The sequence below is a fragment of the Oncorhynchus gorbuscha genome, linkage group LG02 (genome assembly GCF_021184085.1).
Source record: "Oncorhynchus gorbuscha isolate QuinsamMale2020 ecotype Even-year linkage group LG02, OgorEven_v1.0, whole genome shotgun sequence".
Classification (NCBI taxonomy): Eukaryota; Metazoa; Chordata; class Actinopteri; order Salmoniformes; family Salmonidae; genus Oncorhynchus; species Oncorhynchus gorbuscha.
The window spans coordinates 9,381,552-9,450,643 of NC_060174.1; the positions used below are offsets into that span (position 1 = coordinate 9,381,552).

Consider the following 69,092-nt stretch of genomic DNA (forward strand, 5'->3'; position numbering starts at 1 on the left):
TTTTTTTTCCATCCCTCAATGGTTTGAAATTCACAATGATTGACATACATGTATACTGGGAAAATCAAGTTTCAAATCAATTATTTTGTATAATAGGTGATCATATCACACGGATTACATTCTGATCTAATCGAGCTCTTACACAGATGTTGTTTTTAGACTTTCAATGGCTCTCATGTAACAGTTTCTAATGTTTCCGGACAAATGCAGTGCATCAAGTGCTGTAATCTTGACACGATCGGTCTAGCGGAAGCCTCGAAGCATGGAGGATTTGGAGGTTTTCATTTGAATGTATCACTGGCAATTGCTATTAGGCAATGTTTGTGCAGTGTTACTCTGTCCAGTGTCTGTGTTCTTTTGCCCGTCTTAATCTTTTCTTTTTATTGGCCAGTCTGAAATATGGCTTTTTCTTTGCAACTCTGCCTTGAAGTTCATCATCCCGTAGATGCCTCCTCACTGTTGATGTTGAGACTGGTGTTTTGCGGGTACTATTTAATGAAGCTGCCAGTTGAGGACTTGTGAGGCGTCAGTTTCTCAAACAAGACACTCTTGTCCTCTTGTTCAGTTGTGCACCCGGGCCTCCCACTCCTCTTTCTATTCTGGTTAGAGCCAGTTTGCGCTGTTCTGTGAAGGGAGTAGTACACAGCGTTGCACGAGATCTTCAGTTTCTTGACAATTTCTCGCATGGAATAGCCTTCTTTTCTCAGAACAAGAATAGACTGACGAGTTTCAGAAGAAACTTCTTTGTTTTTGATCATTTTGAACCTGTAATCAAACCCACAAATGCTGATGCTCTAGATACTCAACTAGTCGAAAAGGCCCGTTTTATTGCTTCTTTAATCAGAACAACAGTTTTCAGCTGTGCTAACATAATTTCAAAAGAGTTTCTAATGATCAATTAGCCTTTTAAAATTATAAACCTGGATTAGCTAACACAACTTGCCATTGGAACACAGGAGTGATGGTTGCTGATAATGGGCCTTTGTACGCCTATGTAGATATTTCATAAAAATAAAAAATAAATCAATTTCCAGCTACAATAGTCATTTACAACATTAACAATGTCTACACTGTATTTCTGATCAATTTGATGTTATTTTAATGGACAAAAATGTTGCTTTTCTTTCAAAAACAAGGACATTTCTAAGTGACCCCAAACTTTTGAATGGTAGTGTATTTTAATAGCACTAAACACAAATCACATTTCATAAATCTTTGTTCATTCTCATGATTTTAACCCCAGAATGTCTCCAAGTTTTCAGCATCATTGTGAAGCTCTAGTTATTTTGTTGCTTTCACAAAGTCATTTCTGAAGATTTTATTTATTTAATAATTAGTTAGTTAATTAGTGATTCATTTATATCTGTCCTCCATTTTAAAGTTGAACTGAACTCTCATTTTTATCATGGTGAAACTATTCCCCTTTTCTTTTAAAATCTAAACGAACAAACAAACATAGTCATAGTGTAAAAGCAGGTGAGCTGGTTCTTCTCTGTGTCCATTTTCTGGTGTTTTGTGGTGGAAAACTAAGCGTGTCTACCCATATCATAGTAACGACAAGGTGGTGCCTGAAGCATATTCTGAGACCTTACTGAGAACACTTACCGTATGTTATGAAGTTGTAAGGGTAAAAAAAAATACAGAACTGCATGTGAAAGGTGTGAAATACTATGTTATATATACTATGTTAGTATTATTTTGTGAAGCTTGCATTAAATTGCCACTTTCTCATAGCATATGCTCCAGTGTTAAATCAACACTGCGAGTGTTAAATTGAACACTGTTCCAGTGTCTATACGAGTACACACTTTCAGTGTTAAATTAACACACTCCTTATTGTGAAGCCTTATTTGCATATTTCCCAAGAGTGCATGTAAGAACTACTTTGTTGTCACTAGCAAATACAGTCATGGGTGGTAACTACAATTCTTTAACATTCATTCAATTTTAGAATGTGTGGCCTTCACCAAGTGAGTTCCTCTTATCTCAGGACTAGCAGCCTGTCCATGAGGTGTACTTGTACATCGAGCTACCTAAAGAAACAGGAAATGAGATCCTGTCCCAACCATTCTGGCTCAGACAAGCCTTAGGATATGTTTACTGTATCTCAGTATTTAATTTATACAGTATGGGGGTTATTTAATCCGGTGAGGCATTAACATAACATCATGTCGGCATATTACCAGTCAGATAGAAGGGCAATCAGGACAATAGCAGGCACAAATATGATAGGAGAGGGTGAAAAGGGGTATCTTGCTTTCATACACAATGTGTGGTCAGTGTGGTCAGTGTCATTTTGTAAAATGACCACTGGAGACTAGCAGTAGATTACAGAATGGCTCTAGCTACAGTGCCTTCGGAAAGTATTCAGACCCTTTACTCAGTACTTTGTTGAAGCGCATATGGTAGCGATTACAGCCTCTCAATTCTTTTTGGGTATGACTCTGCAAGCTTGACACACCTGTATTTGGGCAGTTTCTCCCATTATTTTTTGCAGATCCTGTCAAGCTCTGTCAGGTTGGATTGGGAGCATAGCTGCACAGCTATTTCAGGTCTCTCCAAAGATGTTCGATCTGGTTCAAGTCCGGGCTCTGGCTGGGCCACTCAAGGACATTCAGAGATTTGTCCCGAAGCAACTCCTGCGTTGTCTTGGCTGTGTGCTTAGGGTCGGTGTCCGGTGAACCTTCACCCCGGTCTGAGGTCCTGAGCACTCTGGAGAAGGTTTTCATCAAGGATCTCTCTTGACTTTGCGCTGTTCATCTTTCCCTCGATCCTGACTAGTCTCCCAGTCCCTGCCGCTGAAAAACATCCCCACAACAAGATGCTTCCACCCCCATGCTTCACTGTAGGGATGGTGCCTGGTTTCCTCCAGACATGAAGCTTGGCATTCAGGCCAAATAGTTCAATCTTGGTTTCATCAGACCCAGAGAATCATGTTTCTTATGGTGTAAGAGCCTTTAGGTGCCTTTTGGCAAACTCCAAGCCGGCTGTCATGTACCTTTTACTGATTGGCATCCGTCTGGCCACTCTACCATAAAGGCCTGATTGGTGGAGTTCTGCAGAGATGGTTAGCCTTCTGGAAAGTTCTCCCATCCCCACAGAAGTACTCTAGAGCTCTGTCAGAGTGACCATCAGGTTCTTGCTCACCTCCCTGACCAAGGCCATTCTCCCCCGATTGCTCAGAAGAGTCTTGGTGGTTTCGAACTTCTTCACTTTAAGAATGATGGAGATCACTGTGTTCTTGGGGACCTTCAATGCTGCAGAAATGTTTGCCACCCTTCCCCAGATCTGTGCCTCAAATATATCCTGTCTTGGAGCTCTAAGGACAATTCCTTCCACCTCGTGGCTTGGTTTTTGCTCTGACATGCACTGTCAACTGTGGGAACTTATATAGACTGGTGTGTGCCTTTCCAAATCATGTCCAATCCATTGAATTTACCACAGGAGGACTCCAATCAAGTTGTAGAAACATCTCAAGGATGATCAATGAAAAACAGGATGCACCTAAACTCAATTTCAAGTCTCATAGCACAGGGTCTGAATACTTATGTAAATAAGGTATTTCTGTAAAAGAAAAAATTGACATTTACAAAAATTCTACAAACCTGTTTACACTTTCTCATTTATGGGGTGTAGATTGCTGATTTGTATTTATTTATTCATTTTAGAATAAGGCTGTAGTTTGTACATAACATAATGTGAAAATGCTTTCCGAAGGCACTGTAAATAGCACCCATCCTTTTGTTTCTATATTTCCATCACCTTCATGAGGCGTGTTACCAAGTGTTTGTCGCTCGCAGCTTGTGGTGTGTGATGCTTACCGAATCGTTAATAACCACCACCTCTGGCCCTGCACAAGATCTCAGGCGTGCAGGTCGCATATCTCTTTGACAAAAAACTGCTGCCCCATCAGCCCACAATCTAACCACGCCACACTCCATAGCTGTGTTGTCAGCACGTTTACCACAAGATTTTTCTCTCTTACTGTTAGTATTAGCAAACAGGTCTAATTTTCCTAATACAAACTTGACCTTGATAACTACAGAGTATGCTGAGAACTAGTTGAGATCAACATAAAGCATCTGAATTTCCAATTGGCGTCACCAGAAAATGCAGAGCAACACAACACAGAGCAATATAGTGAAGTTGGAAACTTTTCATTAGTAATTTCAGTATGGTCTGATCATGTGTTGATCAGAGTGTTGTACACTAAAGAGTACATGCAATATCAGATGACAAGATGGCGCCGACAGAGATGGTCACCTCACTTCAGGTCCTTACGAAACTATGCAGTAATTTGTTTTTTATGTATTATTTCTTACATTGTTAGCCCAGAAAAGCACAAGTGTTATTACATACAGCCAGAAAGAACAATTGGATGTAAAAGCGAAGTCAATTTACCAACATTTATGACCAGGAACACGACTTTCTCGAAGCGGATCCTTTGTTCGGACCTCCACCCTGGACATGGGATCTAATCCCAGAGGCCGTCCCAAAACAATGCCGTTGACGGAGTTCGAGGCAGACGAAGAGGCCTACTGTTCGGACTTAGAAGGCGAGCACACCATCCACCACTTCCGAGCATATTACTCGCCAATGTCCAATCTCTAGACAACAAGGTGGACGGAATTAGCGCACAAATTGCCTTCCAGAGAGACATCAGAGATCTCTGTTTCACGGAAACATGGCTCACTCTGAATATGTTGTCAGAGTCGGTACAGCCACCTGGTTTCTTCATGCATCGCGCAGACAGAAGAAGGGCGGGGGGTGTATGCCTTATGATTAATAACTCATGGTGTAATCAGAACAACATACAGGAACTCAAGTCCTTTTTTTCACCTGACCTCGAGTTCCTTCGATTATAGTCACAGCCGTGGATATCCCCCGCAAGCAGATACCTCGACGGTCCTGAAAGAACTTCACTGGACTCTATGTAAACTGGAAACCATATATCCTGAGGCTGCATATATTGTAGCTGGGGATTTTAACAAAGCTAATCTGAGATCAAGGCTTCTTAAATTCTATCAGCATATCGAATGCGCGACACGAGCTGGTAGCATTCTGGACCATTGCTTCTCTAACAACCGCGATGCATACAAAGCCCTCCCCCGCCATCATTTCGGCCAATCTGACCATGACTCCATTTTGTTGCATCCATCCTATAGGCAGAAACTAAAACAGGAAACGCCCATGCTCAGGTCTATCCAACGCTGGTCTGACCAATCGGATTCCCCGCTTCAAGATTGGGACTGGGATGTGTTCCGAGTAGCCTCAGACAATAACATTGACGTGTACGCTGACTCGGTGAGCGAGTTTATTAGCAAGTGCATCGGAGATGTTGTACCCACTGTGACTATTAAAACCTTCCCTAACCAGAAACCGTGGATTGATGGCAGCATTAGCACAATACTGAAAGCGCGAACCATTGCTTTTAATCATGGCAAGGCGACTGGAAACATGACTGAATACAAACAGTGTAGTTATTCCCTCTGCAAGGCAATCAAACAAGCAAAGCGTCAATATAGAGACAAAATAGAGTCGGAATTCTATGGCTCAAACGCAAGACATATGTGGCAGAGTCTACAGACAATCACGGATTACAAAAAGAAAACCAGCCCCTGTCACATTCTGACCTTAGTTCCTTTGTTTTGTCTTTTGTTTTAGTATGGTCAGGGCGTGAGTTGGGTGGGTTGTCTATGTTAGTTTGTCTATGATTTTCTATTTCTGTGTTTGGCCTGGTCTGGTTCTCAATCAGAGGCAGCTGTCAATCGTTGTCCCTGATTGAGAACCATATTTAGGTAGCCTGTTTTCCATTGTGTTTTGGTGGGTGGTTATTTTCTGTTTAGTGATGTGTTGCGTTGCACCTTACAGGACTGTTCGTTGGTTGTTAATTGTTTTGTTTTCAGTGTTCATTAAAATATTTAAAATATGAACACTTCCAACGCTGCACCTTGGTCCTCCTCTCCTTCCCCGGATGACAAGCGTTACAGCCCCGTCTTGGACATCGACGTCTTGCTCCCAGACAAATTAAACAACTTCTTTGCTCGCTTTGAGGACAACACAGTGCCACTGACACGGCCCTCTACCAAACACTGTAGGCTCTCCTTCTCCGTGGCTGACGTGAGTAAAACATTTAAACACGTTAATCCTCGCAAGGCTGCCGGCCCAGACGGCAGCGTCCTCAGAGCATGCGCAGACCAGCTGGCTGGTGTATTTACGGACATATTCTATCAATCCCTATCCCAATCTGCTGTCCCCACATGCTTCAAGATGGCCACCATTGTTCCTGTTCCCAGGAAAGCTAAGGTAACTGAACTGAATGACTAACACCCTGTAGCACTCGCTTCTGTCATCATGAAGTGCTTTGAGAGACTAGTCAAGGATCATATCACCTTTACATATCACCTGATACCCTAGACCCACTCCAATTAAACTTACTGCCCCAATAGGTCCACAGACGATGCAATCACCATCACACTGCCTCTATGCCATCTGAACAAGAGGAATACCTATGTAAGAATGCTGTTCATTGACTACAGCTCGGCATAGTACCCTTCAAACTCGTCATTAAACTTGAGACCCTGGGTCTCGACCCCACCCTGGGCAACTCGGTCCTGGACATTCTGATGGGCCGCCCCCAGGTGGTGAAGATAGGAAACAACATCTCCACCCCGCTGATCCTCAACACTGAGGCCCCACAAGGGTGCATTCTCAGTCCTCTCCTGTACTCCCTGTTCACCCATGACTGCGTGGCCATGCATGCCTCCAACTCAATCATCAAGTTTGCAGACAACACTACAGTGGTAGGCTTGATTACCAACAACCACGAGACGGCCTACAGGGAAGAGGTAAGGGACCTCAGAGTGTGGTGTCAGGAAATAACCTCGCACTCAAAGTCAACAAAACAAAGGAGATGATCGTGGACTTCAGGAAACAGCAGACAGAGCACCCCCACCCCCCTATCCACATCGACGGGACAGTAGGTAGAAAGTTTTAAGTTCCTTGGCGTACACACCCTAGACTGAAATTGTCCACCCACACAGACAGCGTGGTGAAGGCGGCGCCTCAGGTGGCTGAAGAAATTCGACTTGTCATCTAAAACACTCACAAACTTTTACAGATGCACAATCGAGAGTATCCTGTCAGGCTGTATCACTGCCTGGTATGGCAATTGCACCGGCCTCAACCGTAAGGCTCTCCAGAGGGTTGTGTGGTCTGCACAACGCATAACCGGGGGCAAACTACCTGCCCTCCAGGACACCTACAGCACCCGATGTCACAGGAAGGCCAAAAAGATAATCAAGGACAACAACCACCCAAGCCACTGCCTGTTCACCCCATTAACATCCAGAATGTGAGGTCAGTGCAGGTGCATCAAAGCTGGGACCGAGAGCCTGAAAAACATCTATCTCAAGGCCATCAGACTGTTAAACAGCCATCACTAACAAAGAGAGGCTGTTGCCAACATACAGACTCAAATCTCTAGCAACTTTAATAAATTGATTTAATAAAGATATCACTAGTCACTTTAAATGACACCACTTTAATAATGTTTACACATCCTACATTACTCATCTCATGTTTATTTTTATTATTTTGTATTTTCACCCCTTTTTTCTCCCCAATTGGTAGTTACAGTCTTGTCTCATTGCAGAAACTCCCGAACAAACTAGGGTTAGGTGAAGATCAAGAGCCGTGCATCCTCCAAAACACAACCCAACCAAGCCACATTGCTTCTTGACACAATGCCCACTTAACCCAGAAGCCAGCCCCACCTACGTGTCGGAGGAAGCACTGTACACCTGAAGACTGTGCACTGAACCCAGCCCACCACAGGAATCGCTAGTGAGCGATGGGATAATGAAATCCCTGCCTGCCAAACCCTCCCCTAACCCGGACGACGCTGGGCCAATTGTGCGCCGCCCCATGGGTCTCCTGGTCACGACAGAGCCTGAACTCGAACCCAGAATCTCTAGCGGAGAGGCCCCACTCATCTCATATGTATATACTGTATTCTGTAACATCTAATGCATCTTGCCTATGCCGCACGGCCAATACTCATCCATATATTTCTATGGACATATTCTTATTCATCCCTTTCCATTTGTGTGTATAAGGTAGTCGTTGTGAATTTGTGACATTACTTGTTAGATATTACTGCACTGTCGGGAACTAGAAGCCCAAGCATTGACATCTGCTAACCATGTGACCAAATCAATTTGATTTGATTTGATATCTGCATAAGTACAATGTAATTACTAGATGTTACACTGGATTTATCTACTTGAAATTAAGTGTATCTTGAGGCGTACTTTATTGTAATGATTGTGTACCTACAAAGTACATGATCCATTCTGACAATCTAAATCGTCAGCTTCTGAAAAGCGCCATCCAAGTGAGAAAATACCAACACCAATATACCACAGGCAGAGTACATATGTACAGCTGAAGTCAGAAGTTTACATACACCTAGGTTGGAGTCATTAAAACTCATTTTTCAAACAATCCACATTTCTTGTTAATCAAACTATAGTATTTGGCAAGTCAGTTAGGACATATACTTGTGCATGACACACAAGTCATTTTTCCAACAATTGTTTACAGACAGATTGTTTCACTTATAATTCACTGTATCACAATTCCAGTGGGTCAGAAGTTTACATACACTAAGTTGACTGTGCCTTTAAACAGCTTAGAAAATTCCAGAAAATGATGTCATGGCTTTAGAAGCTTTGACAGGCTAATTGGCATCATTTGAGTCAATTGGAGGTGTACCTGTGGATGTATTTCAAGTCCTACCTTCAAACTCAGTGCCTCTTTGCTTGACATCATGGGGAAATCAAAATAAATCAATTGTAGACCTCCATAAGTCGGGTTCATCCTTGGGAGCAATTTCCATGGTACCATGTTCATCTGTACAAACAATAGTACGCAAGTATAAACACCATGGGACCACACAGCCGTCATACTGCTCAGGAAGGAGACGCGTCCTGTCTCCTAGAGATGAACGCACTTTGGTGCGAAAAATGCAAATCAATCCCAGAACAACAGCAAAGAATCTTGTGAAGATGCTGGAAGGAACAGGTACAAAAGTATCTATATCCACAGTAAAATTAGTCCTATATTGACATAACCTGAAAGGCTGCTCAGCAAGGAAGAAGCCACTGCTTCAAAACGACCATAAAAAAAGGCAGACTATGGTTTGCAACTGCACATAGGGACAAAGATCATACTTTTTGGAGAAATATCCTCTGGTCTGATGAAACAAAAATAGAAATGTTTGGCAATAATGACCATCGTTATGTTTGGAGAAAAAGGGTGGAGGCTTGCAAGCCGAAGAACACCATCCCAACCCTGAACCACGGAGGTGGCAGCATCATGTTGTGGGGGTGCTTTGCTGCAGGAGGGACTGGTGCACTTCACAAAATAGATGGCATCATGAGGGAGGAAAAGTAAGTGGATATATTGAAGCAACATCTCAAGACATCAGTCGGGAAGTTAAAGCTTGGTCACAAATGGTTCTTCCAAATGGACAATGACCCCAAGCATACTTCCAAAGTTGAGGCAAAATGGCAACAAAGTCAAGGTATTGGAGTGGCCATCACAAAGCCCTGACCTCAATCGCATTGAACATTTGTGGGCAGAACTGAATAAGCGTGTGCGAGCAAGGAGGCCTACAATCCTGAATCAGTTACACTAGTTCTGTCAGGAGGAATGGGCCAAAATTCACCCAACTTATTGTGGGACGCTTGTGGAAGGCTATCCAAAATGTTTGACTCAAGTTAAACAATTCAAAGGCAATGCTACCAAATACTAACTGAGTGTATGTAAACTTCTGACCCACTGGGAATGTGATGAACGAAATAAAAGCTGAAATAAATGTACTCTTCTGTTTTTCTGACATGTCACATTCTTAAAATAAAGTGGTGATCCTAACTGACCTAAGACTTGGAATTTTTACTAGGATTAAATGTGAGGAATTGTGAAAAACTGAGTTTAAACGTAGTTGGCTAAGGTGTATGTAAACTTTCGACTTCAACTGTATAATACCTGCGTAAGTACAAAGTATAAATCGTCAGCTTCTGAAAAGATTGTCGCAGGATTTACATATTTAAAGAAAAGTGTAACTTTAAGCAATTTATGTATAATTAGTTATTACCAAGTGAAAATACCTACAAACAAAAGAAGAGCTTCTACTTTAGTCAACTTTATTTCAACATGTAAAAAGATCTTACATTTCTGACAAAATAATAAGGATTTTATTTTTAGATTAATAATTAGATTAAACAATTTAGAAAAATTGGATTGTCTTTTTCGTCTCTTTTTAACATTACAAGTAAAAATGGAAATCGACAACTCTGTCTCTAACTGTCTTCATCCGTTTCGTTCTTGTTTTATATTATTTTATTTTTAACCTTTATTTACCGAGGCAAGTCTGTTAAGAACAAATTCTTATTTACAATGACGGCCTACCAAAAGGCAAAATGCTTCCTGCAGGGATGTGGGCTGGGATATTTTAAAAATATATAAACTAAAAATATATACGGTAAATACTATATAGGACAAAAAACACACATCACGACAAGAGAGACAACACTACATAAAGAGAGACCTAATATAGCAAGGTGTCATGTTTTGTCATTAATTATCATGTCTCGTCCCTGTGCTTCCCCTTCTATTCGTTTCCCTCTGCTGGTCTTATTAGGTTCTTTCCCTCTTTCTATCCCTCTCTCTCCCCCTCACTCTCTCGCTCTCTCTTCTCTCTATCGTTCCGTTCCTGCTCCCAGCTGTTCCTATTCCCCTAATCAATCATTTAGTCTTCCCACACCTGTTCCCGATCCTTTTCCCTGATTAGAGTCCCTATTTCTCTCCTTGTTTTCCGTTCCTGCCCCGTCGGATCCTCATCTATAATTCACCGTGCTGTGTCTATGTTTTGCCCTGTCGTGTCGTGTTTCCCTCAGATGCTGCGTGGTGAGCAGGTGTCTGAGTCTGCTAGGTTCAAGTGCCTTCCCGAGGCAACCTGCAGTTCTCGATCAAGTCTCCAGTCTGTTCTTGTCTTTACGAATAGTATAATGCTTTTTGTTTTGTAAAGTTTCTTACTGGATTAAAAACTCTGTTTTCGCCAAGTCGCTTTTGGGTCCTCATTCACCTGCATAACAGAAGGATCCGACCAAGGAATGGACCCAGCGACTACAGAGGCTCGTAACACTGCCGTCAAGTTCCAAGGAACCATGCTCAGCAGACACGAGCAGGAATTGTCTGCTGCTCGCCATGCCGTGGAGAACCTGGCCGCTCAGGTTTCCGACCTCTCTGGACAGTTCCAGAGTCTTCGTCTCGTGCCACCTGTTACTTCCTGGCCTGCCGAGCCTCCGGAACCTAGGGTTAATAACCCACCTTGCTACTCCGGGCAGCCCACGGAGTGCCGCTCCTTTCTCACCCAGTGTGATATTGTGTTCTCTCTCCAACCCAACACATACTCTAGTGAGAGAGCTCGGGTTGCTTACGTCATTTCACTCCTTACTGGCCGGGCCCGAGAGTGGGGCACAGCTATCTGGGAGGCAAGGGCTGATTGTTCTAACAATTACCAGAACTTTAAAGAGGAGATGATTCGGGTTTTTGACCGTTCAGTTTTTGGTGGGGAGGCTTCTAGGGCCCTGGCTTCCCTATGCCAAGGTGATCGATCCATAACGGATTACTCTATAGAGTTTCGTACTCTTGCTGCCTCTAGTGACTGGAACGAGCCGGCGCTGCTCGCTCGTTTTCTGGAGGGACTCCACACAGTGGTCAAAGATGAGATTCTCTCTCGGGAGGTTCCTTCCAGTGTGGACTCTTTGATTGCTCTCGCCATCCGCATAGAACGACGGGTAGATCTTCGTCACCAGGCTCGTGGAAGAGAGCTCGCATCAACGGTGTTTTCCTGCTCCGCATCGCAACCATCTCCCTCCTCTGGCTCTGAGACTGAGCCCAGGCAGCTGGGAGGGATTCGCATCTCGACTAAGGAGAGGGAACGGAGGATCACCAACCGCCTGTGCCTCTATTGCGGATTTGATGGACATTTTGTTAATTCATGTCCAGTAAGAGGCCAGAGCCCATCAGTAAGCGGAGGGCTACTGGTGAGCGCTACTACTCAGGTCTCTTCATCTAGATCCTGTACTACTATGTCGGTCCATCTACGCTGGACCGGTTCGGGTGCTACATGCAGTGCCTTGATTGACTCTGGGGCTGAGGGTTGTTTCATGGACGAAGCATGGGTTCGGAAACATAACATTCCTTTCAGACAGTTAGACAAGCCTACGCCCATGTTTGCCTTAGATGGTAGTCATCTTCCCAGTATCAGATTTGAGACACTACCTTTAACTCTCACAGTATCTGGTAACCACAGTGAGACTATTTCTTTTTTGATTTTTCGTTCACCTTTTACACCAGTTGTTTTGGGTCATCCCTGGCTAGTATGTCATAATCCTTCTATTAATTGGTCTTGTAATTCTATCCTATCCTGGAACGTATCTTGTCATGTGAAGTGCTTAATGTCTGCCATCCCTCCCATTTCTTCTGTCCCCACTTCTCAGGAGGAACCTGGCGATTTGACAGGAGTGCCGGAGGAATATCATGATCTGCGCACGGTCTTCAGTCGGTCCCGAGCCAACTCTCTTCCTCCTCACCGGTCGTATGATTGTAGTATTGATCTCCTTCCGGGGACCACTCCTCCTCGGGGTAGACTATACTCTCTGTCGGCTCCCGAACGTAAGGCTCTCGAGGATTATTTATCTGTGTCTCTTGACGCCGGTACCATAGTGCCTTCTTCCTCTCCGGCCGGGGCGGGGTTCTTTTTTGTTAAGAAGAAGGACGGTACTCTGCGCCCCTGCGTGGATTATCGAGGGCTGAATGACATAACGGTTAAGAATCGTTATCCGCTTCCCCTTATGTCATCAGCCTTCGAGATTCTGCAGGGAGCCAGGTGCTTTACTAAGTTGGACCTTCGTAACGCTTACCATCTCGTGCGCATCAGAGAGGGGGACGAGTGGAAAACGGCGTTTAACACTCCGTTAGGGCATTTTGAGTACCGGGTTCTGCCGTTTGGTCTCGCCAATGCGCCAGCTGTTTTTCAGGCATTAGTTAATGATGTTCTGAGAGACATGCTGAACATCTTTGTTTTTGTCTATCTTGACGATATCCTGATTTTTTCACCGTCACTCGAGATTCATGTTCAGCACGTTCGACGTGTTCTACAGCGCCTTTTAGAGAATTGTCTCTACGTAAAGGCTGAGAAGTGCTCTTTTCATGTCTCCTCCGTTACTTTTCTCGGTTCCGTTATTTCCGCTGAAGGCATTCAGATGGATTCCGCTAAGGTCCAAGCTGTCAGTGATTGGCCCGTTCCAAGGTCACGTGTCGAGTTGCAGCGCTTTTTAGGTTTCGCTAATTTCTATCGGCGTTTCATTCGTAATTTCGGTCAAGTTGCTGCCCCTCTCACAGCTCTTACTTCTGTCAAGACGTGTTTTAAGTGGTCCGGTTCCGCCCAGGGAGCTTTTGATCTTCTAAAAGAACGTTTTACGTCCGCTCCTATCCTCGTTACTCCTGACGTCACTAGACAATTCATTGTCGAGGTTGACGCTTCAGAGGTAGGCGTGGGAGCCATTCTATCCCAGCGCTTCCAGTCTGACGATAAGGTTCATCCTTGCGCTTATTTTTCTCATCGCCTGTCGCCATCTGAGCGCAACTATGATGTGGGTAACCGTGAACTGCTCGCCATCCGCTTAGCCCTAGGCGAATGGCGACAGTGGTTGGAGGGGGCGACCGTTCCTTTTGTCGTTTGGACAGACCATAAGAACCTTGAGTACATCCGTTCTGCCAAACGACTTAATGCCCGTCAAGCTCGTTGGGCGTTGTTTTTCGCTCGTTTCGAGTTTGTGATTTCTTACCGTCCGGGTAGCAAGAACACCAAGCCTGATGCCTTATCCCGTCTGTTTAGTTCTTCTGTGGCTTCTACTGATCCTGAGGGGATTCTTCCTTATGGGCGTGTTGTCGGGTTGACAGTCTGGGGAATTGAAAGACAGGTTAAGCAAGCACTCACGCACACTGCGTCGCCGCGCGCTTGTCCTAGTAACCTCCTTTTCGTTCCTGTTTCCACTCGTCTGGCTGTTCTTCAGTGGGCTCACTCTGCCAAGTTAGCTGGTCATCCCGGTGTTCGAGGCACTCTTGCGTCTATTCGCCAGCGCTTTTGGTGGCCGACTCAGGAGCGTGACACGCGCCGTTTCGTGGCTGCTTGTTCGGACTGCGCGCAGACTAAGTCGGGTAACTCTCCTCCTGCCGGTCGTCTCAGACCGCTCCCCATTCCTTCTCGACCATGGTCTCACATCGCCCTAGACTTCATTACCGGTCTGCCTTTGTCTGCGGGGAAGACTGTGATTCTTACGGTTGTCGATAGGTTCTCTAAGGCGGCACATTTCATTCCCCTCGCTAAACTTCCTTCCGCTAAGGAGACGGCACAAATCATTATCGAGAATGTGTTCAGAATTCATGGCCTCCCGTTAGACGCCGTTTCAGACAGAGGCCCGCAATTCACGTCACAGTTTTGGAGGGAGTTCTGTCGTTTGATTGGTGCGTCCGTCAGTCTCTCTTCCGGGTTTCATCCCCAGTCTAACGGTCAAGCAGAGAGGGCCAATCAGACGATTGGTCGCATACTACGCAGCCTTTCTTTCAGAAACCCTGCGTCTTGGGCAGAACAGCTCCCTGGGCAGAATACGCTCACAACTCGCTTCCTTCGTCTGCTACCGGGTTATCTCCGTTTCAGAGTAGTCTGGGTTACCAGCCTCCTCTGTTCTCATCCCAGCTTGCCGAGTCCAGCGTTCCCTCCGCTCAAGCGTTTGTCCAACGTTGTGAGCGCACCTGGAGGAGGGTGAGGTCTGCACTTTGCCGCTACAGGGCACAGACTGTGAGAGCCGCCAATAAACGCAGGATTAAGAGTCCAAGGTATTGTTGCGGCCAGAGAGTGTGGCTTTCCACTCGCAACCTTCCTCTTACGACAGCTTCTCGTAAGTTGACTCCGCGGTTCATTGGTCCGTTCCGTGTCTCCCAGGTCGTCAATCCTGTCGCTGTGCGACTGCTTCTTCCGCGACATCTTCGTCGCGTCCATCCTGTCTTCCATGTCTCCTGTGTCAAGCCCTTTCTTCGCACCCCCGTTCGTCTTCCCTCCCCCCTCCCGTCCTTGTCGAGAGCGCACCTATTTACAAGGTACGTAAGATCATGGACATGCGTTCTCGGGGACGGGGTCACCAATACTTAGTGGATTGGGAGGGTTACGGTCCTGAGGAGAGGAGTTGGGTTCCGTCTCGGGACGTGCTGGACCGTTCGCTTATTGATGATTTCCTCCGTTGCCGCCAGGGTTCCTCCTCGAGTGCGCCAGGAGGCGCTCGGTGAGTGGGGGGGTACTGTCATGTTTTGTCATTAATTATCATGTCTCGTCCCTGTGCTTCCCCTTCTATTCGTTTCCCTCTGCTGGTCTTATTAGGTTCTTTCCCTCTTTCTATCCCTCTCTCTCCCCCTCCCTCTCTCACTCTCTCGCTCTCTCTTCTCTCTATCGTTCCGTTCCTGCTCCCAGCTGTTCCTATTCCCCTAATCAATCATTTAGTCTTCCCATACCTGTTCCCGATCCTTTTCCCTGATTAGAGTCCCTATTTCTCTCCTTGTTTTCCGTTCCTGCCCCGTCGGATCCTCATCTATAATTCACCGTGCTGTGTCTATGTTTTGCCCTGTCGTGTCGTGTTTCCCTCAGATGCTGCGTGGTGAGCAGGTGTCTGAGTCTGCTAGGTTCAAGTGCCTTCCCGAGGCAACCTGCAGTTCTCGATCAAGTCTCCAGTCTGTTCTTGTCTTTACGAGTAGTATAATGCTTTTTGTTTTGTAAAGTTTCTTACTGGATTAAAAACTCTGTTTTCGCCAAGTCGCTTTTGGGTCCTCATTCACCTGCATAACACAAGGCAGCAACACATGACAACACAGCATAAAACTGTCTAGTTTGAGTGTTTGTGTAACGGATTTCCTCCTCTTCGTCTGAGGAGGAGTAAGGATCGGACCAAAGCGCATTGTGGTAAGTGTTCATGATGATTTTTAATTAAAACTCAGAACACTAAACAATAAATGACAACGTGAATATACAAAACCGAAACAGTACCGTGTGGCCCAAACACTCACATGGAAACAAACACCCACAAACCAAAAGTGAAACCCAGGCTACCTAAGTATGATTCTCAATCAGAGACAACTAACGACACCGTTCTCTGATTGAGAACCATACTAGGCCGAACAGAAAAAAACAACATAGAAAAAAACATAGACTGCCCACCCTAACTCACGCCGACCATACTAAAACAAAGAATAAAATAACAGAACTATGGTCAGAACGTGACAGTTTGTTGCAGCTTGTTCCTGACGCTAAGCTGCAGCAAACTGCAAAGACGAGCGACCCAGGGATGTGTGTGCTTAGTATAAGACAGTATCATCTGCATATAAATGGATGAGAGAGCTTCCTACCTACTGAGCTATGTTGTTGATGTAAATTGAGAAGAGTGTGGGGCCTAGGATTGAGCCTTGGGGTACTCCCTTGGTGACAGGCAGTGGCTGAGACAACAGATGTTCTGACTTTAGACACTGCACTCTTTGAGAGACGTAGTTAGCACACTAGGCCAAAGACGCCTCAGAGACACTAATACGCCTTAGCCAGCCCACAAGAATGGAAAGGTCTACCGTATCAAAAGCTTTGGCCAAGTCAATACAAATAGCAGCACAACTTTGCTTAGAAAAATGGGAAATGGTGACATCATTGAGGACCTTTAAGGTTGCAGTGACACATCCATAATCTGAGCAGAAACCAGATTGCATACCAGAGAGAATACTATAGACATCAAGAAAGCCAGTCAGTTGATTATTTACACGTTTTTCCACCAATTTTGATAAACAGGGTAAAATAGAAATAAGCCTATAACATTTAGGATCAGCTTGATCTCCCCCTTTAAATAAAATACCAACAGTGGCTGCCTTCCAAGCAATGGGAACCTCCCCAGAAAGGAGAGACACGTTAAAAAGGTTGGAGATAGGCTTGGCGATGATAGGGGCAGCCACCTTAAAGAAGAAAGGGTCTAAACCAGGGATGGGCAGTTCTAGTCCTCAAGGGCCTGTTTGGTGTCACCGTTTTGCCCCAGCTCCAGCTAACACACCTGACTCCAATAATCACCTAATCATGGTCTTCAATTTAGAATGCAATTTGATTCATCAGCTGTGTTTGCTAGGGAAGGAGAAAAAAGAGAAAAAGTGTGACACCAATCAGGCCCTCGAGGACTGGAGTTGCCCACCCCTGTTCTAAACCATCTGACCCAGATGTTTTTTTGTGGTCAAGTTTCAGGAGCTCCTTTAGCACCTTGGACTCAGTGACCGCCTACAGGGAGAAACTTTGTAGCGGGGCAAGGGGAAAAGAAGGAGCAGCATCGAGGCTAGTCGCTTTAGAAGGGGTGAGAAATTAGGAAATGTTGGACTGGCAAAGAGGCATAGCTGAGTCAAATAAGAATCCTGACTTATTGAAGTGGTGATTAAAGAGGTCAGCCATGTGCTTGTCAGTAACAACCACATCATCAACATTAAGGGACATGGGCAGCTGTGAGGAGGAGGCTTTATTCTCCAGGTCTTTAAACATTTTCCAGAACTTCTTGGGGTTAGACCCACAGAGAGCGAACTGCTCCTGAGTGCACTTATTTGCCTGAACAAGAGCAAGTCAGCCTGAGTATGCGTGTGCCGAGCCTTTCACCAAATGCAATTCTTGAGGTGGAGTAACTCTGCAAGATCACAGTCGAACCAGGGGCTGAACCTGTTTTAAATTCATATTTTCTTTATGGGGGTGTGTTTGTTAACAATACCACTAAAAAATATCAAAACAGAAGGTCCAAGTGTCTTCGACAGAGGGGATCAAGCTGATTATATATCATTTTACAGAGGCCAGGTCATGAAGGAATGCTTACTCATTAAAGTGTTTTAGCAAGAGTCTATGACAAATCAGGACAGGTCGTTTCACTGAGCAGCCATTACGAACACAGGCTGTAAAACAGTGATCACTAAGGTCATTACAGAAAACACCAGACTGATACCTATCATGATTATTTGGGAGGATAACATTGAGGAGAGTAACCTTTTCTGGGGTAATTGAAGTTGTATCTGGTCTGTCCTAGCAAGCCTGGCAGCCTTAACTCAGCATTCAGTCCCCATAAAGTAAAATATATCATTGTAATGTACTTTATTTGTCTTAATTTTTTTATTTTAAAATTTTCTTCTTGGCTTTCAAAATAGCATCAGACTAAACACTACTCACTCAGTGCCAGGTTGGATGGTGTACTCAGATCTCTCCTGTTCGTTTGGTAGAGCACCCTCCGTATAGCTTGGAAAAAGGAATTCTTGGTAGCAGTAATCCCTCCAGGTAATTTTGGCCAAAATTAGGTTCTAGATTCGGAGTTTTGATCTGGAGCGAAGGCCATGTTGTAGCGGGTAGCGTCCTGCCGAAAAATCCAAGTTTATTTAACTCCAAATCTATCCTTTTGTAAAACATGTTGAAAAATATGAGCGCTCACGTGTAGCATACTGGAGTCGCCTCCTCACTGTTGAAGTTGAGACTGGTGTTTTGCGGTTACTTTTTAATGAAGCTGCCAGTTGAGGACTTGAGAGGCATCGGTTTCTCAAACTAGACACTAATGTACTTACCCTCTTGCTCAGTTGTGCACCGGGTCCTCCCACTCCTCTTTCTATTCTGGTTAGGGCCAGTTTGTGCTGTTCTGTGAAGGGAGTAGTACATAGCATTGTATGAGATCTTCAGATTCTTGGCAATTTCTCGCATGGAAGAGCCTTCATTTCTCAGAACAAGAATAGACTGACAAGTTTCAGAAGAAAGTTATTTGTTTCAGGCCATTTTGAGCCTGTAATTAAACCCACAAATGCTGAGGCTCCAGATACTCAACCAGTCTAAAGAAGGCCAGTTTTATTGCTTCTTTAATCGGGACAACAGTTTTCAGCTGTGCTAACATCATTGCAAAATGGTTTTCTAATGATCAATTAGTAATTTAAAATGATAAACTTGGATTAGCTAACACAACGTGCAATTGGAACACAGGAGTGATGGTTGCTGATAATGGGCCTCTGTACGCCTATGTAGATATTCCATGCAAATATATGTAGTTTCCAGCTACAATAGTCATTTACAACATTAACAATGTCTACACTGTATTTCTGATCAATTTGATGTTATTTTAATGGACAAAAAATTTGATTTTCTTTCAAAAACAAGGACATTTCTAAGTGACCCCAAACTTTTGAACGGTAGTGTAGATACTATACATTACCCCTAATCATCATTATGATTTCTATAGTTTAGGCATATAGCTAGTTAGGCCTAGCTAGTTGTTGTATTATCCAGCTAGCAATAATAGTGCTCGTGTTGACACAAATAGCTAGCTAACATTAACATGCTGGGGATCTCACGTAATACCGTTGTGGTATGGATACCCTGAGAACAAGGTTCAGGGACGATAAGAGCATTGAGCCCAGCTAACGTTAGCTAGATATTTAGCTAGCGAGTAGCAACCATAGCAAATTTGCCAGCTTTAGGTCGCTAGCTAGCTGGTCATGGTTAGAAAGCTAGCTAGAGCGCTAGCTAGTCTAAAAATAAATAAACAGACCCCCCATGGGGAGCCAGGCGCAACCAATCAAAATGAGTTTTCCTCACAAAAAGGGCTTTATTACAGTCAGCAATACACCTTAGAACCCAACACTCAGACGATCCCTCAGTTGGAGAAGCCGGATGTGGAGGTTCTGGGCTGGCGTGGTTACATGTGGTCTGAGGTTGTGAGGCCGGTTGGACATACTGCCAAATTCTTTAAAATGACGTTGAAGGTGGCTTATGGTAGAGAAATTAACATTAAATTATCTGGCAACAGCTCTGGTGGACATTCCTGCAGAAACCATGCCAATTTCATGCTCCCTCAACTTTGACATCTGTGGCATTATGTTGTGTGACAACACTGCACATTTTAGAGTGACCTTTTATTGTCTCCAGCATAAGGTGCATCTGTGTAACGATCATGCTGTTTAATCAGCTTCTTGATATGCCACACCTGTCAGGTGGATGGATTATCTTGACAAAGGATCAAATGCTCACTAACAGGGATGTAAACAAATTTGTGCACACATTTTGAGAGAATGTAAACCAGGTGTCCTGAAAAAATGGAGTGGCGATGGCTAGAAGGCCGGTGACATTGACAGTACTCACCCTTGACGCGCAGATCCAGCAGCGCGCCTCGGGGACGACCCAGAGGACGAGGCGCAGGGAGATCCGGCTGGAGACGGTGGAACTCCCGTAGCATTTCAGGGTCCATCACGTCCGCCACCGGAACCCAGCACCTCTCCTCAGGACCATACCCCTCCCACTCCACGAGGTACTGAAGGCCCCTCGACCGACGCATCGAATCCAGGACGCCGGGGCCCCCTCAATGTCCAGAGGGGCAGAGGAACCTCCCTCACCTCAGACTCCTGGAGCGGACCAACCACCACCGGCCTGAGGAGAGACACATGGAATGAGGGGTTAATACGGTAATTGGGGAGAAGATGTAACCTGTAACACACCTCGTTCACTCTCCTCAGGACTTTGAATGGCCCCACAAACCGCGGACCCAGCTTCCGGCAGGGCAGGCGGAGGGGCAGGTTTCGGGTCGAGAGCCAGACCCGGTCCCCCGGCCTCACTGCGGTGAAAGTCCGCGCTGGTTTTTTGGCACAGAGCGGCCTGTTGGAGGTGAACATGGGCGGCTTCCCATCTCCTCCGCGCGCCTGAACCAGTCATCCACCGCAGGAGCCCCGGTCTGACTCTGATGCCACGACGCCAGAAACAGCTGGTACCCCAATATGCACTGAAAGGGGGAATGGTTAGTGGAGGAGTGGTGGACAGATCCATCAGTTGGTCAAAGGTGATGGTGTCATCCCTGCAGGCCAACTACCGAAGGACATCCTCGCGCAGGCTGCATCTTTAATGGTCGATAAGGGCCCTATCGTTCCATCCTGCTCCGGAGACCAAGGTCCGAAATTCCAGGGCGCTCCTTGTCCCCTGCCTCAGGTGGAAGAACTGTTCACCCGCCTCTCTACCCGGGTGAACTCCTCGAAGTGGTCCAACGCCGTATCTCCTCTCCAGAGCTCTCCCCGAAAGGCACGAGACGAGGGTGGAAACCCTCTCTCTTCCCGAGGGAGCTGGGTGAACGTTGGCCAGGTAGAGGTCCAGCTGTAACAGGAACCCCTGACACCGTGCTGCCGTCCCATCATACTCCCTGGGAAGGGAGAGGGCATCCCACAGGGACCGGATACCATGGACCAATGTCTCTCCCAGCGGCCCATAGTCTGGACAACGCGATCCATCGTGGCACCGAGATGTTGCAGCATCGCCACGTGTTCTCGGGCGTGGTCCTCGACTCCTTTGACCGGGGTACCTGCTCCTGCTGACTCCATGGGTGGTGTGGAATTCTGTCAGGGTTTTTGCTGCTGGTCATTCGAGTCAAGTGCAGGAGAGCAGAGAATAGGTGATCAGGCAACTTTATTAGCCAAGGGAAACAAACAGACGGGCGCAAACAGCTACAACTCAAGCCAACCATCAAAAGTGACAAGCGCAAAATACCGTCAATAATATAACAATAAGGTTCACCAATAATTCCCCAAATAGGGTACAGGCGATGCCCAAGGTGAAAAACCAGACTGGCGCGATACAACAAACACAAAACAAAAACAATTCCAAACAAAGACATGGGGGGAACAGAGGAATATATATATGCAGTGCGATTAGGGAATGTAAACCAGGTGTGCGGGGAACAAGACAAAACAAATGGAACAATGAAAAATGGAGCGGCGATGGCTAGAAGGCTGGTGACATCGACCGCCGCCCGAACAAGGAGGGGAGTCGACTTCGGCGGAAGTCGTGACAATTGTGGACTACAGGAAAAGGAGGACCGAGCACATCCCCATTCTCATCGACGGGGCTGTAGTGGAGCAGGTTGAGAGCTTCAAGTTCCTTGGTGTCCTCATCAACAACAAACTAGAATGGTCCAAACACACCAAAAAAGTTGTGAAGAGGGCACGACAAAGCCTATTCCCCCTCAGGAAACTAAAAAGATTTGGCATGGGTCCTGAGATCCTCAAAAGGTTCTACACTGCCTGGTACGGCAATTGCTCGGCCTCCGACCACAAGGCACTACAGAGGGTAGTGTGTACCTCCCAGTACCTCGCTGGTGTTAAGCTGCCTGCCATCCAGGACCTCTACACCAGGCGGTGTCAGAGGAAGGCCCTAACAATTGCATGGCAAGCGGTACCGGAGTGCCAAGTCTAGGACAAAAAAGCTTCTCAACAGTTTTTACCCCCGAGCCATAAGACTCCTGAACAGGTAATCAAATGGTTACCTGGACTTTTTGCATTGTGTGCCCCAACCCCTCTTTTACGCTGCTGCTACTCTCTGTTTATCATATATGCATAGTCACTTTAACTATACATTCTGCCTGTACATACTACCTCAATTGGCCCGACCAACCGCTGTCTGTAAGTAACCTCGCTACTGTATATAGCCTCGCTACTGTTATTTTTCACTGTCTTTTTACTGTTGTTTTATTTCTTTACTTACCTATTGTTCACCTAATACCTTTTTTACACTATTGGTTAGAGCCTGTAAGTAAGCGTTTCATTGTAAGGTCTACACCTGTTGTATTTGGCACACGTGACAAATAAACTTTGATTTGATCCCCTGAACGCAGCTCACTCTCCAGATCCCAATCACCTGAATTCTGATCACCTGTCCACACACCTGTATGTCATTTACACACACTATTTAATTCAACTAATTGCACCCCATCATTGTGAGGTATTGTTAATTTTTGTACACATTCTATTCAGAGTACTATTTATTTCCATATTAGTCCTCCTGTGTATCGTAGTTTTTTGCCTATTCCCTGCCTGTACTTTTGCCTATCAGATGTCCTGTCATCAACCTCTTGCCTGATCTCCCTGACTGCGTTATTAGCCTTTTCCCTGGCTGTACTGTTACCTTTTTGGATTCTCAGTGTATATGACCTTCTGCCTGTCCCTAGATACTGCTACCTGCCTCCTCCCGTGGTCCTTTTCTAAATAAACACCTGCTGCGCCCTGTGCTTGAAACCAGCTCTCTGTCTCCCATTATACTCAATACAGATAACTTGCCATCGTCCATGTAAGATGTTGGGGAAAGGAAATTGAACGTTTACGCTATAGCACATGCAGTATTCATAGTTGGTAGTTGAGCAGTGCCGTTAACACATTCTACATGCCGGATTATTGCACTGGACTTTGTAGAGACGTGTCATAATGACAAAGTAATTTCAGCTGCAAATCGAAACTTAACGGAAAACAGAGAGCAAGCTTTCAGTTTCATTTCTCTCTTCCTTTCGTATCTCTAGCAACAGAGGTATTGATGTCAGTTGTCCAAATGCAGAGCCAATCAACAATCAGCTGGACAGCCCAGTCATTGTAGATAGCATATATAAAGCCCAGTGAGTGGACACGATCTCACGGACAGACATACGTTTCGAAAAGCTACAGCTAAACAGTCCGTTTTGGAAACCCACTACTTCCCCTGCTCAGAAGCAATGGATCTTCAGGAATGGGCCAGCATTCTCCAGAACACGATTGAGGAGCATGACATAGAGGACACCTGGAGCATTGAATTTGATAACACCATCATTCCTGATCACCCAGCGAGAGGTTGGCAGCAGTACATCAGTGGGGCATTTGCAAGGTAGGCTCTTTGAATAAAGTGTAAATAGACGTATATCAATTCAATTCAGAACATAGAAATGTGTTTACAAATGTACAGTAAACCTGATTTTAAATGTTAAATTACTGTATTCAATGGGATAGGGACTTAATAGATTACATTCAGAATTAAGACATGAAATATACTTTACAGTGGGGCAAAAAGGTATTTTGTCAGCCACCAATTGTGGAAGTTCTCCCACTTAAAAAGATGAGAGAGGCCTGTAATTTTCATCATATGTACACTTCAACTATGACAGACAAAATGAGAAAAAAAATCCAGAAAATCACATTGTAGGATTTTTTATGAATTTATTTGCAAATTATGGCTGAAAATAAGTATTTGGTCAATAACAAAAGTTTATCTCAATACTTTGTTATATACCCTTTCTTGGTCAACGTTTTCTGTAAGTCTTCACAAGGTTTTCACACACTGTTGCTGGTATTTTGGCCCATTCCTCCATGCAGATCTCCTCTAGAGCAGTGATGTTTTGGGGCTGTTGCTGGGCAACACAGACTTTCAACTCCCTCCAAAGATTTTCTATGGGGTTGAGATCTGGAGACTGGCTAGGCCACTCCAGGACCTTGAAACGCTTCTTACGAAGCCACTCCTTCGTTGCCCGGGCGGTGTGTTTGGGATCATTGTCATGCTGAAAGACCCAGCCACGTTTCATCTTCAACTTGTTATACTGAAATTAGATATTTACATACAGTTGAAGTTGGAAGTTTACATACACTTAGGTTGGAGTCATTCACTCGTTTTTCAACCACTCCACAAATTTCTAGTTACCAAACTATAGTTTTGGTAAGTCGGTTAGGACATCTACTTTGTGCATGACACAAGTAATTTTTCCAACAATAGTTTACAGACAGATCATTTCACTTATAACTCACTGTATCACAATTCCAGTGGGCCAGAAGTTTACATACACTAAGTTGACTGTGCCTTAAACAGCTTGGAAAATTCCAGAAAATGTCAACGCTTTAAAAGCCTCTGATAGTCTAATTGACATAATTTGAGTCATTTGGAGGTGTACCTGTGGATGTATTTCAAGGCCTACCTTCAAACTCAGTGCCTCTTTGCTTGACATCATGGGAAAATCAAAAGAAATCAGCCAAGACCTCAGAAAAAAGAGTGTAGACCTCCACAAGTCTGGTTAATCCTTGGGAGCAATTTCCAAATGCCTGAAGGTACCACGTTCATCTGTACAAACAATAGTACGCAAGTATAAACACCATGGGACCACGCAGCCGTCATACCGCTCAGGAAGGAGACGCGCTCTGTCTCCTAGAGCTGAACGTACTTTGGTGTGAAAAGTGCAAATCAATCCCAGAACAACAGCAAAGGACCTTGTGAAAATGCTGGAGGAAACGGGTACAAAAGTATCTATATCCACAGTAAAACGAGGCCACTCAGCAAGGAAAAAGCCACTGCTTCAAAACAGCCATAAAAAAAGCCAGACTATGGTTTGCAACTGCACTTTTTGGAGAAATGTCCCCTGGTCTGATGAAACAAAATAGAACTGTTTGGCCATAATGACCATCGTTATGTTTGGAGGAAAAAGGGCGGAGGCTTGCAAGCCGAAGAACACCATCCCAACCGTGAAGCACGGGGGTAGCAGCATCATGTTGTGGGGATGCTTTGCTGCAGGAGGGACTGGTGCACTTTACAAAATAGATGGCATCATGAGAGGGGAAAATTACGTGGATATATTGAAGCAACATCTCAAGACATCAGTCAGGAAGTTAAAGCTTGGTCGCAAATGGGTCTTCCAAATGGACAATGACCCCAAGCATACTTCCAAAGTTGTGGCAAAATGGCTTAACCTTTCTGGCGCAGGCGTTCCGCTAGCGACCCACCTCGACAACATCCGGTGAAATTGCAGAGCGCCAAATTCAAAATACAGAAATAGTCAGAATAAACATTCATAAAAAACAAGTGTTATACATCGGCTTGAAGATTAACTTCTTGTTAATCCAGCCGCTTTGTCAGATTTCAAAAAGGCTTTACGGCGAAAGCATACCACGTGATTATCTGAGGATAGCACCGTGCTTACAAAAGCATACAAACATTTTACAACCAAGTAAAGGAATTACAAAAGCCAGAAATCAGAAATAGCGATAAAATTAATCACTTACCTTTGAAGATCTTCATATGGTTGCAGTCACAAGAGCTACACTACTAAATGTTTGATAAAGTCCCGCAAAATGCGCAAAACCAGCACTGCATGATTCTACAGTCCACTGAGAGAAAGGTCTGATTCTAATTCATTTTTTCAGAAAACAAGCCTGAAACAATGTCTAAAGACTGACATCTAGTGGAAGCCATAGGAACTGCAATCTGGGTCGTAACCCATTAGATACCCTATAGGCATTCAATTGAAAATACCCACATAAAAAAAATCACACTTCCTGGATGGATTTTCCTCAGGTTTTCACCTGCCATATCAGTTCTGTTTTACTCACAGACATTATTTTAACAGTTTTGGAAACGTTAGTGGTTTCTATCCGAATCTAAATGCATATCCTAGCTTCTGGGCCTGAGTAACGGGCAGTTTACTTTGGGCACGCTTTTCATCCAGACATCAACATTTTGCCCCCAAGCCATATTAAGGACAACAAAGTCAAGGTATTGGAGTGGCCATCACAAAGCCTGACCTCAATCCTATAGAAACTTTGTGGGCAGAACTGAAAAAGTGTGTACAAGCAAGGAGGCCTCCAAACTCAGTTACACCAGCTCTGTCAGGAGGAGTGGGTCAAAATTCACCCAACTTATTGTGGGAAGGTTGTGGAAGGATACCAGAAACGTTTGACCCAGGTTAAACAATTTAAAGGCAATGCTATCAAATACTAATTGAGTGTATGTAAACTTCTGACCCACTGGGAATGTGATGAAAGAAATAAAAGCTGAAATAAATAATTCCCTCTACTATTATTCTGACATTTCACATCCTTAAAATAAAGTGGTTATTCTAACTGACCTAAGACTTAGAATTTTTTACTAGGATTAAATGTCAGGAATTGTTAAAAACGGAGTTTAAATGTATTTGGCTAAGGTGTATGTAAACTTCAGACTTCAACTGTATCACTTATCTCTCCCTGCAGGTTCATGTGCTCAAAGTGTAAGAGGACCTGGCCTTCGAAAAGAGTTCTGGTGGTGTTTCACATGCGTCTGTTGGAGGACAAGGGGATGGTTAAAGTGAAACGCTACAGACAGGAGTGCAAGAAGTGTGTACAGAGTACAATGGAGGAGCCTCGTTTTAAGACGGAGAACATTGAGGTGCTGCTGGAGAAGCTTGTTGTGAAGATCCTCGTCAAGTGCTACCATGAGGACGCAGGCGAAAATAATAACCCATTCCATTTGGAAGGGAGGAGTGATGGACCCCATGAGGCTGCCCATTGTGAAGCCTGTAAACATGGCATCTGCAGACAGGTGACCACAAAAGAAACAGAATGAAAACTATTGAAACATCTGGGAAATGTTTCATTCCTAAATGTATTGTATAATCAATGAACAATTTTGAGGAGAGTTGGATGTGGAACTGGATATAATACTGTAAAGATAATTGTATTTCCTGATGAAGCTGCGAAAACTATATCCTCTGAATCAAGGATGGGGGAAAAAAAGAAGGTATTAACTGAATTGTCCACCATTTAATCCAGACAAAATGTACTTGTTTTTTTATTCAAAAGTTGATAGTTGATTGAGAAAGTAGTTTCCGATATGCATTCTTTGCAATAATCTCTTACACTTTAAAAGAGTTGAAGGAATTACTTCTCAACAGGTGTACAAATCATATCCCATATGTCAGGTGATGACCTTTATGGTGCAGAGACGACTGGCTACAATGCAAATACATACAAGCAAGGCAACATTGCTTTAGAAGCCCATTTGCATCCATTACAAATATTTGTGGGACTTTAGACAGATCTTAGTGTGTAAAACGTGACAACATTTTTATAACGTGTGTGTGTGTGTGTGTGTGTGTGTGTGTGTGTGTGTGTGTGTGTGTGTGTGTGTGTGTGTGTGTGTGTGTGTGTGTGTGTGTGTGTGTGTGTGTGTGTGTGTGTGTGTGTGTGCTTTGCATATGGCATCAGCAGGGAGTAAAACACCCTTTTATGATTTATAACTTTGAATCAAATGTCCTGACCTGCTATAAAACTGCTTTAAATATCTAATTTCACTGTTGTCGAGTTATTTCATCAGAAAAACAGATAGGAACAATGACTACGTACAACCAGGGGTTAAATTGGGCCCGGTCCCACCCAGTCCGAGACCCTGTACCTATGATCCAAATGAGAGGTAGGCGGAGCTGAGATCCGGTACCTTTCGTTAGCCTATTTGAATTAAGTCATTTAAAAAAAAAATGGTTGTCCACGTTTGACATTTTTCACAGTCAACAACATGAGTGGGGAAAAAAGGTGCTTGTGGTTAATGCGTTTATAAGCATTACTAATAACATTACTAGAAGAAACCATGAACAGGACAAGAAGCAGAGTCCTGCCTAACCTAAGTACAGGGGGTCTCTAATGTAAACCGGATCTCTTTCCTCCATTGCAAAAGCCTATAAGACTGTCCCACTTTAGCTACTCCATGCTGTCCTACTTCAGTTAGCCGTGGTTGGTGAAATGAGACAACAAAAATGACAGAATTACATTTTAACATAATATGGGCAACTTTTATGTATTTTACTACACAAGCACAAGGTATGCACATAATAATACATAATAATGCACATAATAATAATATATAATAATGCACATAATAATAATACATAATAATGCACATAATAATAATACATAATAATGCACATAATAATAATATATAATAATGCACATAATAATAATATATAATAATGCACATAATAATAATACATAATAATGCACATAATAATAATACATAATAATGCACATAATAATAATACATAATAATGCACATAATAATAATACATAATAATGCACATAATAATAATACATAATAATGCACATAATAATAATGCACATAATAATAATACATAATAATAATACATAATAATGCACATAATAATAATACATAATAATGCACATAATAATAATACATAATAATGCACATAATAATAATGCACATAATAATAATACATAATAATGCACATAATAATAATACATAATAATGCACATAATAATAATATATAATAATGCACATAATAATAATACATAATAATGCACATAATAATAATACATAATAATGCACGTAATAATAATACATAATAATGCACATAATAATAACACTGTGTGTTATTCATGACAGTTTAATCATCTTAACATCAAAACGATGTCACTGATATTATTGTTTGCTTCGCGGGATGAGCATCCTGTTTGAAGCTTCCTGTTTGAAGCTTCCTGTTTGAAGCTTGCTGTTTGAAGCTTCCTGTTTGAAGCTTCCTGTTTGAAGCTTCCTGTTTGAAGCTTCCTGTTTGAAGCTTGCTGTTTGAAGCTTCCTGTTTGAAGCTTCCTGTTTGAAGCTTGCTGTTTGAAGCTTGCTGTTTGAAGCTTCCTGTTTGAAGCTTCCTGTTTGAAGCTTGCTTTGCCCGCCTCTCTGATGTCACAGTCTTATAAGGCTTTTCCGATGGAGGAAAGACATGTAATCAATAGTGTTTTTTTAACCGTGGGTTCGAGCCCACTTTGCATCAAGCTTCTTTTTTTTTTTTTGAGGAAAAAACAATTCAATTTTTGTCATTGATGCTCGATTTCAAAACACATGTGACGAAGTGGATTATTATAATAATGCATAAACTGTAAAACATTGTAGTCCTGCATGTAAGTGTAACCTTCATAAGAATACACAGGCATGCATAATAACAAATTAACATGCTATATTAATATATGAACCTGGTGAAATTCACAAAATACTATTAACAGCTGTTACATTCTGACAACCTTTTGTCTCTTTGAGCTTGGTGAGAGCATGGTTGTCCTATTATTTTGCATACAACCTTCGCACAACATTCTGGGAACGGCGCAGGATACCCAGCTAGCACATAATGTTCTGAGAACCACATGTTTCTTACATGTGAATTTCAGTACTTCAGCATAATATTTTCTGCAGGTTTCCTCATGGTTCTATTTCAAGTTATGTTCTCAGAACAATAAGAAAACTTTCCATAAAAACTACAAGAAAACATGAATAATATGCAAAGAACCTTGTAAGAAATGTATTTAAAAACATTCTTTTCCCAGCAATAAAAAAAACTCTAGCATCTATCTCGTTAAATGTGTCCAGGTGTGTTGGCCACGCCCACTAATTGGCCATACCTGATCTTAATGAGTGCTTGTTTCCTTTGAAATTGGGTTTATTTGAATAGACTAAAATGAACAGCTTTGTGTGAGTAAAAAAAACATGCCATACTAGCTCAATCCTGATGGGGCATTGGACTAATTCCATGGATAGAGAACAGAATATCACACTGACGCTGTGCCACAAGGAAAAAAATGTGTTTGCATGATTAATGCCTAAAGAAATAATGTGTCCTATCTGTGTTTGGAGTTCAAAACAGTTAACTTTCGCTAGCAGTGTTATTGAAACATGTTCTCATAATGTAATTACCTTCAAATGACCTTTCATTTCCATTCTCAGAACCTTTAAACCCCCAGGGAAGCCTAGTAAAACATTCTCAGAACCTTTAAACCCCCAGGGAAACATAGTAAAACATTCTCAGAACCTTTAAACCCCCAGGGAAGCATAGTAAAACATTATCAGAACCTTTAAACCCCCAGGGAAACATAGTGAAACATTCTCAGAACCTTTGAACCCCCAGGGAAACATAGTAAAACATTCTCAGAACATTTAAACACACAGGGAAGCATAGTAAAACATTCTCAGAACCTTTAAACCACCAGGGAAACATAGTAAAACATTCTCAGAACCTTTGAACCCCCAGGGAAACATAGTAAAACATTCTCAGAACATTTAAACACACAGGGAAGCATAGTAAAACATTCTCAGAACCTTTAAACCACCAGGGAAACATAGTAAAACATTCTCAGAACCTTTTTAAACCCCCAGGGAAACATAGTAAAACATTCTCAGAACCGTTACACCCCCAGGCAAACATAGGAAAACATTCTCAGAACCTTTAAACCCCCAAGGAAGCATAGTAAAACATTCTCAGAACCTTTAAACCCCCATGGAAACATAGTAAAACATTCTCAGAACCTTTAAACCCACAGGGAAGCATAGTAAAACATTCTCAGAACCTTTAAACCCCCAGGGAAGCATAGTAAAACATTCTCAGAACCTTTAAACCCCCAGGGAAACATAGTAAAACATTCTCAGAACCTTTAAACACACAGGGAAGCATAGTAAAACATTCTCAGAACCATTAAACCCCCAGGGAAGCATAGTAAAACATTCTCAGAACCTTTAAACCCCCAGGGAAACATAGTAAAACATTCTCAGAACCTTTAAACCCCCAGGGAAGCATAGTAAAACATTTTCAGAATCTTTAAACCCACAGGGAAGCATAGTAAAACATTCTCAGAACATTTAAACCCCCAGGGAAGCATAGTAAAACATTATAAGAACCTTTAAACCCACAGGGAAACATAGTAAAACATTCTCAGAACCTTTAAACCCCCAGGGAAACATAGTAAAACATTCTCAGAACCTTTAAACCCCCAGGGAAACATAGTAAAACATTCTCAGAACCTTTAAACCCCCAGGGAAGCATAGTAAAACATTCTCAGAATCTTTAAACCCCCAGGGAAGCATAGTAAAACATTCTCAGAACCTTTAAACCCCCAGGGAAGCATAGTAAAACATTCTCAGAACCTTTAAACCCCCAGGGAAACATAGTAAAACATTCTCAGAACCTTTAAACCCCCAGGGAAGCATAGTAAAACATTTTCAGAATCTTTAAACACCCAGGGAAGCATAGTAAAACATTCTCAGAACCTTTAAAGCCACAGGGAAACATAGTAAAACATTCTCAGAACCTCGCTGCAATCTAAAAAATTAAGGTTCCCAGAACAGGAACAATGTATACTTCTTTTTCTCAGAACATTTCAATAAGGTTGAGTTTTACCGGTCAGGAAACGTATGGCTTTGTTCCCAGAACCTATGGGAAACAAAAAATGTACATTCCCACAACTTCCAAGGAAACAAATGTGATAGCTGGGCCAGGACTATCAGTTGAAATAGAAACCTAACAGCACACTTAAGTTTCACTTTCCGGATGTGGAGGTCCTGGGCTGGCGTCCTGGGCTGGCTTGATTACACACGGTCTGCGGTTGTGAGGCTGGTTGCAAGTATTGCCAAATTCTCTAAAACGATGTTGGGGACGGCTTATGGTAGAGAAATTAAATGAGCTCTGGCAACATCTCTGGTGGACATTCCTGCAGTCAGCATTCCAAATTGCATGCTCCCTCAAAACTTAAGACATCTGTGGCATTGTGTTGTGTGACAAAACTGCACATTTTAGAGTGGTCTTTATTGTCCCCAGCGCAAAGTGCACCTGTGTAATGATCATGCTCTTTAATCAGCTTATTGATATGCCACACCTGTCAGGTTGATGAATTATCTTGGCAAAGGAGAAATGCTCACTAACAGGGATGTAGACAAATTTGTGCACAAAATTTGAGAGAAATAAGCTTGTGCGTATGGAAAAGTTTGGGGATATTTTACTTCAGCTCATGGAACAAGGGACCAACACTTTACATATTTTTGTTCAGTATATTGTTCAGTATATTTCTCTAGCTTTCATGTAGCCCTCTCAAAAAGTATGTTTTAATGAAATTATTTGTAATTCCACACCAGGTAAAGACTGTGCCTGGGGTTGAATTACAAAGAATACTTGCGCAAAGTATAACACAAGTTGATTACAACAGCACCGTAATGGGATTTCAACAATTGCTCTGTTAAAAGCTGCTTGTGTCTGAAACCCACTTTCCCTTTTTTCTCCAATTTCCACATGAAGGTTCAAGTGCTCCAAGTGTAACAGAAGTTGGTCCTCTGGCCGGGTGAATGTGGTGTTTCACATGCATCTATCGTCAGGGCAGGGAATGGTGAAAGTGCGATGTTTGCGTCAGGAATGCAGGCAATGTGACGGCGCTCTTATGGAGGAGGCCAGTTTCGATGAGGAGAAACTCGAAGTCCTACTGGAGAAACTGATGGAGAAGATTCGTGTCAAGTGCTACCGCGAGAACCTGGGCAAGAGAAACAGACGTGATTTCGATGACGAAGACGATGAAGGTCCCCCCCATGAGAGTGCCCATTGCGAAGCCTGCAGTATGGGCCTTTGCACAAAGCGTTTTAAAGCCCGGTAGAATATGGTAGAAATAGACTGGTATACGCCCTAATACACTTTTTATAATATTTCTCTTTGTTTACTTGTCTATATCTAGTGGTCATTGGGTACATCCTAATGTCTGATTGCTAAAGCTATTTGTTGATTAAATAAATGCAGTGAGACACTGGTGGAACTGGTCGAAGATAGGTGTGGCTGCACAGGGCACAACGAAAGTGGAATAAGAGTCTCAGCAACGTGAGATTAGAGAGGTAGAGAAGGTTCCTCAGCTATGTGGGGTTAGAGAAGTAGAGAAGGTTCCTCAGCTATGTGGGGTTAGAGAGGTAGAGAAGGTTCCTCAGCTATGTGGGGTTAGAGAAGTAGAGAAGGTTCCTCAGCTGTGTGGGGTTAGAGAGGTAGAGAAGGTTCCTCAGCTATGTGGGGTTAGAGAAGTAGAGAAGGTTCCTCAGCTATGTGGGGTTAGAGAGGTAGAGAAGGTTCCTCAGCTATGTGGGGTTAGAGAAGTAGAGAAGGTTCCTCAGCTATGTGGGGTTAGAGAGAGAAGGTTCCTCAGCTATGTGGGGTTAGAGAAGTAGAGAAGGTTCCTCAGCTATGTGGGGTTAGAGAAGTAGAGAAGGTTCCTCAGCTATGTGGGGTTAGAGAGGTAGAGAAGGTTCCTCAGCTATGTGGGGTTAGAGAAGTAGAGAAGGTTCCTCAGCTATGTGGGGTTAGAGAAGTAGAGAAGGTTCCTCAGCTATGTGGGGTTAGATAAGTAGAGAAGGTTCCTCAGCTATGTGGGGTTAGAGAGGTAGAGAAGGTTCTTCAGCTATGTGAGGTTAGAGAGGTAGAGAAGGTTCCTCAGCTATGTGGGGTTAGAGAGGTAGAGAAGGTTCCTCAGCTATGTGGGGTTAGAGAAGTAGAGAAGGTTACTCAGCTATGTGGGGTTAGAGAGGTAGAGAAGGTTCCTCTACTTGTGATTCCTTTGAAGAGGAAATGGATTTCCTTTATTTTGCAGCTGTTCCAGTGTGTGTACAAACTAAGTGTCACGTCCTGACCTTAGTTCCTTTTCTATGTCTCTATTTTGGTTTGGTCAGGGCGTGAGTTGGGGTGGGCATTCTATGTGTTCTATGTGTTTTTTTTTCTTTCTATGTTTTCTATTTCTATGTGTTTGACCTGGTATGGTTCCCAATCAGAGGCAGCTGTCAATCATTGTCTCTGATTGAGAACCATACTTAGGTAGCCTTTTCCCACCTGTGTTTTGTGGGTAATTATTTTTTCCGTGTTTGTGTTGGTGTGCACCTCGGTTGTGTCACGGTCTTTTTCTTCTTGTTTTCTGTTTACCTGTTTGTTTCTTGGTTGTTTCGGTTTCACTTTCATTAAAAGACGTGGAACTACATGCACGCTGCGCCTTGGTTGATTTATGACAGGGAGTTTGACGATAGCGAGCGTGACACAAAGCTTTATTACTGTCATTGAATTATTCTGCTGGTACACCAACAATACTGTTGGGTCTGTGTATTTCCTGTCTTACTCCACAGTGTGTCTATTTGTAATTGTACTCCAATCTAATGAAGGCGAAACAAGTTTTATTGCACAAGACATTTGTTGATGATGGGGTGTGATATTAGGTGTGAACTACTACAAGACACAGCATGTCACTCTTTTGTATTCTTACGTGGAAGTTTATTACCCATAACCAAAATAAACACACCACATATCCTCTTCCTCTTTCACGATGATGACTTAGCCTTTATGGTAACGGTGACAGGCCTGCACTGGCCACAACACCGCCCCCCCCCCCTTTGTCAAAGACAATGCAAATAAAATGGCTTTATGAACGAATTTATTATTGGCAGCGTGATGATAAAGTTAAAATGGATTCACTGTATTTTAGCCATGTTTCCTCCATACACGTTTAGCTACTCCTAACGACAATTATTTGAATGTTCATCTTAACACGATGCTAATGTTTACAGAGACAGTAATACTTGATTGCAAACATCTACAGTTGAAGTCGGAAGTTTACACACACCTTAGCCAAATACATTTAAACTCAGTTGTTCACAATTCCTGACATTTAATCCTAGTAAACATTCCCTGTTTTAGGTCAGTTAGGATCACCATTTTATTTTAAGAATGTGAAATGTCAGAATAATTACTAGAGAGAATGATTTATTCCAGCTTTTATTTCCTTCGTCACATTCCCAGTGGGTCAGAAGTTTACATACACTCAAATAGTATTTGGGAGCATTGCCTTTAAATAGTTTAACTTGGGTCAAACGTTTCTGGTAGCCTTCCACAAGCTTCCCACAATAAGTAGGGTGAATTTTGGCCCATAATTATTGAAATGTTCATCTTAATACGATGCTGATGTTTACAGACACATTAGTAATTGATTGCAGATATCTACGAATAAAGAGGTCTCCTTAATTAAGTCATGAACTAATTCCAGGACTCATATTATCACCCGTCTATAATTCAATTATCAGCCTCTATGTTGTATCAGACACCAGATAGAGAATAAACATTACCATTTCATAACATTTCATAAGTTATATAACAAATGATTTGGGTGGGAGAGCTGAATGGGGGGACATTGGGACACCTGTTCCTTTGTGTGCTGAGGTGAACCCACAGTTCATTTCCATAGCCCAGTACATGTATTGTCTCCAGAGCTGTGGTACACTATCGTACAATGCCCACTGGTTGCACTTGTTGAGTAAGTTGATACACCACAGTTCTGAGGTGAAATGTCCCCTATGTACAGATGTAGGATCAACTTCCCCTCCCCCAATCCTAACCTTAACCATTAGTGTGGAAAATGATACACTGACTCAGGATCAGCGTCTATGGGCAACTTCACCCTCCACCACAGCCATTTACTGTGGCTCACGCCTGTTTTGTATCCAACCCCCTGCAGGTAAAGTAGCTCTGTACCACAAGAGTTCACCTGCTCTACTGACCACCTCATTTGCCCCAAGGTTTATGGATCTCACTCATGGTCTTCTCTGTTGCTAGGCATATTTCTACCACATTTCTACAACACTTTAGTTTGATTGCACAATCAAGAATATCATTGAATCTTTGTGTCACTTCTAACGTATCAGAGATCTTTGTTGCAGGAGAACTGTGTTCAAACTTGAAAACAGTCTGGAGCTGTAAGATTTTCTGTGGATTCTCCAACAGCAACTTATGATATGACAATACATCAACATAAGTGGTGAACTATGCAAATTAGTCTGTATATATTCAATGTGTTCCAGCTGGTGAAGAGATGCCATCGCTATGGGAGTGAGGTAACAAAGCTTTGCTCTGAAACAGTTCTTTAGCCATATGATCGAAACGGTCAAGAACTTGTAGCTTGCTGCTTAATGGCAGCCAAGGATTTTTCCAAAATGGAGGTAAATATAGTTCATTCTAATGTCTTTCGTGTCAATTGGGGGATTTACGTTACTTAAGTTGTGTGTCTGTGTGTTGTGCTTCATTGCATTACCGTAATTGGTCAAAACATTTGATCGCTGTCTTTCAAGTAATGAGAGAGGTGCATTCCATTTCAGGTAAATTAAGGTTTGAATTCATAAAGTAATTCATGGTGTTATACAAATTGCGTTAATTATCAAACATACACTAAACAATGGACCGTATCTCTAAAATACAGTTTGACCTTTGAACCTAACAGTGATTTTTTAAATGACTATTTCAGTCTCAACGATGGTGGGTCAATTCCCACCAGGTTCTGTTCATCATCTGCTGCATCATGGTACAGGGTAGGTACAGCTTGGACACGGGAAAATAAAAAGTAAAGTCAACTAATTTAAGTAAACTTAAAGTATTATATTTGAGTAATAGTTTGTTTTCATTTATTCTTTAGTTTTATGTTCACTTGTTTATATTACTTGGGGTAGCTGTTACCTTAACCATCAAGTTCATAACATAATGTATTTGTGGGTTTGCAGTCAATTCATTCCACTATCATATGAAAAAGTAGCAAGGTCTTCATCATTCAAACAAGATTCTAATAATATCTACAATACGTATCTACAATACGCAAGAACCCCAAAATTAAAGACTTTTCACTGAAGATGATCAGATATTTGACCTCATTTATCAGATTCTCATATCCAGAGCAACATACAGTAGCGAGTGAATACATTTTCATCCTGGTCCCCCGTGGAATTGAACCCACAACTCTGACGTTGCAAGTGCCATGTTCTAGTGACTGAGGAACACAGGACCATAACAAACCCACAATATAAAGCAGCATGGTTACCATTGTTTCCCCAGCGCCATGCCTGAGATGTAAGATAGTGGTGAACTGCACCAACCCCAACACCATATCCCTTCTGGCTGCCCTGGAGAACGTCATGACATTGTACTCCATACGACCTGTCATGAACCTCTCAACCCCCACCAACATCAGCATGTACTTCACTCTCTACGGCATCCTGGGTGTGGTAAGGAGTAGTAGGACAGCATGGTATCCTGGGTGTGGTAAGAAGTAGTAGGACAGCATGGTATCCCTTTCAACTACTTCACCTGAGGAGACATACCATTAAATCCATCAATGTATTTGACATGTGCAATATAGTTCTGAATGTTCTTCCACTTCCTGTTTTGTAGACGTATGTAAAATGTGGCTTTATTGCCATTACTTTGTAGGAAAACTAATTCTCTTTTCAGGAAGAAAAAGCACAACTGTTGAACACCTACATTTGGCTGGTGAAGGTAAACTTATTATTTTATTATTATTGCAAGTATACGTAGTGTGTGGTGTGTATGGGGGTCATTATCAATGTGCACTTTGGTTTCTGATTCTCCTACAGCACCTGTGTTAAGGACGTTACTTCACATTACTTCATATTTGTTAGGGCACCAATATGTACTGGATAGCAATAGGGATATATATTTGGTTAAAACTAAAAAATATATTTTATCTTTGAATGTATTACAATCCTAACATCATATTATAATTTTGAATGCTGTTTACAAACACATTGCATTGTTCCTAATGTGTTGTTTTAGGAATGGGAGAATGAATTTTTCAGCTGGGACCCAGTCCAATGCGGCTCTGCTAATATTTCTCTCCCCAGGGAAAGGTTCTGGTCACCAGATGTGGTAATCAATGAATTGTGAGTATAGTATAGTTATATTCTATATAGATACGATATACTTATTTTTTTGATGAAACATTGACTTTGGTCTTACTGATATTAGCCCATAGAAACACATTGAGTAACAGATTAACACATGGAAAAATATATAAGTCAAAAAACGTAATAAAATTAAGTTTGCTTTAAAGTGTCTGTCGTATTTAAGAAAGATCAGGAAACGTGTCATTATTAAAGTATTTTTTGGGGGAACTAAAACTCCTTATATATCTATATATAAACGCAACATGCAACAATTTCAACAATTTTACTGATTTACGGTTCATATGAGGAAATCAGTAAATCAAATAAATTCATTAGGCCCTAATCTATGGGTTTCACATGATTGGCTGTTGATTACAGATACATAAAAAAAAAGATTAAAAGTACATTTAGAAAATGGGCCTCACAATGGATCTCAGGATGTCGTTGCGGTACTTTTGTGCATTCAAATTGACAATTGATCAAATTAAATTGTGTTCGTTGTCCGTAGCTTAAGCCTGCGCATACCATAACCCCACCGAACCATGAGGAACTCTGTTCACAACGTTCACAATGTTGGCATCAGGAAACCACTAGCCCTCACAACTTCATACACTGCACTTGTGTGGCCGGATGTACTGCCAAATTCTCTAAAATGACGTTGGAGGCAGCTTATGGTAGAGAAATGAACACAGGACATTCCTGCAGTCAGCATGCCAATTGCATGCTCCCTCAAAACTTGAGACATCTGTGGCATTGTTTGTGTGACAAAACTTCACATTTTATAGTTGCCTTTTATTGTCCCTGTGTAATAATCATGCTCTTTAAACAGCTTCTTGATATTCCACACCTGTCAGATGGATGGATTACCTTGTCAAAGGATAAAGTCTCACTTACAGGGATGTAAACACATTTCCGAGGTGTAGTTAGGAATGAAGTTGGGAGATCGGCGGTAACTACTTCAAACGAGTCTCATGAATTTATGGGGGTCGTAGAGCAAAATGGAGAACACCATCGTATTTGTGACAGTCATATTAGTTTGTTTGGGCTCTACAGACGTTTTCGAGAGAAGACCGATTTTCGGGATGTCGAATGGTCTGACAAACACAACTATAACTCAGCCACCTTCCACCGCAGATGCAGAAGGCCGTCATTGGAAGATGTGGTGGATCGAGACACAGGCCATACAAATCTCCAGCTTAAAAATATTTTGATAGGGATGTTTTTATTATGCTAATTAGAATTCGGCGAGGGTGAAGACATCTTAAAAACTTCTTAGGGCTGCAATCGCGTTAACGGGATCGATATGACAACAGCCAGTGAAAGTAAAGGGCGCCAAATTCACAACAACAGAATTCTCATAATTAAAATTCCTCAAACATACATGTATTTTATACTGTTTTAAAGGTAATCTTGTTGTTAATTCCACCACAGTGTCCGATTTCAAATATGCTTTACAGCGAAAGCACCACAAACGATTATGTTAGGTCACCACCAAGCCAAAGAAAAACATTTTTCCAGCCAAAGAGAGGAGTCACAAAAAGCACAAATAGAGATAAAATGAATCACTAACCTTTGATGATCTTCATCAGATGACACTCATAGGACTTCATGTTTTGTTTGATAAAGTTCATATTTATATAAAAAAATCTGAGTTTACATTGGCACGTTACGTTCACTAGTTCCCAAAAACATCCGGTGATATTGCAGAGAGCCACATCATTTTACAGAAATACTCAATATAAATGTTGATGAAAATTCAAGTGCTAGACATGGAAATATAGATATACCTCTCCTTAATGCAACCGCTGTGTCAGATTTCAAAAAAACTTTACGGAAAAAGCAAACCATGCTATAATCTGAGACAGCGCCCAGAAAACAAATACAATTTTCCGCCATGTTGGAGTCAACAGAAATCAGAAATGACCTTATAAATATTCCCTTACCTTTGATGATCTTCATCAGAATGCACTCCCAGGGATCGCAGTTCCATAATAAATGCTTGATTTGTTCGATAATGTCCATTATTTATGTCCAAGTAGCTACTTGTTAGCGCGTTAGGTACACATATCCACACGCTCGTGCAGGTCAGACATAACTTCGGACAAAAACTTAAAAAAGTTATATTACAGGTCTTAGAAACATTTCAAACTATGTATACAATCAATCTTTAGGATGTTTTTATCATAAATCTTCAAAAAGTTCCAAAGAATTCCTTTGTGTGTAGAGGAGCCATGGAATGCAGGTTGATATCATGTGAAATGCACATGACCAGGAAATGGCTCTCTGCCAGTAACCTGACTCATTCCCCTCTCATTTTTTTTATTTTACCTTCATTTAACCAGGCAAGTCAGTTATGAACAAATTCTTATTTTCAATGACGGCCTATGAACAGTGGGTTAACTGCCTGTTCAGGGGCAGAATGACAGATATGTACCTTGTCAGCTCGGGGGGTTTGAACTTGCAACCTTCCAGTTACTAGTCCAACACTCTAACCACTAGGCTACCCTGCCACCCCGTTCAGCCCCACAACACAGTAGAAGCCTCATTCAAGTTTCTAAAGACCATTGACATCTAATGGAACCTTGGGAAGTGCAACTTCATCCATATCCCACTGTGTATTCAATAGGGGCTGGGTTGAAAATCGACCAACCTCAGATTTCTCACTTCCTGTTTGGATTTCTTCTCAGGTTTTTGCCTGTCATATGAGTTCTCCTATACTCACAGACATCATTCAAACAGTTTTAGAAACTTCAGAGTGTTTTCTATCCAATACTACTAATAATATGCATATATTAGCAACTGGGAATGAGGAGCAGGTAATTTACTCTGGGCACCTTTCATTCAAGCTACTCAATACTGCCCCTGCAGCCATAAGAAGTTTTAACAAACACTTTACTTCTGTCCCTTTTTATTGCACAAGTGACTGATTCAGTTTAGAAATGTAAAACATTAAAAAATATAAAACATGTGATTTATATCCTGCCCGTGGTTTGACATCGTCCCCCTATTTCACCCTGTTTTACAGTATGGATGAAAACAGAGCTCCCATCGTCCCTTATGTGTACATTAAGCACACTGGTATAGTGCGAGAAGCCAACCCTGTCAAGGTGGTTAGCTCCTGTTTCCTGGAGATCTACACCTTCCCCTTTGACGTCCAGAACTGCACCTTCACCTTCAGATCCTACATCCACCACGGTAAGACGTCAATGCAACCATGCTTTAGAACTTACTTGAACATAAGGGTCAGACGCCAAACCCATCGCTCCTTCTCTCCCAAAACAACATCCTGACTCTCTTGTGATCTGAAATGATAGATGTGAAACAGGCTGGACCATCGAGTCCATTGAAGTTTTTGATAAATTACTCGGTGTCAACCAAGAGATCTGTTTGGTGTTAGGCCCGAGTTTACCATCCCCTCAGAACAGATCATGTTCTGCTTCCATATAGGTTCAGCCCATTCATCCCAGGATAACCCATTCATTTATCTCCCCTGCAGTGTCGGACATAAGGATTATCTTAGGGAAGAAGGTGGAGGACATCCTGAAACGCTCCATTAGCGTGTTGTCCACCGAAGGGGAGTGGGAGCTGATGGACATCAAATCCAGCAAGTTCAAGTTATCATCATTTGATCAGGGAGAAAGCAACCCCTATGATGAGCTCTGCTTTTACGTAAGAACCCAAAGCACTGTAATTTGTCAGACGCCAGTAATTTAGCTCTACTAGCACTGAATGTTGAGCTCTCTATATTTCTAGCGTTACTTTTGTTTCAGAGAGTACTTCCTGCTTCACACATAGGATGCTAACCCAGATAATTATGGCTTTGTCTTGTCTGATATGGGAATCGACTGCACCAAGCCAGATCACCCTTGAAGATTTTCATTCCCCATTGTGTCTCTAAACTGTAGATTGTCCTGAGGCGCAGAGCCACCCTCTACGTGGTGAACCTCCTGATCCCCAGCTGCTTACTCATCACTGTGGATCTCTTCAGCTTCCTGCTGCCTCCCCAGAACGTGGACCGCTCCTCCTTCAAGATGACCCTAATTTTGGGCTACTCCGTCTTCCTGCTCATCGTGAATGACCTTCTTCCCGTCACAGGAAGCACCATTCCACTGATAAGTGAGTATGAAAACATGTGTACTGGAAACACCATATTTTTCGTAAGTCATAAATGTAGATGTTTACTTTGTGTTATTGGCTGGTTAGGGTCAAGTATCAGTCCACTTCCTTTGTCCTGAATATTTTCCTCTCTTCACCTCCTGCACATGCAGATGTGTTCTTCGCCATCTGCTTGGCTCTGATGGTGGCCAGCCTGCTGGAGACTATTCTCATCACCAACCTCCTGGTCGCCCCCTGTAACTTCCACCCAGTGCCTGGCTGGGTCCGAGTGCTCGTCCTGCGCTTCATGGGCACCCTCGTCTGGCTGCCTCAGAAATCCAGAGAGGACAAGATCATCCTCAATCCAGTTGAAAGAGGTACCCTGTCTGATCCTCCAGGGATTTACAATTACACAGACTTTCATTCAGTTAGCAGATCCTTGTCCTGTCCCAACCCAATGCAATATAGTGAAGCATTTAATCACAGGCCTGAACAGTAACATAAATGCAGGAATCACTCTGATGCATTTTTCCAGACACTTGACTAGTCTAAGGTCCGACTTTAGACAGAATGGTACTACCCACGTTCATCAATAATTTGTCTCATTAGGAGATATATTCATAATTTCACCTTTCTCCCTTCCCAATTGTCTCTAAGACACAGACGTGAAAGTCTGCCCTCTAGTGTTGGTGGAAAGACAGGTTCAAACAGGAGAACCAGGTAAGATGTGGGCAGAGGCAGGCGATCCAGCCCTGGTGGAGCTGAGGAATCTGGGCAATGAGCTCCAGTCCATCCGCCTCCAGGTGGCCCAGCATGTGGACGGGAACCAGATCTCCCAGGACTGGATGCAGGTGGGCTACATCCTCGACCGGCTGCTGTTTGGCATCTACTGCATCTTCATCACCTTCAGCTTCATCGTCATCCTCAGCGTTTGGAGTAATTATCTGAAGTAATTCATACAACCAGTGATGTAATTTAAAAAATGGGTGGTTAAACGGCATTCATTGTGAAAAAAGTAACGCTCCCTATATTTTCTTAGCGTTTTTTCATGATAGGTGGCTAAATATTTGTGTAAAATACAAAATGTGAGGAAATAGTGCTTACCCTCCACTACACCACCGTGTACAAGACTTAGGAGTCTCCCATGTTGTCAACTTCTGTTTAAATTTAAAAACAATTACCTTAAAATTATTATAACTTTAACAATTGTTTGTTTTATCTTCTGCCTGCACTGAGTAGGTGTGTGGACTTACATATTACTATATTAGAGGAAATATATTTTTATTTGACAAATAAACATACTTTCACAAAAACCATTGTTTCATTACTAAGAACAATTCATTGGGGTCATCTGAGACGTTTTCTGAATTGTAATGTTGATGGGGGATCAATGATGATGAAGATCTGTCACGCAAGACACGGATCAATGACATGCAAAGTAGGGGATCATCCAATAACCACATCCACGTTTGATCAGTGTTGACATACAGGAAGTTATGTTGGTGTATTTTATTAGGATCCCCATTAGCTGTTACAAAAGCAGCAGCCACTCTTCCTGGGGTCCATACAATGCTCTTAGTTTTAGAGATGTTCAGTTCCAGTTTATTACTGGCCACCCATTCCAAATCTGACTACAACTCCTTGTTAAGGGTTTCAGTCACTTCATTAGCTGTGTTTGCTGAAACGCACATGGTTGAATCATCAGCATACATAGACACACAGACAGCAGGGTAGCCTAGTGGTTAGAGCGTTGGACTAGCATCCGGAAGGTTGCAAGGTCAAACCCCCGAGCTGACAAGGTACAAATCTGTCGTTCTGCCCCTGAACAGACAGTTAACCCACTGTTCCTAGGCCGTCATTGAAAATAAGAATTTGTTCTTAAGACAAGGGGCGGTGGTCTATGTATATCTGGTAAGACAAGGGGTGGTGGTCTATGTATATCTGGTAAGACAAGGGGTAGTGGTCTATGTGTATCTTGTAAGACAAGGGGTAGTGGTCTATGTGTATCTTGTAAGACAAGGGGTAGTGGTCTATGTGTATCTTGTAAGACAAGGGGTAGTGGTCTATGTATATCTGGTAAGACAAGGGGTAGTGGTCTATGTGTATCTGGTAAGACAAGGGGCGGTGGTCTATGTATATTTGGTAAGACAAGGGGTAGCAGCCTATGTACATTTGTAAACAACAGCTGGTGCACAAAGTCTTAAGGATTTATAGGATTTGCACCTCGCCGGGGTTATCTCATGATAAGCTGTAGACCACACTATTTACCAAGAGATTTTACATCTATGTTTTTCGTAGCTGTCTATATACCATCGCAGACCGATGCTGATACTAAGACCACACTCAATGAGTTGTATACGGCCATAATCAAACAGGAAAAGGCTCATCCAGAGGCGGCTCTCCTAGTCGCTGGGGACTTTCATGCAGGGAAACTCAAATAAGTTTGACCTCATTTCTATCAGCATGTTAAATGTGCAACCAGAGGAAAAAACTCTAAACCACCTTTACACCACACACAGAGACCCATACAAACCTCTAGACCACCTTTACACCACACACAGAGACGTGTTTAAAGCTCTAGACCACCTTTACACCACACACAGAGATGTGTCCAAAGCTCTAGACCACCTTTACACCACACACAGAGATGTGTTCAAAGCTCTAGACCACCTTTACACCACACACAGAGATGTGTTCAAAACTCTAGACCACCTTTACACCACACACAGAGATGTGTTCAAACCTCTCGACCACCTTTACACCACACACAGAGATGTGTTCAAACCTCTCGACCACCTTTACTCCACACACAGAGACGTGTACAAAGCTTTCCCTTGCCATCCATCTTGTAAATCTGACCATAATTCTATCCTCCTGATTCCTGCTTCGAAGCAAAAACTAAAGAAGGAAGCACCAGTGACTCGGTCAGATGAAGCAGATGCTAAGCTACAGGACTCTTTTGCTAGCACAGACTGGAATATGTTCCGGGATTCTTCTGATGACATTGAGGAGTATACCTCATCAGTCACTGGCTTCATCGATAAGTGCATAGATGATGTCGTCCCCACAATGACAGTACGTACATACCAACCAGAAACCATGAATTACAGGCAACATCCACACTGAGCTAAAAGGTCGAGCTGCCGCTTTCAAAGAGTGGGACTCTAACCCGGAAGCTTAAAAGAAATCCTGCTACGCCTTCCGGCGAACCATCAAACAGGCAAAGTGTCAATACAGGACTAAGATTGAATCGTACTACACCGGCTCCAATGCTATTTGGGTGTGGCAGGGTTTGCAAACTATTACAGACTATAAAAAGAAGCACAGCCACGAGCTGCCCTGTGACATGAACCTACCAGATGAGCTAAATTACATCTATGCTCACCTCGAGGCAAGTAACACTGAAACATGCATGAGAGCACCAGCTGCTCCGAGCGACTGTGTCATCACGCTCTCCGTAGCCGATGTGAGTAAGACCTTTACAGGTCAACATTCACAAGGCTGCAGGGCCAGACAGATAACCAGGGCATGTACTCCAAGCATGCGCTGACCAACTAGCAAGTTTCTTCACTGACATTTTTAACCTCTCCCTGACTGATATCTGTAATACCAACATGTTTCTAGACCCACTCCAATTTGCCTACTGCCCCAACAGATCCACAGATGATGATATATGTATTGCACTCAAGACTGCCCTTTCCCACCTGGACTAAAGGAACACCTACAGTGGGGCAAAAAAGTATTTGGTCAGCCACCAATTGTGCAAGTTCTCCCACTTAAAAAGATGAGAGAGGCCTGTAATTTTCATCATAGGTACACTTCAACTATGACAAACAAAATGAGAAAAGAAAATCCAGAAAATCACATTGTAGGATTTTTTAATGAATTTATTTGCAAATGATGGTGGAAAATAAGTATTTGGTCAATAACAAAAGAGTCCAGCCACCCTAGTCATAGACTGTTCTCTGCTGCCACACGGCAAGCAGTACCAGAGCGCCAAGTCTAGGTCCAAGAGGCTTCTTAACAGCTTCTACCCCCAAGCCATAAGACTCATGAACAGCGAATCAAAGGGCTACCCAGACCTCTCTTTTACGCTGCTGCTACTCTGTTTATAATCTATGCAGTCACTTTAACTCTACCGACATGTACAGTACATACAACCTCGACTAACGGTGCCCCCGCACCGGTATCATGTATAATGTTTTGTTCAGTATAAACAGAAAGGTGTTAATCTGTCAATGTTTTTTTATCAATGAACTTTAGAGAAATTGAACGTTATGTTGAATGATACAAGTTTTGTCATTTTTGGAGGTTGCCAATGTCCCTTATGAATTGACAGTGGAGTACTTATGTAAATATACTTAAAGTACTACTTAATTAAGAGTTGTTTTTAAGGTGTATGCCCTTTTCTTTTACTATTTATATTTATAAAATAGTCTAATTCACACACTTAACAAGAGAACGTCCCTGGTCATCTCTACTGCCTCTGATCTGGAGGACTCAAAAAACACATATACAAAATGTGTAAATTAGGTCTGAGTGTTGGATTGTGCCCCTGGCTATCCATAAATAAATAAAAACAAGAAAATTGTGCCGTCTGGTTTGCTTAATAGGAGGAATTTGAAATGATTTATACTTTTACATTTTAGCAATTCCATGTACGTTTGATAAATAAGTATATTTAAAAACAAATACTTAAAAACTTTTACTCAAGTAGAATTTTACTGAGTGACCACATTTTACTTGAGTCATATTCTTTACTTTTACTCCGTATAAAAATGTAGTACTTTTTCCAACACTGCTTATTGATTAGGTACCATTGATACTAAAGCATTTAATCCTATGTGTGTGCTCTTCTTACCCTTGTCTTTCCTACCATCTCTCTTTCATTCTCTCTTTATCTCTCATTATTTATTTATTTCTCTCTTTCTTTCTCTCTTCATCTCCCCTCTTCTTTTGCTCACCATACCACTACCTTGTATCCTTTTCCCTCTCGCTCTCATCCAACACTTCCCACACTGCCCCTACTCGGATGGTATCGCGCCGTCCCAACCTTCGCTCTCTCTCCCCCGCTACTCTCTCCTCTTCCATCCTATCATCTCTTCCCTCTGCTCAAACCTTCTCCAACCTATCTCCTGATTCTGCCCCCTCAACCCTCCTCTCCTCCCTTTCTGCATCCTTTGACTCTCTATGTCCCCTATCTTCCAGGCCGGCTCGGTCCTCCCCTCCCGTTCCGTGGCTTGACGACTCATTGCGAGCTCACAGAACAGGGCTCCGGGCAGCCGAGCGGAAATGGAGGAAAACTCGCCTCCCTGCGGACCTGGCATCCTTTCGCTCCCTCCTCTCTACATTTTCCTCCTCTGTCTCTGCTGCTAAAGCCACTTTCTACCACTCTAAATTCCAAGCATCTGCCTCTAACCCTAGGAAGCTCTTTGCCACCTTCTCCTCCCTCCTGAATCCTCCTCCCCCTCCCCCCTCCTCCCTCTCTGCAGATGACTTCATCAACCATTTTGAAAAGAAGGTCGACGACATCCGATCCACGTTTGCTAAGTCAAACGACACCGCTGGTTCTGCTCACACTGCCCTACCCTGTGCTCTGACCTCTTTCTCCCCTCTCTCTCCAGATGAAATCTTGCGTCTTGTGACGGCCGGCCGCCCAACAACCTGCCCGCTCGACCCTATCCCCTCCTCTCTTCTCCAGACCATTTCCGGAGACCTTCTCCCTTACCTCACCTCGCTCATCAACTTATCCCTGACCGCTGGCTACGTCCCTTCCGTCTTCAAGAGAGCGAGAGTTGCACCCCTTCTGAAAAAACCTACACTCGATCCCTCCGATGTTAACAACTACAGACCAGTATCCCTTCTTTCTTTTCTCTCCAAAACTCTTGAACGTGCCGTCCTTGGTCAGCTCTCCCGCTATCTCTCTCAGAATGACCTTCTTGATCCAAATCAGTCAGGTTTCAAGACTAGTCATTCAACTGAGACTGCTCTTCTCTGTATCACGGAGGCGCTCCGCACCGCTAAAGCTAACTCTCTCTCCTCTGCTCTCATCCTTCTAGACCTATCGGCTGCCTTCGATACTGTGAACCATCAGATCCTCCTCTCCACCCTCTCCAAGTTGGGCATCTCCGGCGCGGCCCACGCTTGGATTGCGTCCTACCTGACAGGTCGCTCCTACCAGGTGGCGTGGCGAGAATCTGTCTCCTCACCACGCGCTCTCACCACTGGTGTCCCCCAGGGCTCTGTTCTAGGCCCTCTCCTATTCTCGCTATACACCAAGTCACTTGGCTCTGTCATAACCTCACATGGTCTCTCCTATCATTGCTATGCAGACGACACACAATTAATCTTCTCCTTTCCCCCTTCTGATGACCAGGTGGCGAATCGCATCTCTGCATGTCTGGCAGACATATCAGTGTGGATGACGGATCACCACCTCAAGCTGAACTTCGGCAAGACGGAGCTGCTCTTCCTCCCGGGGAAGGACTGCCCGTTCCATGATCTCGCCATCACGGTTGACAACTCCATTGTGTCCTCCTCCCAGAGCGCTAAGAACCTTGGCGTAATCCTGGACAACACCCTGTCGTTCTCAACTAACATCAAGGCGGTGGCCCGTTCCTGTAGGTTCATGCTCTACAACATCCGCAGAGTACGACCCTGCCTCACACAGGAAGCGGCGCAGGTCCTAATCCAGGCACTTGTCATCTCCCGTCTGGATTACTGCAACTCGCTGTTGGCTGGGCTCCCTGCCTGTGCCATTAAACCCCTACAACTCATCCAGAACGCCGCAGCCCGTCTAGTGTTCAACCTTCCCAAGTTCTCTCACGTCACCCCGCTCCTCCGCTCTCTCCACTGGCTTCCAGTTGAAGCTCGCATCCGCTACAAGACCATGGTGCTTGCCTACGGAGCTGTGAGGGGAACGGCACCTCAGTACCTCCAGGCTCTGATCAGGCCCTACACCCAAAATAAGGGCACTGTGTTCATCCACCTCTGGCCTGCTCGCCTCCCTACCACTGAGGAAGTACAGTTCCCGCTCAGCCCAGTCAAAACTGTTCGCTGCTCTGGCTCCCCAATGGTGGAACAAACTCCCTCACGACGCCAGGACAGCGGAGTCAATCACCACCTTCCGGAGACACCTGAAACCCCACCTCTTTAAGGAATACTTAGGATAGGATAAAGTAATCCTTCTCACCCCCCCCCTTTAAAATATTTAGATGCACTATTGTAAAGTGGCTGTTCCACTGGATGTCATAAGGTGAATGCACCAATTTGTAAGTCGCTCTGGATAAGAGCGTCTGCTAAATGACTTAAATGTAAAATGTAATACCTCTCTCTTCATCTCCCATCTTCCTTTGCTCACCATACCTCTCTCTTCATCTCCCCTCTTCTTTTGCTCTCCATACCTCTCTCTCTCTTTCCTTCTCTCTCCATCCATCTTTACTTAGGTCATGAACTAATTCCAGGGCTCATATTATCACCCGTCTATAATTAAATTATCAGCCTATATATTGTATCAGACACGAGATAGAGAATAAACATTACCATACAATTCATAACACAAGTTATATAACAAATGATTTGGGTGGGAGAGCTGAATAGGGGGACATTGGGACACCTGTTCCTTTGTGTGCTGAGGTGAACCCCTAGCTCATTTCCATAGCCCAGTACATGTATCGTCTGCAGAGCTGTGGTACACTATCGTCCAATGCCCACTGGTTGCACTTGTTGCATAGGTTGGCACACCACAGCTCTAAGGTGAAATGTCCCCTAGGTACATGTCTAGGATCAGCTTCCCCTCCCCCAATCCTAACCTTAACCATTGGTGTGGAAAATGATACACTGACTCAGGATCAGCTTCTATGGGCAATTTCACCCTCCACCACAGCCATTTACTGTGGCTCACGCCTGTTTTGTATCCAACCCCCTGCAGGTAAAGTAGCTCTGTACCACAAGAGTTCACCTGCTCTACTGACCACCTCATTTGCCCCAAGGTTTATGGATCTCACTCATGGTCTTCTCTGTTGCTAGGAATATTGCTAGGAATATATATATTTATTTTTAATGTATTTTTTTACAATTCCTATGTTGAGCTTATTGTAGAATCAAGAATCACTGACTCTTTGTGTCACTTCTAACGTATCAGATATCTTTGTTGCAGGAGAACTGTGTTCAAACTTGAAAACAGTCTGGAGCTGTAAGATTTTCTGTGGATTCTCCAACAGCAACTTATGACATGACAATACATCAACATAAGTGGTTAACTATGCAAATTAGTCTGTATATATACAATGTGTTCCAGCTGGTGAAGAGATGCCATCGCTATGGGAGTGAGGTAACAAAGCTTTGCTCTAAACAGTTCTTCAACCAAACATTAGGATAGAAACAGTCAACAGTAGTTTGCAAAAACTTGCAGTTTGATGGCAGCCAAGGATTTTTCCAAAATGGAGGTAAATATCTTTCATTCTAATGCTTTTCGTTACATTGGGGGGATGTACCTTACACATGTTTCGTGCCTGTCTGTTGTGCTTCAATTCATTACTGTAATTGCTCAAAACTTTTGTTAAATGACATTTGAGGTAAATTAAGTTGTGAATTCATACAGTAATTCATGGTGTTATACACATTGTGTTAATTATCAAACATACACTAAACAATGGACTGTAACTCTAAAATACAGTTTGACCTTTGAACCTAACAGTGATTTTTTAAATGACTATTTCAGTCTCAACGATGGTGGGTCAGTTCCCACCAGGTTCTGTTCATCATCTGCTGCATCATGGTACAGGGTAGGTACAGCTTGGACACGGGAAAATAAAAAGTAAAGTCAACTAATTTAAGTAAACTTAAAGTATTATATTTGAGTAATAGTTTGTTTTCATTTATTCTTTAGTTTTATGTTCACTTGTTTATATTACTTGGGGTAGCTGTTACCTTAACCATCAAGTTCATAACATAATGTATTTGTGGGTTTGCAGTCAACTCATTTCACTATCATATGAAAAAGTAGCAAGGTCTTCATCATTCAAACAAGATTCTAATAATATCTACAATACGTATCTACAATATGCAAGAACCCCAAAATTAAAGACTTTTCACTGAAGATGATCAGATATTTGACATAATTTACCAGATTCTCGTATCCAGAGCAACATACAGTAGCGAGTGAATACATTTTCATCCTGGTCCCCCGTGGGAATTGAACCCACAACTCTGGCATTGCAGCGCCATGTTTTACCAACTGAGGAACACAGGGTCATAACAAAACCACAATATAAAGCAGCGTGGTTACCATTGTTTCCCCAGCGCCATGCCTGAGATGTAAGATAGTGGTGAACTGCACCAACCCCAACACCATATCCCTTCTGGCTGCCCTGGAGAACGTCATGACATTGTACTCCATACGACCTGTCATGAACCTCTCAACCCCCACCAACATCAGCATGTACTTCACTCTCTACGGCATCCTGGGTGTGGTAAGGAGTAGTAGGACAGCATGGTATCCTGGGTGTGGTAAGAAGTAGTAGGACAGCATGGTATCCTGGGTGTGGTAAGGAGTAGTAGGACAGCATGGTATCCCTTTCAACTACTTCACCTGAGGAGACATACCATTAAATCCATCAATGTATTTGACATGTGCAATATAGTTCTGAATGTTCTTCCACTTCCTGTTTTGTAGACGTATGTAAAATGTGGCTTTATTGCCATTACTTTGTAGGGAAACTAATTCTCTTTTCAGGAAGAAAAAGCACAACTGTTGAACACCTACATTTGGCTGGTGAAGGTAAACTTATTATTTTCTTATTATTGCAAGTATACGTAGTGTGTGGTGTGTATGGGGGTCATTATCAATGTGCACTTTGGTTTCTGATTCTCCTACAGCACCTGTGTTAAGGACGTTACTTCACATTACTTCATATTTGTTAGGGCACCAATATGTACTGGATAGCAATAGGGATATATATTTGGTTAAAACTAAAAAATATATTTTATCTTTGAATGTATTACAATCCTAACATCATATTATAATTTTGAATGCTGCTTACAAACATATTGTATTGTTGCTAATGTGTTGTTTTAGGAATGGGAGAATGAATTTTTCAGCTGGGACCCAGTCCATTGCGGCTCTGCCAATATTTCTCTCCCCAGGGAAAAGTTCTGGTCACCAGATGTGGTAATCAATGAATTGTGAGTTAAACATCTCTATAGTCTATATAGATACGATATATTTCTTTTTTTGATGAAACATTGACTTTGGTCTTACTGATATTAGCCCATAGAAACACATTGAGTAACTGATTAACACATGGAAAAATATATAGTCAAAAAACGTCATAAAATTAAGTTTGCTTTAAAGTGTTCATTTCTAGAGAAATGAACACAGGACATTCCAGCAGTCAGCATGCCAATTGCATGCTCCCTCAAAACTTGAGACATCTGTGGCATTGTTTGTGTGACAAAACTTCACATTTTAGAGTGGCCTTTTATTGTCCCTGTGTAATAATCATGCTCTTTAAACAGCTTCTTGATATTCCACACCTGTCAGATGGATGGATTACTTTGTCAAAGGATAAAGTCTCACTTACAGGGATGTAAACACATTTCCGAGGTGTAGTTAGGAATGAAGTTGGGAGATCGGCGGTAAACTACTTCAAACGAGTCTCATGAATTTATGGGGGTCGTAGAGCAAAATGGAGAACACCATCGTATTTGTGACAGTCATATTAGTTTGTTTGGGCTCTACAGACGTTTTTGAGAGAAGACCGATTTTCGGGATGTCGAATGGTCTGACAAACACAACTATAACTCAGCCACCTTCCACCGCAGATGCAGAAGGCCGTCATTGGAAGATGTGGTGGATCGAGACACAGGCCATACAAATCTCCAGCCTAAAAATATTTTGATAGGGATGTTTTTATTATGCTAATTAGAATTTGGCGAGGGTGAAGACATCTTAAAAACTTCTTAGGGCTGCAATCGCGTTAACGGGATCGATATGACAACAGCCAGTGAAAGTACAGGGCGCCAAATTGACAACAACAGAATTGTCATAATTAAAATTCCTCAAACCTACATGTATTTCATACTGTTTTAAAGGTATTCCATCACAGTGTCCGATTTCAAATATGCTTTACAGCGAAAGTACCACAAACGATTATGTTAGGTCACCACCAAGCCAAAGAAAAACATTTTTCCAGCCAAAGAGAGGAGTCACAAAAAGCACAAATAGAGATAAAATGAATCTCCAACCTTTGATGATCTTCATCAGATGACAGTCATAGGACTTCGTGTTACACAATACATGTATGTTTTGTTTGATAAAGTTCATATTTATATTTAAAAAATCTGAGTTTACATTGGCGCGTTACGTTCACGAGTTCCCAAAAACATCCGGTGATATTGCAGAGAGCCACATCATTTTACAGAAATACTCAATATAAATGTCGATGAAAATTCAAATGCTAGACATGGAAATATAGATATACCTCTCCTTAATGCAACCGCTGTGTCAGATTTCAAAAAAACTTTACGGAAAAAGCAAACCATGCAATAATCTGAGACAGCGCTCAGAAAACAAATCAAATTTTCCGCCATGTTGGAGTCAACAGAAATCAGAAATTGCATTATAAATATTCCCTTACCTTTGATGATCTTCATCAGAATGCACTCCCAGGAATCGTAGTTCCACAATAAATACTTGATTTGTTCGATAATTGTCATTATTGTCCATTACTTGTTAGCGGGTTAGGTACACATATCCACACGCTCGTGCAGGTCAGACATAACTTCGGACAAAAACTTCAAAAAGTTATATTACAGGTCTTAGAAACATTTCAAACTAAGTATACAATCAATCTTTAGGATGTTTTTATCATACATCTTCTAAAAAGTTCCAAAGAATTCCTTTGTGCGTAGAGGAGCCATGGAACGCAGGTCGATATCATGTGAAATGCGCATGACCAGGAAATGGCTCTCTGCCAGCAAGCTGATAAGCTGACTCATTCCCCTCTCATTCAGCGCCGCAACACAGTAGAAGCCTCATTCAAGTTTCTAAAGACGGTTGACATCTAGTGGAAGCCTTGGAAAGTGCAACTTCATCCATATCCCACTGTGTATTCAATAGGGCCTGGGTTGAAAATTGAGCAACCTCAGATTTCTCACTTCCTGTTTGGATTTCTTATCAGGTTTTTGCCTGTCATATGAGTTCTCCTATACTCACAGACATCATTCAAACACTTTTAGAAACTTCAGAGTGTTTTCTATCCAATACTACTAATAATATGCAAATATTAGCAACTGGGAATGAGGAGCAGGTAATTTACTCTGGGTACCTCTGGGCACCTTTCATCCAAGCTACTCAATACTGCCCCTTTTCCTTTTTATTGCACAACTGACTGATTCAGTTTAGAACACATGACTTATATCCTGCCCATGGTTTGAAATCGTCCCCCTATTTCACCCTGTTTTACAGTATGGATGAAAACAGAGCTCCCATCGTCCCTTATGTGTACATTAAGCACACTGGTATAGTGCGAGACGCCAACCCTGTCAGAGTGGTTAGCTCCTGTAACCTGGAGATCTACACCTTCCCCTTTGACGTCCAGAACTGCACCTTCACCTTCAGATCCTACATCCACCACGGTAAGACGTCAATGCAACCATGCTTTAGGACTTACTTGAACATAAGGGTCAGACGCCAAACCCATCGCTCCTTCTCTCCCAAAACAACATCCTGACTCTCTTGTGATCTGAAATGATAGATGTGAAACAGGGTGGACCACTGAGTCCATTCAAGTTTTTGATAAATTACTCGGTGTCAACCAAGGGATCTGTTTGGTGTTAGGCCCAAGTTTACCATCCCCTCAGAACAGATCATGTTTTGCTTCCATATAGGTTCAGCCCATTCATCCCAGGATAACCCATTCATTTATCTCCCCCGCAGTGTCGGACATAAGGATTATCTTAGGGAAGAAGGTGGAGGACATCCTGAAACGCTCCATTAGCGTGTTGTCCACCGAAGGGGAGTGGGAGCTGATGGACATCAAATCCAGCAAGTTCAAGTTATCAACATTCGATCAGGGAGAAAGCAACCCCTATGATGAGCTTTGCTTCTATGTAAGAACCCAAAGAACTGCAATTTCTCAGACGCCAGTAATTTGGCTCTACTAGCACTGAACGTTGAGCTCTCTATATTTCTAGCGTTACTTTTGTTTCAGAGAGTACTTCCTGTTTCAAACATAGGATGCTAACCCAGATAATTATGGCTTTGTCTTGTCTGATATGGGAATCGACTGCACCAAGCCAGATCACCCTTGAAGATTTTCATTCCCCATTGTGTCTCTAAACTGTAGATTGTCCTGAGGCGCAGAGCCACCCTCTACGTGGTGAACCTCCTGATCCCCAGCTGCTTTCTCATCACTGTGGATCTCTTCAGCTTCCTGCTGCCTCCCCAGAACGTGGACCGCTCCTCCTTCAAGATGACCCTAATTTTGGGCTACTCCGTCTTCCTGCTCATCATAAATAACCTGCTGCCCGTTACAGGAAGCACCATTCCACTGATAAGTGAGTATGAAAACATGTGTACTGGAAACACCATATTTTTCGTAAGTCATAAATGTAGATGTTTACTTTGTGTTATTGGCTGGTTAGGGTCAAGTATCAGTCCACTTCCTTTGTCCTGAATATTTTCCTCTCTTCACCTCCTGCACATGCAGATGTGTTCTTCGCCATCTGCTTGGCTCTGATGGTGGCCAGCCTGCTGGAGACTATTCTCATCACCAACCTCCTGGTCGCCCCCTGTAACTTCCACCCTGTGCCTGGCTGGGTCCGAGTGCTCGTCCTGCGCTTCATGGGCACCCTCGTCTGGCTGCCTCAGAAATCCAGAGAGGACAAGATCATCCTCAATCCAGTTGCAAGAGGTACCCTGTCTGATCCTCCAGGGATTTACAATTACACAGACTTTCATTCAGTTAGCAGATCCTTGTCTTGTTCAACCCAATGCAATATAGTGAAAGCCTTCAATCACAGGCCTGAACAGTAACATAAATGCAGGAATCACTCTGATACATTTTTCCAGACACTTGACAAGGTCCGACCTCAGACAGAATGGTACTTCTCACGTACGTCAATAATTTGTCTCATTAGGAGGTACATTCATAATTTCACATTTTTCCCTTCCTTCCCTCTTGTCTCTTAGAAACAGACGTGAAAGTCTGCCCTCTAGTGACGGTGGAGAGACAGGTTCAAACAGGAGAACCAGGTAAGATGTGGGCAGAGGCAGGCGATCCAGCCCTGGTGGAGCTGAGGAATCTGGGCAATGAGCTCCAGTCCATCCGCCTCCAGGTGGCCCAGCATGTGGACGGGAACCAGATCTCCCAGGACTGGATGCAGGTGGGCTACATCCTCGACCGGTTGCTGTTTGGCATCTACTGCATCTTCATCACCTTCAGCTTCATCGTAATCCTCAGCATCTGGAGTAATTCGTACAAACAGTGATGTACTGGTTAAAAAAATATAGGTGGGTCAATGTCATTGATTGTGAATAAAGTAACGATCCTTGTCATTTCTAACCATTTTTCTATGATAAGTGGCTAAATGGTTGTGTAAAAATACAAAATGTGAGGAAATAGTGCTTACCCTCCACTACACCACTGCGTACAAGTCTCCCATGTTGTCAACTGCTGTTTAGATTTAAAAACAATTACCTTAACACTACCATAACTTCAACGATCGCTTGTTTGATCTCCTGGCTGCATTGAGTAAGTGTGTTGACTTATATTACTATATTAGATTAAATGTATGTTTCTTTGACAAATAAACATACTTTCACAAAAACCACTGTTTCATTACTAACAACAATTCATTGGGGTCATCTGAGATGTTTTCTGAATTGTAATGTTGATGGTGGATCAATGATGATGAAGATCTGTCACGCAAGACACGGATCAATGACATGCAAAGTAGGGGATCATCCAAAAACCACATCCTTGTTTGATTAGAGTGTCGACTTACAGGAAGTTATTTTGGGGGATTTTATTAGTATTCCCAGTAGCTGTTACAAAAGCATCGGCTACTCTCCCTGGGGTCCACACAAAAAAGAAACATTGCATAATACAGAACATAGACAAGAAATGCTCAAGGACGGAATTAAATGAATTTAAAAAATGGCACACATAGCCTACATGTCAATACATACACAAAATATCTAGGTCAAGATAGGGGAGAGGCGTTGGTCCGTGAGGTGTTGCTTTATCAGTTCCGGGAAACCAGGTTTGCTGTTCATTAGAGTAATATGAGATGGAAGGGAGTTCCATGCAATAACTGCTCTATGTAATACTGTACGCTCTCTTGATTTTGTTCTGGATTTGGGGACTGTGAAAGACCCCTGGTGGCATGTCTGGTGGGGTAAGTGTATGTGTTAGAAATGTATGTAAGTTGACTATGTAAACTAATTGGAATTTTCAGCACATTGTTTCTTCTTAAAAGAAGAAGTGATGCAGTCTGTCTCTCCTCAACTATTAGCCAAGAGAGACTGGCATTCATAGTATTTAAGTTAGCCCTCTGATTACAGTATAGAGCAAGAGGTGTCACTCTGTTTTTGGCCAACTGCAGCTTAACTAGGTTTTTCTTCACAGCACTTGACCACTTAAGTGGACAATAATCAAGACAAAACTAGAGCCTGCAGAACTTTTTGGAGTGTTGTGTGAAAAAAGCAGAGCATCTCTTTAGTATGAACATACTGTCCCTCTCCCAATCTTTACAACCATTAAATCTATGTGTTTTGACCATGACATGTTCTAATCTAAGGTAACACCAAGTAATTTAGTCTCCTCAACTTGTTTGACAGCCAGACCATTCATTACCAGATTCAGCTGAGGTCTAGAACTTAGGGAATGATTTGTACCAAATACAATGCTCTTAGTTTTAGAGATGTTCCGTTCCAGTTTATTACTTGCCACCCATTCCAAAACTCTTTGTTAAGGGTTTCATTGACTTCATTAGCTGTGATTGCTGACACATATATGGTTGAATCATCAGCATACATGTGCACGCAGGCTTTGTTTAATGCCAATGGCAGGTCATTGGTAAAAAAAAATAGAAAAGAGTAGAGGGCCTAGAGAGCTGCCCTGCAGTACACCACACCCTGTGTGTTTGTCAGAGGCTTCCATTAAAGAAAACCCTATGAGTTCTATGAGATAGATAGTTCTGAATCCACAATATGGCAGAGGTTGAAAAGCCATTAAACATATGTTTTCTCAACAACAGGTTATGGTGAATAATGTCAAAGGCTGCACTGACATCTAACAGTTCAGCTTCCACAATCTTCAAATTATCCATTTCTTTCAAACAAATCATCAGTGATTTATGTTAATGCAGTACATGTTGAGTACCCTTCTCTATAACCGTGCTGAAAGTCTGTTGTCAATTTGTTTACAGATAAATAGTATTGGATTTGGTCAAACACCATCTTTTCCAAAGAGCTGTGTTGTATAAAATCCGATCCAAAGATTATGGCAGGGACTATTTCATGATATAATAGAAACATATTTAATTCAAGCAGCTGCTTTAATTTCACATTAAATATTTTTCTATTATATCATTATATAGCCCCTGCCTTAATCTTTGGAACATATTTTCCACACAATTTGGTACCGGGACCCGGATGAGAGCGTCCTGACTTGTTGATCTGTTTCCTTCGGCTTGGAATCAGACATCGTCTGGCCACAGCTTAAAAAGGTAAGATACCTTATTAAAAAATCTCTGTGAGGGACTGTCTTTTTTCCAGCCGAGTCTTAATGGAGATCTCTTGTCCTCCTCATTCACAACATTTTGCAGTTCAAGTTTTCAGAACTGTTTTTCCTATAATAATTAATCGGGACAGATAATATTGATCAATAGTGGGTATTCAGAGTTTGACCACACTTTAAAGTATTCTGAGTTTGACTATACTTTAAAAGCCCACATAATCACGTGATAGCCTACAGGAAAAGTATTCAGAGTTTGACTGTACTTTAAAGTAGGTCAAAAAGCATTCAGAGTTTGACCGTAAAAAAAAGGAAAGTAGTTCGGAGTTTGACGAAATAATTTTTATTTTATTTTTTAAAGCAATGTATTCTGAGTTTGACCGTACTTTAAGGATAGCATAGCCGGCTGGTAGAAAAGTATTGCGAGTTTGTATGTGTGGTATGTGGGTATAATGAGTTACTAGAGATTTGATAAAGTAGCAATAAAAACAAAACTGAGAAAACATTTTTTTTTTAAATATACAACCTGCGCACCCGTAAGTGAGTGGTGTAAAAAGTGTTCTGAGAGATGTTCAGTGATCCCCTTACGGATCATCTTATAATTATAAGCCTTTGGCGTCGGCTAATGGGGATCCTAATAAATCTAATCAAAATCATGGCGGCAGGGTAGCCTAGTGGTTAGAGCGTTGGACTAGTAACCGGAAGGTTGCAAGTTCAAACCCTCGAGCTGACAAGGTACAAATCTGTCGTTCTGCCCCTGAACACCCACTGTTGCTAGGCCAGTTAACCCACTGTTCCTAGGCCATCATTGAAAATAAGAATTTGTTCTTTAAAGGACTTGCCTAGTTAAATAAAGAAAAAGAAAAAAAACACAGAAATATACATCTTCTGTATTACAGGAATGGGCGAATACCTCCCGGTTGTAAAATATACTTATATATTGCTTATGATTGGTTGTATAGCTGTACCTTAGGACCAGTGAAGTTAGTTGACATCCAATTAAATGTGTGTCATTATCAGAACCTATGGTGTGATTAAGCTACAAAGACTTCTACAAGGCCAGTTTATCTCACATAGGCACAGATGTATTGAACTCAAAAAAAAATTAAATGGCTGAGTGGTTACTGCAGGTGTTAAAAAAACAACTCTGTTGTGTTCCTGTGACCGATATCATGAGACTGTGATTAGAGACCGCGTGTGCGTCCCTTTTCCCACTATCGTGCCGCCGACCCAAGACAAACTGTACTAGCTAGCTCAGATGTTTTCCAGCACGGTTCAGTTTGGCCCAGCTTGACTCAGTAGTGTGAAAAGGGGCTGTGGTCTCACAGTGTGTGTGTGTGTCTGCATTATAAGTCAATCACTCAGTTTGGTTCGAGCTCTGTATGTGCAGGACATTTGGTTAACTAGTACCATCCGACAGGGCACAGTATGGGACAACCATGGAGATTCATTCTTACATCAGGTTTCTTTCTATTGGCAGGTAATATCCTTCATTTGCATGTTAGATTTGAAGTTTTATTATGTTGTAAATTATTGTATGTGTTTTTAACAATATTTTGAACATTTTAAGCATGTTTTGCTAGAAATGTAATTATCTAACTAGGCTGTGGCTACTCTCACCTGGAAAGTTCTGTTTTTTTATTTTCAAAACTGGTTGAAGGGCTATTTTTAGGCACTATGAGTGTGATACATTACACAGTAAATGAGAATCATTGCCTCCAGATAAATTAATTCGATTTAAAAAAATAATTTATGCCATTTTTGATTTGACATTTTTTGGAGGGTCCAGTGCAAAATAAAATACTTGTGTAAACACCCCCCAAAATCTCTAGATAACATCCTGAGTGCCAATATATCTGATCGCATCGGTACGTGCTATTGATGCTTATTAATCCAATGACATATGCACAGGGAAAATACATTGAGTGGACAAAACAATATGAACACCTGCTCTTTCCATGACACAGGCTGATCTGGTGAATCCAGGTGAAAGCCACGATCCCTTCTGGATGTCAGATCCTCTTCAATCAGTGTAGATAAAGGGGAGGAGACAGGTTCAAGTAGGATTAAGCCTTGAGACATGGATTCCACATTCAGAAGGTGAATGGGAAAGACAAAAGATTTAAGTGCCTGGTTTGTGTCAGGAACTGCAACACTGCTGGGGTTTCTCACGCTAAACAGTTTCCCGTGTGTATCAAGAATGGTCAACCACCAAAAAAGGACATCCAGAAAATTTGACACAATTGTGGGAAGCATTGGAGTCAACATGGGTCAGCATCCCTGTGGAATGCTTTCGACACCTTGTAGAGTCCATGTCCCAACGAATTGAGGCTGTTCTGATGGGAAAAGGCGGGGTGCAACTCAATATTAGGAAGGTGTTCTTCCTGTTTTGTCCACTCAGTGTAAGTTTAGATGTTCCACATCTACGCATTTACATAAAAGTGACCTGTTTAACATTGGTTCCCTCTATCCCTGTGACTAATGTCTTTTTCATTTGTCCTTCTGGTTTGTTTTAAGGTATAATGTTTTGTTCAGAGTAATGTTTGTTGGTTACATTTCTTTTTCTAAATGTCCCTCTAAAAATACCTTATTACAAACGTGAATGACGACTTTTTGAGAAATTGAATGTTTTAAATTACTGAGAATTATCACTTTTGACAAATAATGTAGGTATGTATGGTAGCCTACAGTTTTAGCTGAATGGTGAGGTTTGACCAACTTGACACAATGTAGTATACCATGTTGCATTATATGAGTTTGGGCAGTTTTGAAAGTTTGGAGGTTGCTAATGTCCCCTACTTATGAATAACCTTGTCCTTATTGATTTAGTTCCATTGATACTATAGCATTTAATCCTATGGATGGGCTCCTTCTACCATCTCTCTTTTCTGTCTCTTTTTTTAGTTTTCTCTTTTTCTCTTTCCTTTTGCTCTCGGCCGCTCTCACTCTCTCTCTCTCTGTATCTCCTCTATGCCATGAAGTATATTTATGCCAGTGCGATTTGACCTGTAAAGAGGGCCACAGCGGTCCAACCTACGAGTCGATGCAGACTGTGTTTGACCGCATATCCTTCAGACCGGCAGTCAACCTGAGCAATCCCACCATAACAAACATCTCCTTCACCCTGTATGCTGTCCTGGGCGTGGTGAGTGTTGAACGGTGTAAGGCCACAATGTTCCTCTTTGCATAGGGTCCATTCATTCAATTCATTCGTTACTAACAATTATCCACTTTCTTGCTTGGTCTTATTTCAGAATGAGAAGACCCAGATCCTCACTACCTTCCTGTGGTTGAGATTGGTGAATGTCAAGAGATCTTCCTATTTTATTTTGCCAATAGTTTGTAGTGGTATAAGCTTCCCTAAGCCTAATTCTTTACTGGGTCCTTTTTAGTACTGGCACCATCAGTTCCTGGTTTGGGACTCTGATGCTTGTGGCGGCGTCACCAGGATTTCTCTGCCAGTCAAAGAGCTCTGGGTGCCTGACATCATCGTGTATGAGTTGTGAGTGTCCGAAAAAAACTCACTTTGTTTTACTCATCTATACGCCTATCTTCATGTCCTGTATAAAACTTGGGGTCAACCAACTCTCCTCTATCACTGTTCCTTCTCTCCTCTATCACATGACCTTCTCTCCTCTATCATATGACCTTCTCTCCTCTATCACTGTTCCTTCTCTCATCTATCACATGACCTTCTCTCCTCTATCACATGTCCTTCTCTCCTCTATCACATGTCCTTCACTGTTGACGTTGAGACTGGTGTTCTTATATCCTCTATCACATGACCTTCTCTCATCTATCACATGTCCTTCTCTCCTCTATCACTGTTCCTTCTCTCATCTATCACATGACCTTCTCTCCTCTATCACTGTTCCTTCTCTTCTCTATCACATGACCTTCTCTCTTCTATCACATGTTCTTCTCTCCTCTATCACATGTCCTTCACTGTTGACGTTGAGACTGGTGTTCTTATATCCTCTATCACATGTCCTTCTCTCCTCTATCACTGTTCCTTCTCTCATCTATCACTGTTCATTCTCTCATCTATCACATGATCTTCTCTCCTCTATCACTGTTCCTTCTCTCATCTATCACATGACCTTCTCTCATCTATCACATGACCTTCTCATCTATCACATGACCTTCTCATCTATCACATGACCTTCTCATCTATCACATGACCTTCTCTCCTCTGTCACATGTCCTTCTCTCCTCTATCACATGTGCTTCACTGTTGACGTTGAGACTGGTGTTTTGCGGGTACTATTTAATGAAGCTGCCAGTTGAGGTCTTGTGATGCATCTGTTTCTCAAACTAGACACTCTAATGTAATTGTCCTCTTGTTCAGTTGTGCACCGGGTCCTCCCACTCCTCTTTCTATTCTGGTTAGAGCCAATTTGCACTGTTCTGTGAAGGGAGTAGTACACAGTGTTGTACCAGAACTTCAGTTTCTTGGCAATTTCTCTCATGGAATAGCCTTCATTTCTCAGACCAACAATAGACTGATGAGTTTCAGAAGAAACTTTGTTGTTTCTGGCCATTTTGAGCCTGTAATCGAATCCACAAATGCTGATGCTCCAGATACTCAACTAGTCTAAAGAAGGACAGTTTTATTGCTTCTTTAATCAGGACAACAGTTTTCAGCTGTGCTAATGTAATTGCAAAAGTGTTTTCTAATTATCAATTAGGCTTTTAAAATGATAAACTTGGATTAGCTAATACAATGTGCCATTGGAACACAGGAGTGATGGTTACTGATAATGGGCCTCTGTACACCTATGTAGATATTCCATTAAAAATCAGCCGTTTCCAGCTACAACAGTCATTTACAACATTAACAATGTCTACACTGTATTTCTGATCAATTTTATGTTATTTTAATGGACAAAAAATGTTGCTTTTCTTTCAAAAACAAGGACATTTCTAAGTGACCTAAAACTTTTGAACTGTAGTGTATATTGTTCCAAAATACTTTAGAGAGCTGTATTTTCTATTGGCAAATTGCAAAAAAAACTTTCATATTAGATTTTTTTTTATAGCAGTTCACAATTTTGTGCCCCCCTCTCACCCCAAATGTTCGGCATCGGTATCAGAAGTCCCAAAAAATAAATAATTAACAAGGCTAAATTAGGGGGTCTAGCTCATTCAAATAATATCCAGTGTACTTTTGCAAGTGTTCATTTAAAAAAAAAAAATTTTTTTTTACATTTTAGTCACTTCTGCAGACACTCTGCATTCAACTAGATTAACAACCATCTGTCACAGTCATAGCAAGTCAAAAGGTTCTGTAACCTTTACTGAAAACACTGTTGTAAAAGGGCTACATGCAAATGTATTTTTTGTACATTTAAAATACCAATTTCATGTATTATAACTAAACACAATCTTTGCTAGAGTTAATTTTATGTTGATACATTGGTCTTTAGGGTATTTTTGATGCATCTTTGCCTCCCTCTCTGTCTCTCAGTGTGGACGACGACGTGTCACAGCAATGCCCCTACGTCTACGTCAACCACACAGGACACATCCGCTGGGACAGGATGCTGCGCCTCGTCAGCGCCTGCAACCTGGAAATCTTCAGCTTCCCCTTCGATGTGCAGAACTGCTCCTTTACCTTCGGCTCCTACATGCACACCAGTAACTAACTCTACTGTGATAGGCTACTGCATGCACACCAGTAACTATCATAGTGGAGTTAGGCTACTGCATGGACACCAGTAACTATCATAGTGGCGTTAGGCTACTGCATGGACACCAGTAACTATCATAGTGGAGTTAGGCTACTGCATGGACACCAGTAACTATCATAGTGGAGTTAGGCTACTGCATGGACACCAGAGTGGAGTTAGGTTACTGCATGGACACCAGTAACTATCATAGTGGCGTTAGGCTACTGCATGGACACCAGTAACTATCATAGTGGCGTTAGGCTACTGCATGGACACCAGTAACTATCATAGTGGCGTTAGGCTACTGCATGGACACCAGTAACTATCATAGTGGAGTTAGGCTACTGCATGGACACCAGTAACTATCATAGTGGAGTTAGGTTACTGCATGGACACCAGTAACTATCATAGTGGAGTTAGGCTACTGCATGGACACCAGTAACTATCATGGACACCAGTAACTATCATAGTGGTTAGGCTACTGCATGGACACCAGTAACTATCATAGTGGCGTTAGGCTACTGCATGGACACCAGTAACTACCATAGTGGAGTTAGGCTTTACTGTAACTACCACAGTGGAGTTAGTTACTGGTGTGCTATCATAGTGCGGTAGCCTAACTCCACTATGATAGTTACTGGTGTGCATGCGGTAGCCTAACTCCACTATGATAGTTACTGGTGTCCATGCAGTAGCCTAACTCCACTATGATAGTTACTGGTGTCCATGCAGTAACCTAACTCCACTATGATAGTTACTGGTGTCCATGCATTAGCCTAACTCCACTATGATAGTTACTGGTGTCCATGCAGTAGCCTAACTCCACTATGATAGTTACTGGTGTCCATGCAGTAGCCTAACTCCACTATGATAGTTACTGGTGTGCATGCGGTAGCCTAACTCCACTATGATAGTTACTGGTGTCCATGCAGTAGCCTGACCACACTATGATAGGCTACTGCAAGCACACCAGTAATTAACTACACTGAGTGAACAAAACATTACGAACAACTTTCTAATATTGAGTTGCACCCCATTTTGCCCTCAGAACAGCATCAATTCATTGGGACATGGACTCTACAAGGTGTCAAAAGCGTTCCCCAGGGATGCTGGCCCATGTTGACTCCAATGCTTCCAACAGTTGTACCAAGTTGTCTGGATGTCCCCTGGGTGGTGGACCAATCTTGATACACACAGGAATCTATTCAGTGTGAAAAACCCAGCATCATTGCGGTTCTTGACACAAACCAGTGCGCCTGGCACCTACTACCATACCCAGTTCAAGGGCACTTAAATCTTTTATATTGCCCATTCACCCTCTGAATGGCACACATACACAATCCATGCCTCAATGATCCTTCTTTTACATTTACATTTAAGTAATTTAGCAGACGCTCTTATCCAGAGCGACTTACAAATTGGTGCATTCACCTTATGACATTAACTGGTCTCTTCCCCGACATCTACACTGATTGAAATGGATTTAACAAGTGACATCAATAAGGGATAATAGGTCAGTCTACGTCAAGGAAAGAGCAGATGTTCCTACAGCGCAGTGGTACAGCGGTCTATAAGACACTGCATCTCAGTACTACAGACCCTGGTTCCATTCCAGGGCTGTATCACAGCAGTCTAAGACACTGCATCTCAGTACTAGTGGAGTCACTACCCCCAGCTACAAATATCCTATAATACCCCGGCTACTAATATCCCCCCAGCTACTAATATCCAAATATATATATAAACCCTTTTCTCTCTCAATTATCGTACATATTGCCAAAGCCTACTTTGGCAATGGAAAAGGAATGACACCCCCCCCCCCCCCCTCTCCCCATTAGTAAAGGATGTGAGGTTGACTCCAGCCCTGTCCTTTGAGGAGATGTCGGGGAACTCGAAACAGTACCTGGAGGCTAGTGGGGAGTGGGAGCTGGTCAACATCTATGGAGAGGCGTCTGTCCTCAAGTTTGGCATCGACGAATGGGACATCATCACTTTCTGGGTGAGAGAGATAGACAGGGAGACGGGGAGATGGGGAGGGAGAGAGAGACCTGCTAAGACAGGAATACATGCACTTTTCATGGGTTAGACTTTTTTTCTATAAGCACCAACAGAGGTTGTGGTACAGTAAAAATACTCACTGTATCTGCTGTCTCTCTGCTCTCCAATATGTCTCCTAATACATCTGCTGTACTTGCTTCATCTCACCACCAGGTGGTGATAAAGCGCAGGCCAGTGCTCTACGTGGTCAACCTGCTCATCCCCAGTTCCTTCCTCATGCTCATCGACATCCTCTCCTTCTACCTGCCCCCTCACAGCGTGGACCGCGCCTCCTTCAAGATGACCCTAATTTTGGGCTACACCGTCTTCCTGCTCATCATGAACGACCTGCTGCCCAGCACGGCCAACGGCACCCCCCTCATAGGTCAGCGTCCTGTTCATAAGTGCACACAAAGATGCTAGGGTTGTGGGTTCGATTCCCACGGGGGACCAGTACGAAAATGTATGCACTCAGTATTGTAAGTTTCTCTGAATAAGTACGTGTGCTAAAATGTAAAAGGAATTAATTAATTCACATTGAAATAAATTACATTTGCAAAGTATTTCAAGAAACTGAAAAACAAGCAACTATTTGTATATCAGATTAACTGTTTTGTACAGACTCAAGTTACAAATGCTGGTAATCACTCAAATAGCTTTCGTTTTTTTAAATCACATAAGTAGTGCACTGTGGCTTTGCTGGTCAAGAATTATAGAGGTTTTCAGCGCGCTGAAATACCTCGAACATGTAATGTTGCAATGGTAAAAAGTTTAATTCCTACAACTTTCACTGACAAGATCATTTTGCCTACTCTTAATTCTTGACTATTATGTTGGCATGCATAACCTTGTTAAACGGGATCGAGTGACGAGTGTATTGACACAACGGTAGGATTGTAAAAAAAATCCGCGTTCAACCGGAATCATGCTGTAAGATTCTATCACATTATTCAAAATACCAGAATTGGTTAAAAAAAAAACTATAAATCGTTTCAATAGCCCAATTTATATGCATGCCCCAAAACAACAGAAGATTGATCAAATTAAACTACCGTTAATCAAAACACTTATCACTCCCGTTCAACAACTCTAAATCGCGTTGGGATGCGCTCCCAACGGGAAACTTGAAATAACATGATATAGGTTAATGAAATAATCGAAAAACAAATATTTTATTATTTATTAGCCTCGTGGTTATAAGTATTTAGGCATATCATGTAAATTAGACCTTGTGAAATCGTTGTAAAAAGCGCAAAAGTTACTGATGGATGTGTCTAGGTTATTTATGGATTGATCATATAGCAATATCAATGCATTCTTTCAACAACTCCAAAGCAATAGCCTGTCTTTGGCGCAGCAACCGCTTGCTCATTCTATAATCAAGTCTTAACTGGTTTGGACAGCTCGTGAGGTATCCTAAATATCTGTCGACAAGGTGGAACTCTTCTGACTAAATAGGTTTCATGCATAGCTTTGGTTTTAACCCATAAGTGTCAGTGTAAAAATTATTGGTCACTAAATCCGGCTTGAAGTACCATGTAAAAAACTATTGGTCACTAAATCCGGAGAAATGACAGACCATGTCAAAAACTGTTTTTTTTTTTTTTTTCTTTCTTCTAGCTAAATCCAGCTAGAAAGACCATGTAAACACATTTGGCTGGTTGCCCTCACCCTTCTGAGTGGTTGGCTGTGAATACCCTCACCCACTATAAGTATGCAATATACATATTTATACAACAGGCGGGTCTAATCCTGAGTGCTGATTGATTAAAACCACATTCATTACGTTAAAATGCCTATTTACTCAGTTCCATCTGACTGCGCATTCCACTGTCTCATCAGCCAGGATATTTATCAACCTTTTTTTTGTACCCCCTTTTATTCCCCAGTTTTAAATATTGTCTCATCGCTGCAACTCCCCAATGGGCTCGGGAGAGGCGATGGTGGAGTCATGCGTCCTCTGAAACATGACCCGCTCAACCACGCTTCTTAACATTTCTAGCGCAGGCGTTTCCGCTAGCGACCCACCTCGACAACATCCGGTGAAATCACAGAGCGCCAAATTCAAACTACAGAAATATAAATATTTAACATTCATGAAAATACACGTGTAATAAAGCTTAACTTCTTGTTAATTCAGCCACTGTGTCATATTTCAAAGGCTTTACGGCGAAAGCACACCATGCGATTATCCGAGTACAGCACCCCGTATACAGAACCATGAACAAAAAAAAATTCAACCAGGCAGGTGCGACACGAAAGTCAGAAATAGCGATATAATAAATTCCTTACCTTTGAAGATCTTCTTCTGTT

At 42.4% G+C, this 69,092-nt stretch overlaps 4 protein-coding genes and 1 long non-coding RNA gene across 5 annotated transcripts in view; all 5 read left to right on the plus strand.

Moving 5' to 3' along the window:
* The first annotated feature begins 23,463 nt into the window (after nucleotides 1-23,463).
* Nucleotides 23,464-28,023, plus strand: LOC123991109 (receptor-transporting protein 3-like). The gene is made up of 2 exons (XM_046292324.1): nucleotides 23,464-23,827; nucleotides 26,950-28,023. Exons 1-2 carry the CDS (start codon nucleotides 23,679-23,681, stop codon nucleotides 27,299-27,301), a joined length of 501 nt encoding a protein of 166 aa, XP_046148280.1. The 5' UTR covers nucleotides 23,464-23,678; the 3' UTR covers nucleotides 27,302-28,023.
* A 5,125-nt stretch (nucleotides 28,024-33,148) lies between these two features.
* LOC123991115 lies at nucleotides 33,149-34,500 on the plus strand. Its single transcript, XR_006830755.1, has 2 exons — nucleotides 33,149-33,813; nucleotides 34,030-34,500. It is a non-coding gene; the product is annotated as an uncharacterized LOC123991115 (long non-coding RNA).
* Nucleotides 34,501-37,779: 3,279 nt separating this feature from the next.
* Nucleotides 37,780-43,572, plus strand: LOC123991118 (5-hydroxytryptamine receptor 3A-like). The gene is made up of 7 exons (XM_046292344.1): nucleotides 37,780-37,829; nucleotides 38,127-38,233; nucleotides 41,262-41,431; nucleotides 41,733-41,905; nucleotides 42,142-42,352; nucleotides 42,505-42,708; nucleotides 42,989-43,572. The coding sequence occupies exons 3-7, from the start codon at nucleotides 41,263-41,265 to the stop codon at nucleotides 43,282-43,284; spliced, it is 1,053 nt and encodes a 350-aa protein (XP_046148300.1). The 5' UTR covers nucleotides 37,780-37,829; nucleotides 38,127-38,233; nucleotide 41,262; the 3' UTR covers nucleotides 43,285-43,572.
* An 8,070-nt stretch (nucleotides 43,573-51,642) lies between these two features.
* LOC123995581 (5-hydroxytryptamine receptor 3A-like) lies at nucleotides 51,643-56,824 on the plus strand. The gene is made up of 7 exons (XM_046299215.1): nucleotides 51,643-52,112; nucleotides 52,410-52,516; nucleotides 54,801-54,970; nucleotides 55,272-55,444; nucleotides 55,681-55,891; nucleotides 56,044-56,247; nucleotides 56,526-56,824. The coding sequence occupies exons 3-7, from the start codon at nucleotides 54,802-54,804 to the stop codon at nucleotides 56,822-56,824; spliced, it is 1,056 nt and encodes a 351-aa protein (XP_046155171.1). The 5' UTR covers nucleotides 51,643-52,112; nucleotides 52,410-52,516; nucleotide 54,801.
* A 5,185-nt stretch (nucleotides 56,825-62,009) lies between these two features.
* LOC123995590 (5-hydroxytryptamine receptor 3A-like) overlaps nucleotides 62,010-69,092 on the plus strand; it is an 11,515-nt gene continuing 4,432 nt past the window's right edge. Inside the window, exons 1-6 of the mRNA XM_046299220.1 lie at nucleotides 62,010-62,218; nucleotides 62,328-62,372; nucleotides 62,466-62,575; nucleotides 64,541-64,710; nucleotides 66,581-66,741; nucleotides 66,954-67,164. Of these exons, the coding sequence (XP_046155176.1) occupies nucleotides 62,117-62,218; nucleotides 62,328-62,372; nucleotides 62,466-62,575; nucleotides 64,541-64,710; nucleotides 66,581-66,741; nucleotides 66,954-67,164 (799 nt within the window). The 5' untranslated portion in view covers nucleotides 62,010-62,116. The remainder of the gene's footprint in view (nucleotides 62,219-62,327; nucleotides 62,373-62,465; nucleotides 62,576-64,540; nucleotides 64,711-66,580; nucleotides 66,742-66,953; nucleotides 67,165-69,092) is intronic.

Excerpts from the sequence above, each read along its gene's own strand:
- LOC123991109 (XM_046292324.1), top strand. The coding sequence starts at position 23,679 with ATGGATCTTCAGGAATGGGCCAGCATTCTCCAGAACACGATTGAGGAG. Across the intron at positions 23,828-26,949 it reads ATCAGTGGGGCATTTGCAAG|GTTCATGTGCTCAAAGTGTA; the intron begins GTAGGCTCTTTG and ends CTCTCCCTGCAG.
- LOC123991118 (XM_046292344.1), top strand. The coding sequence starts at position 41,263 with ATGGATGAAAACAGAGCTCCCATCGTCCCTTATGTGTACATTAAGCAC. Across the intron at positions 41,432-41,732 it reads CAGATCCTACATCCACCACG|TGTCGGACATAAGGATTATC; the intron begins GTAAGACGTCAA and ends TCTCCCCTGCAG. Across the intron at positions 41,906-42,141 it reads ATGATGAGCTCTGCTTTTAC|ATTGTCCTGAGGCGCAGAGC; the intron begins GTAAGAACCCAA and ends TCTAAACTGTAG.
- LOC123995581 (XM_046299215.1), top strand. The coding sequence starts at position 54,802 with ATGGATGAAAACAGAGCTCCCATCGTCCCTTATGTGTACATTAAGCAC. Across the intron at positions 54,971-55,271 it reads CAGATCCTACATCCACCACG|TGTCGGACATAAGGATTATC; the intron begins GTAAGACGTCAA and ends TCTCCCCCGCAG. Across the intron at positions 55,445-55,680 it reads ATGATGAGCTTTGCTTCTAT|ATTGTCCTGAGGCGCAGAGC; the intron begins GTAAGAACCCAA and ends TCTAAACTGTAG.